The sequence below is a fragment of the Lipophrys pholis genome (assembly GCF_963383615.2).
Source record: "Lipophrys pholis genome assembly, chromosome: 14".
In the NCBI taxonomy this organism is placed as follows: Eukaryota; Metazoa; Chordata; class Actinopteri; order Blenniiformes; family Blenniidae; genus Lipophrys; species Lipophrys pholis.
The window spans coordinates 8,541,739-8,605,327 of NC_137633.1; the positions used below are offsets into that span (position 1 = coordinate 8,541,739).

Consider the following 63,589-nt stretch of genomic DNA (forward strand, 5'->3'; position numbering starts at 1 on the left):
AGATTTTACTTCCTCAGGAAGTTAAAGCAGGCTCACCTCCATCAGCCCCTGCTGGTGAACCTCTACGAGAGCACAGAGGACAGGAGGAACCTGCAGGGGGTTGTGAGGGCGGCTGAGAAGATCATTGGGACCACACCACCTCTTCCACAGCGGCCGACTTCAGAAGAAGGCCACTTCCATCTCCAATGACCCGCCCCACCTGCCCCCCCCCCCCCCTAAAAAACAAAATAAACCGCCTCAAGCACAGCTTCTACTCCCCTCTGCGCTACTTGCAAATACTTCTTAGTCGTTCATATTTTGAGATTAATATAAATGAATGTATCTTTCCCAGTCGCACGAGTATAATGAAGTACTTCAGCCTGTCCAGTTTTGATGAGATCGCTCAGAACACATGCTAATGCAGGTGCGAACGGGCAAGTGACGAGGGTGTTAGTCTTTGATTGAAAGTGTGAAATCAAATATCAAATCCATCTTGAGCCGTGGAAGATCGGATCAGGGTGACACACGAGCCGGACATCGACCTCTTCTTAAAACCCAGATAATCTTATCTGGGAGTGGCAGCATTGTCCGGCTCTGATGTAACAATTCATTTGTTTCAACAGGAATTGATTGGTGAATTGATTAGTGCTGGGTGGACTATGAAGCCCTTTGAATTGATGCTAATGTGACATTTCGCTGGGATTCCAGAAGAATATGTTTTAGTCTGTGCTGTAAAGCTTCTTTCTCTCGTTGTGCGTCTGTCTCTTGTGCATGGGTGAATTATGTTTGCCTGAAAACGCTCTCGGACGGGATAATCAGCAGAATGAAGATATCACCCAGGTGTTCTGGTGCAATGTTTACTAAGTAAGACATTTATCAGGCAATCGTGGCATTTTTAGTTTCAATAAATTTACACATTACCTCTGAGCAGGTTTAGATTTTCTCCAGGTTTTCAAGGTTCCTTCTACAAAGCTAATAGTTTTAAGAGTGCAACCTAAATTTTCAGGTTTTAATGTGGGTTTCTGTGTTTGTCTTTAAAGAAATAAAAAAAAAAAAAAAAAGGGCAGATTGATCAGCTAGAGTGTGTCATCTTTCATTTGCAAATTTGCAGGTGCCAGATACTTTGATTTATTTGTACTTTTCATGTACCGGTCTACATTTACTTCTGTTTCTGAGTAACGTTGTACAGACAGTTCAGCTGTTAATATTGACACCAATAAAAGGATATTACATCCAAATGTGTATAGTCTTGGTGTAGATGGATTTGTGAATCTTTTTGTTTTATACCTGTATACCATACTTTTGGTAATGTAAGTGTAAAAGGCTTTCATTTCTACTGCTTTTGTTAATCTGTAATCTCAGTTCATGATGTGCAAAGGCAGGATACAAAACCCGGACTGGTGCTGGAGATCTGTTCACTGTGTTGCAAAAGTACAATCCACTACAACACTGGCTTTATTGAAGTCCATTTTTATTTAAAACATTTTTTATTGCCATTGAGTAATTTTATTTAATGACTTCATTGATAAGAAAAATGACCCAATTCCACCAAAAAAATAATAGTAAATATGAATGAAGTATGTCCCTCTCTTCACAGTGACCTAGGTCTTCTTCCATCAACAACAAAACATAGGAATGGGGGTAAATCAAGTGTAACATGTAAGGGCAATAACTCAGATGACAGCTTTGTGCTTGTGTGTTGGCAGAAAAACAAGGCTTTGGACTCCCTCCTCCTTTGTTCCTGGAAAAATAGATCGGCTACTTGTCCGCCCCTGATATATTCTTCCATCTATGAGACAGATATTATTTTAAGATTTTACTGTGAAAGAAGAGGCCATCCTGTCTTGCGTGTGTGTCGCTGCTAAATTGACTCTCTCTCTCTCTCGCTCTCTCTCTCTCTCTCTCTCTCGCTCTCTCTCTCTCTCTCTCTCTCTCTCTCACACACACACAGCCGTCATTACGCACGGTGCCTCGTTAAACCCGGAGCAGCTGTCAGGAGGGATGAACCGCCTTCTGACCGGACACCGGCCCACATAAAACAACCTCAGACAGAAGAAATTGGAAAAGGGGGGCGTCTTCTTCTCTCTCGTCCTTTCTTTTTTCTTTTTCTTTCTTTTTTTTTTTTTTTTTTTTTTCCACCTGAGGGTAGTTTTCCCATGGAAGACAGAGTGGAAGGACTCCAACTCAGAGGGAGGATTTCATTGCCGGTCTGTGCGTCAGGCAGAGTGCGCGCCTCGGACTCCCACTCAGTGATGTAGAGCTGGATTTTGGCATGTGGAGGAGCAGGTGAAAGGTAAGCTCACAGAAACTGCTTTTCATCCCCTCCTCCTTCTCCCTGCTGTGGTGTCAGTCAGCTGCCAATATGAATGAATGAATGGATGGATGAATGAATGACAGACTCTCTCTTCACCATGTCACTCATCTGTTGACTGGCACGGAAAGAAAAGAAGGAGAGAAAAAAAAAAGAAGATATTGACACATGGTTTCATCAGCAGACTGTAGGCGTAGTCAAGACCTGACCAGAAGGTGAGAAATTTTTTTTTTGGGGGGGGGGGATTGATTCCCTCACCTGATCTGTGAGAAAATGGGAATTAAAAGATGCTGCGTTTGTCTTCATCTTTTCAGAAATGAGTCCAGGTGGCACCTGTACATATATATATATTTTTTTATTTAAAAAGATTGTATCCTGTCACTGCTTGACTTGCTGCTTGACACCAGCTCTGCTTCACAGGGTGGACAGATGAAACCCTCCCCGAGCTGCACAGCAGGGAGTGGGGATGACACATGCACTGCATGAAGTTGCTGTGAGTCAAAGTCGCCTTGCAGCAGAGGAACCCACTCCTTTATTTTCCACTCTCTCTTTTTGTACCCCAGCACTCCCCTCTTTCAGAGGATGTCTAAAAGCCTGCAGGGGTGAGACATAAGTGTCGATATATATCCTTTCACGCGGATGAGTGATCACAAAAAAGCCCCACTTTAGGCACTCCGATCCCAGCCTTAAGAATGACAAACAGGACTGAATTATAAATGAGTTGTGCTCCTGCTGAGGGAGCCTCCATATACCGTCTCTTGTCTGAGGTCGGTGGGGCATTAATTGAGTGTGGCGGTAATTGTGTGCAAATTCAATCTCTGTCTTTTGTGTCTTCGTGATGGAGAGCAAAGTTCAGGGAGGAGGGGAGCGAAGGAGTGCCGTGAAATGCAATCGCAAAGTGAGTGAGAGCACGACAGAGCGTGTGCACACCAATTCTAAAAATAAAAAGTGGCAATGTGGAAGTTTTGCGTGTGTGTGTGTGTGTGTGTGTGTGTGTGTGTGTGTGTGTGTGTGTGTGTGTGTGTGTGTGTGTGTGTGTGTGTGTGTGTGTGTGTGTGTGTGTGTGTGTGTGTGTGTGTGTGTGTGTGTGTGTGAAAGAAAGAGAAGGATGAATTCAGGTGCGGGGAAGATTCTGCCATACATCGCTCTTGTCTCTAAACGAGAGGGATGCTAATGGAGGAGAGGAGAGAGGATGCAGGCGTTACCGCTGCTAGAGAGAGAGAGACAGAAAGAGAGAGAGAGAGAGAGAGAGAGAGATGCACAGGGGATGAGAGTGAGTGTGTGAGGCGTTTCCGTGGCAACCAGTCAGGGGTGTGTTTGGTCCCTGGAGACGGCGAGGTGGAGGATGGCGGGGTGGTGATGGGGAGGAAGATGAGAGACTATCCCTCGTTAGGGGTGAGAGTGGCGGTGGTGAGAGTGTAGGGGAGAGGGGGAGGGGGGGGTGGGGAAGGAGATAATGGAAGGGAAGAGAGGGAAAGGTGGGAATCGCCTCGACCGCTCCCTGCCTCACTATTTCAGCCTCTATTGTTTGTTTTCTCCCACCTTGCCAAGGCTTTCCTGTTCCGTCCTTCAGTGGATGTGTGGCTCACGGGGGAGGGGTGGGGTGTCGGGGGGGGGCTTCGTGCCGATTATCAAGTCCACCAAAGTGTTTGAACTCATGTGAGGGCACATCGGTGCATTGTCCACCATCAATTTCATGCTCTTTTTTTTTTTTTTTTCTTTCTCTCATCATCAACCTCGACGTCGTCTTCACTAACTGTGACCATCTTGTCGACTCCTGCAGCCTCATACTTCCAGCTCAGACCCCGCCTCTCTTTTCTTGTAGCTATATCTATCATGAAGAGGAAACTAATGAGTTAATATCCCACCCCATGGAGCGGCTCACCAACCAGCTGGTAGCTTCTTGGCACTTTAGTTTTTTTTTTTCTTCAGATGGCACCAATAATTTAAAACAAAAAAAAAAAGAAAAAAGAAGAAGCCATGCCAGTGTTTGGATTTTTTTGGAGCCGAGTTTTCAAGCTCGGCTTCACTTCTACTGATTCTTTTTGCCTGTAATGGCCGTGCTGGATTAGAAATGTAACCAAATGGAGGAAATTAGGCATGGAACCAGTTGGTAAAAATGATTGTGTAAGAATGGTGCTGCTGCGAAGCGAATGCTGAAAGCAACAAGTGTGACGTATTGGCAGGGTCTCAGAGCGTGGGGCTGTGTGCAGCACTTTAATGTGAGGCGAGGCAACGTTATTTATGCAGCAGCAGGGCAGTCCCAAAGAAAAGACATTAAGAAAAAGCATTAAAAACACATAAAAAATAAAAAAAGCCTGGTTAAACTAGACAAATTGCAGTTGAATACGATATCACAGCGACTTAAACATGTAAAATGATCCCAGGGTTTAAATTAAAAGGGACTGATTGTGCTTTTCTGTGTTTCTGTCACATCTATAATGCTTATTTGGGTGCTCATGCTCCATGTGTTTAATGTGAACAACACTAAACTAATCAATTCCTTTTAACACATTGCCACGTCCTGTTTCGAGGATGTGCAGCTGTGGGGATTCGAACCCGCAAACTCCCAATCCACTTCTCTAACCTCGAGCCAACCACTACCACTCAATGTAATGTGTAAACCATCAAAATTAACATCATATCATGAGAAAAAAAAACACATAAAGTATTCTCTTTTGTGAGTTTTTCTTTTCACATCCAGCAGTGCAGCAGTTGGTACAACATTGAAGCAGGTGTAAAATTACCAGCGATTCATGATCCCAAAACTAGACCAATTAGAAGATTATAGCTTGTTTACTGCTTCAGGACCACAGTGGAAGATAGATGGGGAATTACTAAGAAGTCAACTTAACAAGGCAGAGCATTAAAAAAAGCAAAAAAAAATCTCAATTTGAAGAACACATCGCCTAAATTGTGTGTAGTAAATTATGATTTACGGGGGATAGATGATAGGTCCTACTAGAGATAATTTCATTATATTTAAATCCACAACATCATCACGTTCAAGTCACATTATAATTTCAGTTATATTAGATTTAGGGTGTTTCTTTCGTGTGGAACGGGTTTAGACATCTTCAAAGTGAATCTGTTCATCTTTAGGTAACCGAAGACATAGGTTTCCGTATTCACAGTTTCTCTCTCCTTCATACAGCATTTTCTCTCACAGTCTCTGCCGCTGCAACAGGAAAGTCAGCCGTTATGTTTTCACCAGCAACGCAGGTTTTGATTACTTTTAATCAGTGAAGGACCACCCTGCTTCCTTCCTGCTTCCGTTGGTATTCTGAATTTCTGTCCCTGACTAATGTCCGTTTTCTTGACTAAGCGGGGAAAAAAAATGAAGGTAATTTCAAAAGAAAGAGCTTTGAGAGCATCATTTGACGCACCAATTGGCGTCTGAGAAATGCGTTTTCTTCTTTGTCTCGTCTTTAATTTTCCTGGGAGAATTACAGTAAAGCCAAACTGGTTGAGGCACTTACTCTAGTGCTCAAGCCAGAACCACTCCTGTAGCAACAACATGAAATTAAATCAAGTATTAACAATATTTTTTTTCTCTTCGAGTATTGAATTAAATGCTTGCTGCGTTGTTGTGCTTTATCTTTTTATCATAGCTCATCTTATTTGCAAACCACTTCAGTATCATTCAGTTGAACTTTAGATTATTTGTCTGCGCAACAAAAGAATTGAAGTGATTACGCTTTTTTCTGAATTCCTATTTCTGTCGAAACGGCGGCAGACACTTCAGTTGATAATCAGAGTTACACACGTTCACGGAGCTCGACGTAATAATCGCAACAGCACATTGGGGCTTGAAGCGATCCAGCCGATTTGTAAAAACAGGTAACAGGCGTCCTGCAGACGACCGGCTTATTAGGACGGCATTTTAAAGGAAACCTCTGATCAAACACACCGATCCTTAATGGAAGCACGTCTTGGCAGTTCATCTGGAGATCAATACGCCATGTAGCCACCGAGGTTATTCTTGGATTATCTGCGTTCATCTCATGCAGCTACAATCACTCATTACGGCAACAATACGACAACAGCTGGCTGCTGATGGTCCCATTATTAATGCAGCTCTTGGCAAATTTACACAGAGCAAGTGTAATTGCTTCATAATTATCTTGTGTGAGTGGAATCTTTCGACAGTATAAATGAAGAACAAAATGCTGTTCGGCAGCCACCTCCTATATAACACATGTTGGAGCATTTCAGCAACACACAAGTGTGCCAGACTACAAGTTACCATCTGTTTCCATGTAATAATCAAAATAATCCAATTGCATGCCAGTTTCAATCTTAATATAATACTTTTGAAGATTTTTTTCATGGGTTTTTTTCCTCCCCCACCAAATGCTGCATTATCGGACTTAAAAACACAATATTCATAATCACGGTCTTTAAAGTTAAATATACTGTAGAGCAGCCATTCCCAAACTAAACAAAAAGCCAAGGCTCACTCAGAAATAATGAAATCTCCCGGGGAGCACACACCTCTGGAATCTCAAGCCTGATTCAAAAACAAGACAAAGAAGAATTTACCTGAAACATTTATTCAAAAAACTGAATAATTCAATACCAACATGGGCTAACTTCAATGTCTTCCAACAACATCTTATCTATAACTTATTTAAACATCATGTGCAAGAAAAAACAGTTCAAAGCTGATTTGAAATCGCTCCACATGAACAATGCCCACGCCACATTTTTGTTTACCTTTTACCCTCATAATCTACTTTCCAGTGTTGAGCTGAAGTCAGCTTCGCACTCACGGCAAGATGTAGTTTAAGCTCAGAGGGTGACACACCTCCCAATGAAAAGCCAACTTCAAGGGAAAAAAATGTGGCACTATAAGTCAAAATAAATTAAGACTGATATAGAATTTAATAACATAACTGTCCAAATTGTGGGGGTATTTTCAGCGTTGTTAATTATTTGATAGGAAATTGCAATACCTACAGCGACCACCAGGGTTATCAAAACTTTTTTTTCCAAAACTGATTAAATGCTTGAAAAAAAAAAAAAAATGAAGATGACCCAGATTCTTGATTTAAAGATGCAGTATGGAAGGGGGATTTGTATATTGCTGAGGGGTTTTACAGCAGAGAAATACGTGGGTGCGACCAATGGCGACCAAGAGGTCGTCGAAATGCTCCGGTTGGAGAGAACCACTTTACAGCTGACACTAAAACCTGTTTTGGGTTACAGGATTGCTGTCGGACAGAGATTGATTATATAAAACCGCGCCGGAGACTCCTCCTGAGGTGGTCAGGAATAAACTCAGTCTCCAGAGAAACGTTGGCATTTTGCTTTTCTGCAAACTGTGAAAATGTCTCTGAACCAGAAATACATTCGCGGCTGTGTTTCTACCAGCAATCCCACACAGGACATGCAACAGGAGTTACGGCTCGGATCAGATTAGGCGCCGAATTGACCATTTCACTCACCTGACATGTGCTTTCTCCACATACAAACCTGGTTTATTTGTGACCCTTTTCTGGTAAGTAAACATGATTTCAAAATCTTTTCTAAATCTGTTTTTGTTTCGGGGTTTGTTAAAACCTGTTGAAGTTTAAAAAATTTTTTCACAAAGTGTAGTTTTACGTTATTATTGAAAATCGAATTTTTAACATTGCACCAATTGAGCTATAGAATCAATTAGTAGAAGAGTATTTTCATGTCTAAGTATATTTTCTAAGATACTTAAAGAAAAATACCAACCCCAAATAATATTTTTGTGTCGAGAAGTAAGATCTGACTTGATATTAAACATTAACAGAAGCAGTTTTGTACAATAAATAATTAGCTGCTTTCATCAAAGAAAAATTTAAGTTTTCCCCCTTGGCCACTGGGTGGCAGTATTAAACTCTATCCATGGCCAAAGTTTCCAAAGAGGAAGTCGAACAAATTTAAAATTATGTGAACCACAAACTGCCTAACAACCTAACAAAACCTGGAGGTTAGAAGAAGCCTGACGCTCGATTTTAATTATTTCTTTGTTTAATAGTCCACATACATCAGTTTAACGACGAGAGCGGGATCTGTACAGCCCCCCCCCCCCCCCCCCCCCCCCCACTGTGTTGCTGCAGATGTTGCTGTGGACAGTGATTTCACCGACTGCAGCTCAAACAGAAAACAGCTGCATAAATCAGCATTCCTCACCGCTTTTGTCTCCGGTTCTCAACACATGCACAACAGATCACACGCCGCGATAACAAAGCCTCACAGCTGACTCTCATCTTTTTCCTCTGTTGCACCGTTGTTTGATGCTTTTCATCGTTGCATGCACACAAAGCACTACGTGACACGAGCTGCACAACAACACATTCTGGACACGAGACATCAATATCATGTGTGAATGCAATCAGACTCCCTAATCATATCCCCATGTGGAATATTGGGGTCCGAAGGAAAGCACTGCCAAAAAGAAAAAATCAACGTACTAAATATCTGAAAATATATTAATGTAATGCATCAAACTCAATAGGAGAATCACCGCTACTATTTCAGTACTATTCTTCAAACACATCGACAACAACAACCAAATGAATGACCAAATACTAAAATCCCTTAAGCATGATTTGGTGAAGCTATTAACTAAGACTCCATGGAGTATGAGAATACGAGGGAGAATTTCACACAGACGCACACCAAAAAAGGGTTTTAAAGGGTTAACGCCAGTTGTGAAGTGGGTAAGTGAGAAGATTAAGTGATTGTATTTGCTGAGGACCCGTTTATAATATACAAAATGGGCTCTCCATCATATTTTCTTTAAATACATTGAGAGACCTGAACTTGAACAGTTTTGTAAATGACTTGTCAGCAACTAGCGCACCGCTAAAGGCTCAGAAATATTTTATTAATCTCATTTACACGACTGGATTTCAAGTGAAAACGTAAAATGTTTGCATTTTCGATTCCGAAACGTTTCGTGGCCACTTCTTGAAAACTAAATGGCGGAAACTCTAAAAATGATGTAGTTTGCATGCCAGGCCTCAAGTTGGTGCTGTTGGTTGTTTTTCTAATTCAACCACACACACACACACACACACACACACACACACACACACACACACACACACACGCCAAGAGAACAGTACACTATAAACTAGGGATGTCCCGATCCGATCGGTAGATATCGGATCGGGGCCGATATTAGTGATTTGTGAGTGATCGGGGATCGGCAAATCCAGCCGATTACCCTGCCGATCGAAAAAAACAAACAAACAAAAACACGGTCCGCAACGTCACCTAATAACCACAACAATCAGGGACTAGAAGCTCCGGTCGAGCTGCAGAAGCTAGAAGCAGGCGGAGCGGGGCCATAGACCTATAAAACTAGAGTTATATAGTGGTTTATGTGTTTATGTGCAGAAGTCTACTTCTAAATTTCTATGTGATCTGTCTTCTTCTGCTTTTTTATTGTGTTTGGTGAGTCACAGCGCCCCTAAAGGCCTGGCATGTGTACTACGTGCCCTGAAGCCTCGTGTTGAGCCGTGTTCATAGTGAGGTGTGGACGGTTTTTTGGGAGAAGGCCAGGAAGGACAAAGATAGTTTTTTCGTCATGTGGATGTACCCTCAGTTTACAACAGCAACTAAAGAGAAAGTGAAGAATTTTGATTCAATAAGTGAGTTTTACAATAATTTCTAGCTAAACAAAGCTTCTGCCAATAGTGCTTTTAGCTTCAGACATCTTAGTTGCTCCAAAAATAGACTATTGAGTATATTTGCAATAGCAATGTGAGTATCGGATCGGGAAGTATCGGTATCAGCCGATACTCAATTCTGACAAAATCTGATCGGTATCGGGGGCAAAAAAGTGTGATCGGGACATCCCTACTATAAACATTAATTAACTGTGAGTACACGGACATTTTTTATGGACCGATGACCAGGTTGGATGGTTATTCCGGGTGACTCTCAAGCATAAAACTACCAAGTTCCAGGAGATTATCAACAGGGAGCCATGACACTCTGGAGGCAAACATTGTTGTTATTGTGCAGAAGAACGATTCACTATGGCTGTGGTGCGCATGCAGAGCAGTAGCATTTAATAAAGTAGTGTTTTCCTCGTTTCCATGGAAACAGATTCGGTGCGTTCTCAAAAAGTTCCACCTTGGGAGCCGTTTTTTTTTTTTTTTAATAAAGTTTTCAGTGTGTAAACAGACACCCAAAAAGGCAGCGGAAGTTTTCGGTCTTCACAGCTCTACTCTGTTGTGTTGGAAGTGTGGCGGGGAAAGCTACCCGCTCCCGCACGCTACAACTGAAAAGGCCTGTCAACGTTTTGCCAAACTGCGGCTGCTCGTCGTTGGAAAAGTGAAAACATCCAAACAGCATAACACGTCTTCCTTCTTTCCGTGTCGTCACGCTCCGTCGCTATGGAAACAGCGTCGGCGCATCAAATTTACACACTTCCTGCACACCCTTCTCCGCACCAACAGGTGTTAAAGCACCCGGAGACCGGCGATAGATTCAGACTTCACGCGCAGAGCGTGGAGTAAAAACTGATTTCAGCCCGCGGAGCATGCAGCATGCCGAACACTTTAATCCGCACACCTCGATTCAGAATACAGATCTGTCCAGAGTCGCAGGACACGCCAGACGTACGAAGACCCAAACAACACATTAGCCATGCAGCGAGACCCGGGACGCGCCGTTGTTATGGGGAGACGAATTTTAAGTTTGACAGGGAAGACGAGGCGAGTCTGTGGGGCCCTTTGCTGGAGTGTGATTAGCATTGCAGATGCCGGCTTCTGTAGGCGTCCGTTTCAACAAACCCAAGGTTCCCCCGTCTCCAGTGCATGATTAAAATGTAACAGTGGTGCGTGGGAAATTCACAAGAGCAGAATTATGCCGCAGCACTCAAAGAACCTATTTCCCGCTCAGGTGTGTGTTGTGCTGCCTTCTTCTCACATGCACTCTCACTCTCTCTCTCTCTCCCTTTCTCTTTCTCTTTCTCTTTCTCTTTCTCTTTCTCTTTCTCTTTCTCTTTCTCTTTCTCTCTCTCCTCTCTCATAAACACACACTAGGGCGTGACCCACATGGGTTTTTCATCACTAGGAAGCATCTGAAGCCTGCCAGCATTAATATTTCCTGGCGGTGTTGGAGATCAAGGAATAACGGGTGAATGGGAACGGGGAGGACGTGGCCGGAAATGTGGGAATCGCAATCAGCTGAAGCTTTTCAAATAATCCTCAGCCATAACCAGAGCAATAATCGTGAGCACCGGCATCATCACAATCATCATCAGTGTCGTACGCACTCATTCAGAGCACGACAATAACACCGTGTTCATGCTTATGTAATCCACATCCATCCTGGTTGTTTCCCTCCTCCACGCGAGCAGGGTCGATCGGGTTATTTTAGTTTTTAAACATGCGATCAGTAGAAGTGGATGATATCATGTTACTGTGAACGACAGCATGAGGCTGATTCCTAATGAAGGCCGGGAGTATCACAGCCATCTATCACAAAAATCAATAAACTCCATTGGTGTCAACCTGCTGTGTACACACACACACACACACACACACACACACACACATACACACACACACACACGCACACGCACACGCACACACGCACACGCACACACAATTTCTAGAAATATGCAAATCATGATTTACAAATATAATTTCCTGTACGTTTGCCCTCCCCTCACATTCCCACCATCTGAATTTAGTCACAATAAATGGACTAAGGCAGTTTTAACATGACATTAATGGTTTCCTGTGGGGCCGATGGAGCTGTCTGATAGCAGTTATATAAATACAGCCACCGGTGAATTAGTAATGTCATCGGTTTGATGTTGTTTGAAGTAATATTTGCAAATTACAGATATGTGTTCACTATGAAGAATTCCATCGATGAAGAAATGTAGATTTGCCATTTTAAATACAGTGGGAGCTCAGTGTGACACCAGTGGGAGGTTATAAGAAAGAATAGAAAGTGTAACTTATTTTGGTGTTTCTACAATTGTCATGCTGATGTTTATTCTCAATAACGACTTGGCTGCAATCAGGTTGCTAACAAACTTAAACCAAAAACAAGTTTTATTTTGATAGCACTTAATTTGGAGTTATTTTCATATTTTTCAAGTCAACGTCCTCAAGCTCTGTACGTGAAACTGTGAATAATAAAATCTAAACACTTTGAGACAAAACATACTGTTTGATTCAAGATTCAAGATTCAAAATACTTCATTATAATAATTAAAATTAAAATAAGTCATTGCGATCCCCACCGTATCACAACCTATAATATGTGTGTCGTATCAATCTCTCACAGTGAGTTTACAGTTAGTCTGATTAGTAGCATACGTAGTGATGCGTGATGAACTGATTAACCACACATTAACTCATCAATTATTTCCCAATGAGTCACCACATGTGCTGACATTCAAACGCTGTACTGACCAATCTCAAGCCCTGCAGTAACGCACCACGCCGTGGCCTTAATGTAAGTCCATGCAGCCTGCGGAGTCTGTTCCTTCTCCCCGTGACGGCTGAATAAAACCATCTTTGAGGTGCTAAAAGTCAAAATGTTTAGAAGTGTCTGCCACTCTTCCCGCTATATATAAAGGTGCTCGGCTCTCAGTTATGTCTCGGGCAAATAATAGCACACATCCTTCCAATTGATAGATGAGAAAACAGCAACAGGCGGGTCTCTGGAGGAGACGCTCCTCTAAGAGACGCCAGTGAAATGGGAAGAAGGCTTTCAGCACAGTGGAGTTCTCAGGTTAGTGCGGGCTTCCCTTCCTCTGACTTCATCACACGCCCAGGGAATGACTGACATTAGATGTTCCTAAGAAGACTATTTCTGGATTATTTAAACGCGCAGCCAATGCAGGGCGAGCTCTATTCTGAAGCAGTGCATTCATTAAAACAGCAGAATGTGTTAGGATCACCCCTCCTCCACCCTGAATTTAATTTCCTCAGCTTATAGCGAACAACGAACGTGAGCTAATGAGGAGTCTAAGCATGTGGTTTTTCCTGGGTGGATAAAAATCGTAATATTAAAAAATGTCAGAGTAACGCCGTTAAAAAAAAAGGATTTCTTCAGAGCAAGGCCAGACTCATATTGTCTCTATCCAACAGACCATAATGATGGATTTCTTTGCTGTTGTTGATCCCTTACATATATCCAGTCTATGAAAGGAAATAAAATAAAAAGGTTAAATTCAAATGTCAACAAGCTGACCTGCTAGCACAATATTGTAATACCACTGTCTACCACATGATGGTACAGTGAGTCACTCTGCTACCGCATGTGCTTTTTAGGAAACAAACGAAAAAAAAAAACCTAAGTGCTTCAAAGTCTGAAAATTGGAACATGGCAACAACTAAAAACTGAAAAAGGAATTTGCTGTTCAGGGCGCTTGTACCTTAAAGTAATGAGAAAGCGTCATATATAAAGAAAATGAACAGACCTTCACCAGCACTGACATGAAAGGTGCATTTATGTAGGTCGACAGAGGAATTCCTTCTGCTTATTCAAATTGGGCATAGGCTAAAAGAATATTTAGGCTTGTAACAGCTGCATAATGTCAGCGTCAGCGTGAACAAATACTGATTACTTTTCAGCACATTTTCAAAAAGTGATAATTCTTTGTAACAAGCATGAGCATAGTCACAGGCTTCATGTGGAATGATGGCAGAATGTCTCCAACGGTTTCTTGAGTTCTTGGCAGGATTAATAACACCTTTAAAAGGAAATCATTGAAATCCGGTGTTACTCTTTTCTTTTATACATACACAAAAAAACTCTTCATCTGAGGATGAGGGAGGCAGAAGTGTGAAAGTGCAAACTTTAACAGAATCAACAATCTCTACGGTTCAGTCATCCCCGATGTGTAAATTAGCCTCCATGGGCTTTACAAACTTTGTATACATGCATATCCAAGGCTATCACAACGATGTCAAACAATAGAATCAAAACATTGCTGTAATGAAAGAATCTTTCTAATTTAGCAATCCGTTGCTTCTGAGCCGAACATAAACATAAATTTATGTCTCGCGGACTTCTTCTGTGGGAGAAATAACTCACGATGGATAACAACACAGCCAGTAAGTGGGAGTGTGGTCGGGCAAAATTCCTCTCTGTTGGATATCAGCGTTAACATTGAATATTTGAAAAAGGGTAGGGATGTTGACCTCTCTAGGAGTTCTTTAATCACAATACATTATGATATGTAGACCTGCAATGAGGCAGAAAACCTCTAGTTTGTGATTTACAGACATTGATTACCTTTAATTACATTTGCTTTTGCAACACATCCCCGTTTTGCAATGTGAATAAAAGTATTTTCGCTGCTATGTGCTTCCACAAGGTTTTATAGAACTTCACCAAACTGCTAGAAAAGGATGATTTTCTTCTTTAGGTGCAGTTAAAGGTGTTGTTGTTTTTTTTAAGCTTTCTGTCTTCCTCACCTCATAAAGTGTATTGGTGGCCATGACAAAATGAAAAAAAAAAAGACACTGAATGTGTTTTTCTAGAAATATATTGCAGGTTTTATGTCTATTATGACAATAGAACAAAGAAATTGTAACTGGAGCAGGAGGACGGTTGACAGCTTGTGCTCAAACTTCCATCAGTGTCTGAAAAGGCCGTTGAGAGACGAAGAGCTTCAGATGTGCCAGTATTACGTACAAAAACCTCCCAGATATTGTGATGCCAAAAAGAGAAATGATTATACTCTTTCGACGAGTTTGGCAGCAGACGGGGTTCTGGAAGGAGCTTGACTGGAGACGCGAGGAATTAAAAGTGACATAAGCCAAGAGGCAGATTTGATATGAGAGTGTCAGGGTACCTGCCGGCCCTCCCGCCCTCACCCTCTCATCTCTTTCCATTTTCGTATTAATTCCAGCAGTGAGGTCCTTAAACCCTGCGTCTGCAGGAGCTCCGCCTGCATCTGGCTCCGAATCTATCATTAGCTCACCGGCCCTCTCTCCCGCTGCCTCTCAACATCTCCACTGCTGCAGATTTACTTTAGTCGCACGTCCGGTGTAAATGATAGAAAGGCACGGGGGCGAAATGTTTCACACGCGATGCGGGTGATTGGCAACGAAGCCCCGAGGGGAGTTTCGAACTAAAACAAAAGCAGGCAGAAACGAGCACGGAAAGGTCACAAGATCTCCATAAATTGGATAACGGAGCGGAAATGATGGCAAAAGTCAACAGGGAGGCACACTGGAATGTCAGAATGGTGCAGCGAGAAATAAAGTCAACCTGATATGGCAAAAGGGAAGTGAGAGGCCCGCAGGACCCAAATTACCTGCATAAACGTAAAAGGCCGGTCGAGTATGAGACGGCCGTGCGTCCAGAGTCTCGTTGTTTCTTAGCACAACATGAATATGAAAAATGCTCTTGCTTTCTCTAGCGCTGTTTTATACAATGTCAGACGTGCCTGCAGCAGTGATGAAGAAAAATGAAACATGATACCGAGTGAAGTGCAACTAATGCAGATATGTTGTGTTCCTCTGACATTTTTTCAAACTTTTAGACAAATAATAATGATCAGTTGGCATTAACTTGTCTGAAATGTTTTTTCATTGTGAATGTATTGATCGTTTTTTTTTTTTCGTTTTTCTGCTTGAATTAAACAGTGTGAAGTTTAACTATTCTACTACAGAATAATCAAAATACATCGTAGGTGAGGAAAACAGATTGACTGGAGCGCTACGTTTAAAATTTTAAAGTAGAAATGTAAATTTTTGTTGTTATTAAAAGCAATTATAAGTAAATATGGACAACGAACAGCCAATGATTATCTGGTTCCAAGACAGTTGGATAATTTGATGCCGCATTACCACGTTGAACCACACGATGGTGTATTGCGTCATCTGAGCATCTAGTCCGCTCAGTTCTGGGGGCCAACTGGTCGTCCACAGAAAACATGTTCTGAATATAATGGTCCCCAATATACCCAAAATGACAATTTGTACAAAGGTTTGATTTTAATCGAAACTCTTCAAATCAAGAACGATATTATCAAATAGTCTGAAATGTGTTCACTGACTTTCAAATGTTAAAACAAACTCAGATGAATCGAAATTTCCGACCACTGTCTGTCGTTCTTAACTATTTGAGACTTTTCATATGAATGAATAATTCTGGCTATTGAGTGCAGTCCAACCTTTATTATTTTAAAGCTTGTAACAAGTTAGCTGAACAGAAGAAACAGCTGAAGAAACAAAAAACGACAACGTCTTGCGCTGAATCCCAAACAGCCACCGCTCAAAGCCAAGGCGATGCTTCATGAAGCTGTTTTCACATTGGCCCGGCAATCCCCTAACCTTAACCCCACTTGGCGGGTGCAGGGTTCCTGTGAACCTGTTTAATAATGGAGAGCAGGCTCAGCCGACCAGTCGGCCCTTAAGGGGTCAATTGATAATTCAGCAAAAATGATGCTGAGCTAGCAAATTTGTCCAACGCTTCAGTTATAGGTTGAAAATATCAAAAGTTCCCACAGCAGCCGAATGCACAAAAGTTATTTTCTGCACCTATTTTCTGCCGTCACCGCATGATTGATTGAGGTTGTTAAAGTAGTCCGAATGTCTAAATTCTGCTGTTTACTGTTGAAAATGACAGCTTTAGTTTTAATAGATATCCTACTTGTTGGACCTGCTATCCTCCTCAGCCCGAGCGTGAGTCGCAGCACCTCAGTTTATAAGCAGATACAAATCAAATGGATTTCCTCACATCATGCGCTCCGTAATAAAAAAACTGCCGCTGATTGCCTGTCATGTGTGGCAGAGGGAACGCGGCCGCCTGCCCGCTGCTGCACATTTCACCAACAAATATTGCTCCGGCCCGAGATGGTCAATATGGCTTCAGTCACCTCTGTGACGGGACGCTTGGACGGCTTAGCTGGAGCGCTCGCTAATGGCACAAATAAAAGCGGAGCGAGCGGCTCCAAAGAGGCTGTTTGTTTGAGGGTTGCAGGGAGCAGAGCGGCGCTCCCAGGGAACACCTTCTGCAACTGTAGTAACGACCCCCGTCGATACGATGGGCCCTCGGTGCTGCGGCGGCGGTGCACTCAGCCCCTCGTCATCATCAGGCACTTCAAAGAACACAGAGGCTATTAAAGGCGCGCTGTTGTGCTGCGGCCCCCGCCGCGCGCTGCAGCTGTAGAGCCCGCGGGCCTCTCATTCCGTCCTGTCGCACGGACGCCATTCTCCTGTCTGAGAGCACACTCCTTGCCGCGGGGGGAGGGGGGAGGGGGTTTCGTCCAACTGGCTTTGGCCGTGGACCGCTGGTTTTGTTAACGTGACAGCGAATGGCGCCGCATGACCTGAAACAGAGCTGATGTGTAGGCTGGAGGTTTCACGCTCTCATTTGAGTTTTGTACTTTTTTGTGCTCGTTCAGGCTCCATGCGGAGCGTCGCCACAACAAGTCACTGTGTGTATCTGCCGGCGTACTCCCCGGAAATCAGCGAGTGACCCCAAGTGTTAATTTAACAGGCAGTGTGTTATATAATTACTGAGGTACATTGTCTCTCTCCGTCGAGGGAAAGTCGCCCGAGACATTTCTTCTCCCCGGCGTGACTCTCTGTTAGCGCGTGACCTATAATATTAGAAAGTCTTTGATGTGCCGGGCGAGAGTGACACTCTGGAACTTTCGTTGCGGAGAAACGTGATGCGGGTTGTGTGCCTGAATACATCAGAGACGCTGGAGACAGCCACGGGTGACTTTTCATCAATAATTTTGACTTTATCCGACTGAGCGGGGGACTTATTTACCGTCTTACATAGGCAGATGGGAGGATGACAGAGGAGGAGCCGCAGCAGCATCAGTCAAATTTCCAGCCAGTTTGAGCCGTTATCCATCGCCGATGCTGCTGATGGTGCTGATGGTGCTGAGGAAACACCTGCAGGGCAGTTTCTGCTTTTAATTGGACGCTGGTTTAAGAAATGCCCCGAAGTGCCGCATGACTCATTTGATACTGTTTCGCAAGGAATGAATTTTATGTAAAAATAACTCCATTAATAATCTTTAATAACCAATATTTATAACATATCAAATGGTAAATGAACATTTAAGCCAAAGACGTAAGATAAAGACTGGGGGAAACCCAGATATTTATAAATGCAGACGTATTTTTCTCAGGCTTTGAACTCAGTGGTGAAGAACAAGCTTATTTTTTTTCTCTGTTTGTTTCTTTAAGTTGCAGCCATATCAATGATCCCACGGCCACTAAACACAGAGCCACAGCAGGATCCCACTGGTCTTGTTGTTTCCCCCCTCCACATGCAAAATTGGATTTGTACGGTGCATTTTACTAAGTTACAGCGATCCAAGTGGCTCATGTTGTAGACGCAGCTGTTGAACACAGGATAGGCACATTTCTCCGCTGGCTGTGCGATTTATATACAAAAAGATAGATATGAAATTGTCTGTTTCTACAGTTTGAAGCCTTTAAAAGCAACATATGTAGTGGTTGTCAGTTAAAACCTTCCAAAATAGACTGAATAGATGTCATTCCGCTGATGTCTGTTTGAATGTCCAGCCTCGTAAATCCTGCATCTAGTTAGAACGAGTCCAAATACCACAACTCTGGAAGACATTTGACAGAACTGAAGCGAAGGCAAACTGGGTCACAACGTGACATAACCTACATTTCACAGACTGCATCTTTAAACCCAACCCGCCACTGAAGTTGGGGGAATACTTTCTATACAAAAACATACACTCTGCCAGACTCCAATCAATTAGATTTTCAATTTCAAATAAATTGAAGAATATATTTGAAGAACAGGCTGTTTTCTTCAAGGAACCTCAGTATCAACGATCCCTTTATACACCCAGGCCCACAGCTTTCTTCTGCAAAATGAAGAGACGATTTGTCAATTAGCATCGACTACTAGAACCAATGTAACACAGATATTTTAATCTAATTTATCAAAAACGGTAAAAGCCGAATTGGCCTTATTTATCCAACATGTTTTCATTGTTTCCACTGAGACTAGAGGATGCATTGTAACTCTGCAGATGCTGGCAGTAAACATATCAGTGGCAGAGCAGTGACAGTCCGAGGAATGGCATCAGCCTTAAAACTACACCATTCGGGGGGGAATTTTTGAAAGCATGCATGCGAAAGGCTGCTTCTTTTGTTCTGAGAATTGACAGGTATTTTACTTTTATTTTGAAATTTCAGGTTACATCAGACTGTTGTGGGAAACGCGCATTTTGAGTGCGTGCATTCGACCTTCTCTTGCATTGAAGCAGTTGTTTGTATTGGTGTGCTCTCGTTTAACTGGCCAAGCTCCACTGAGAGTAAACCAAACCGTATATGGCAGAGTTTAACAGCACTAATACAAACACATTCCTATTAAGGGCAAATGTGACATGTGGGAACACACACACACCCACTAACACACTGACAGAAATGTATTGGATCCTCTCACTTGATATCTGAACTGAAACCCTGGCTGACTTTATGTACAAATATCTTGCGGCGATACGACAACTCCTGCAAAATTGATGTAATTGGTGTTTGTTTGCCAAAAACACGTGCACTTGCTGTAATTGCTGTAAGATTGGTGCAATCCAGCTGGAGAAGACGCTGGAAGAAATCACAGCGCTTGCAGTGTGTAATTGTGGAAGGAGTGTTTTGGTGAAAGGCACGTCCCTGCAGAACCAATACTCCGGGGCCGTCTCGGCGTTACACCGAGCGAGCACAGAGCGGCTGTTTGGGACGCTGACAATTTGACGAGAGAACATCCCGACTCTGTTGCAATTTTCCTAATCTCGCGAAAATGTGCGCGCGATCCTCCTCGCCGTGTTTGTCAGCTGCTTCGGGGATTAATTAGCATAGGCTCTCTGGAAAGGAATCCACTGCGGTGGAAGACTGTCCCTCATTTCACACGCTGTAAGAGGGCGGGCATCGCAAAGAAGAAGAAGAAGAAGAAGAAAAAAAAAAAAGACAGCTCATGGTTCGAAAAAACTCTGAGGCACTAAAAAAAGAAAGTGTCACTCATACTGGGTGCAAACAGAAGGCTGCAGGAGAGGAATGAAATAAAGCAATCACCGGAAAACGCCAGCTTTGAGAAGCAGAGGCGCTAAGTGTAAGGTGTGACTGTTATGCAAATCCAAGGTGAGGAAGAGTATCAAGAAGGAAAACTCAGTCATTACGCCGTACTCAGGTGTCCAGGGTCTATTTTTAAGCATTTACATTTTTTGCATTACAAACTGTCCATTTTTTTTTTCATCTTAGGTGCGTAATATGAATTGAAACCAGAGTAACATGTAATCATTCAGGCTTTATGTGAGAGGCTGAACAGTGTATTTTTATGTTTCGTTTTGATTAAATGATATGGTAACATTGACAAAGATTTTGAAAGTATAGATTATTTCTTAATACATATGTGTGTATCAAGTACTAGGATTACCGCCTTTACCCTCTCATTGTCCCTATTTTATCAATGGTGTACATTAAAAAAAAAGAAGATATTGAGGTTATTACTACTTGAAGTACTATAAAAAATAATTATTAATCACAAGTTATATGATGTTATAGTTATGCTTGCGTTGATGAGCCACATTGAATGTTGATTCCGCATCATTATTGACTTTTGGTGTCATCCTAAGATGTTGTGCATTACGGCCTCTTGTTGCTGAGCACACATGTTGGATTTGGCACACGTCTTTTGCTGGATGCCTGCAACAGTTGGAGTTTCAGAAAAGTTTCACATTCACACGGCGACGTACGGCTGTAGTACACACGTTCCATAGAAGTTTTGTGTTTTCCCTCGTTTACACGGAGACAGCATGTTTGAAAAGTTTCACATTGGGAGCCGTTTTCAAAAAGTTGCGTTTTCAGCGGCTCCGAAAGCCGTTGCCGTGTAAACAGACAAAGATTTCCGTTTTCACTTGAAAATGTTGTCCAATTCGATCTTCCTGGTGAAAGGTCGAATCTTTAGACTTGTTTTCTTCGGGCCTGCTTCCCTAACCTCTACCAATGGGCTACATGAATATGGCAAATGGCAGAACAGCTCCAACCGGCTGGTGATCCAGATCCGTTCTGGTCTGTATTTTATGTAGCGATTCCTATCAATCTTCCTTCGCTTTATCCGACTCCGGGTCAAGCGCTGTTGGTGCTGATCCCAGCTGACTGTGGGTGAAGGATTGTACATCCTGAACAGGCTGTCAGTGCATCACAGTGCAAACACAGAGACGCGGCACTCGCATCTACAGGCAATTTGGTGTCGCCAATTAACCTTAAAAGAATGCATTATTCAAGGAAAGCACAGCTAACCAGCCTTTTAGCTGTCCATGACTACTGCCTGTTGTTGGGTTTTGACTGTAGTCTGCATAATCCTTTAGATCTGAATCTGTCCCATCTGCTTTGGCTGACATTCTGTTTGCTGAACTTATGTTCATGTTTTTTTTTTACCAGCACAGATGTAAAACAATGCAGAACATTTTTTAGGAAAAAAAACCTTATTTCCAATGAGGTGCTTTTACTGTAATTTGAATTTTTTTTTTAAATATAGTTTTACTCAAAATGTTGTGCTTTTTTTTTTTTTTCTTTGCTTCGCTTGTTCAGTGATATAAAAAAAAAAAAAGGTCTTCAAACATACAGGTTTTATTCCATAATTTGTTGAAGTTATTGAAGAACGATTGAAAGAGCGAAACATGTTGCATTAGAAGTGGCTGCTCCCTTTTCACAGGGGATCATAACAACATGTCATTACAACTTGCACTGTACATTTTATCAGACATTTTTAAAGCAGTAACCCAACCAAACAAACACAGAACTGATTTTATCTTGGGATGTAAATAGAATAAAGCAGTTCCTCTCAGTACCTATGAAGAATATCCTGTTTCAGGCACATGAAGAAAAGAAGTTAACATTGTCAGGATACCTTTAAAAAACAAAATAAAAAATTCTGTGTCAATGGATATAGCTATATAAAATGTCAAAATCTTGAAGGCTTCATACCAATATTGTTTGAAAAACAATATATTTCTGCATAGTCGTCTTTGAGACACCATGTTGAATCCAGCCTCCCAAATCAAAAGAGTTATTTGGGATTTTACAGGTAATTGTGCTTTCCCTCCTTCCCGTGGAGATGTGTGGCTGCTCACTAACTCACCGTGGGATTCATTAGAGGCAAAATGACTGCTGGACAACTTTGAATTCTGCTACTTTGCTCGTATTTTCCCCAACTCAGAGCTCCCACCAGAGGGCCGTGAGGCATTTTCTGCGTTGTACATTATCTCATTAATCTGTCGTTAAGCGTATTTCTGGGAATTCTTTTGTAACACAGTGTTGTAATTTTCTTGTCGGTTAGACCCGTTTTTCCTTGAGTGCATCTTCTGTTTTATATTTCATCTCCCAGAATGCCGTTTGATTTCCCCCCGAGACAGATCAGAGTCATAAAGGCGTTCAGTTGCACCTATAATTGAAAATCGCGAGGAGCCAAATGTCCTTACGTCGGAAATTTTACATCATGTCCTCGTCTAAAATGAGTTAACTGCTGCATTGCAGCATGGTCTATTGAGGTTTGTTTCATGTCACTGATTTTGTGGCCGTGGCTCCGAAACGTGGCTGTTACGTATTATGACAAAGCAATCAAACAACGCCATCGAGGACAGACGCGTGATAAATCTGCATTGTAAGCACTGATCAAACCCTCTGTGTGTCACATGACCTGCACAAGATTAACTGTGCTGTTTATTGCTGATCGCTCTCTAAAAAGTAACATTGACTATTTCTATGAACAACTAAGTGGTGTTAATGTTTCCGGCCACTTAACGGTGTTAATGGATGGCAGTGGTGAAGGGGAGCGTGCCGGGTGCACACATGTGCTAAGTGCACTCAGCGATGGCGCACTGACACGAGCTCCGCGGTGGAGCTTTGTCGTACTTATGAGACAATTTCACAAAGCTTCCCCTCGTCGGTACTTTTAACGCAGCAAAATCAATGCACACTTCCATTGCGCCGATTTCTCTTAGAAAGACAAGGGTGGATACAGTTTGGGCAGGACACCGGGGTGTGTGTGTGTGTGTGTGTGTGTGTGTGTGTGTGTGTGTGTGTGTGTGTGTGTGTGTGTGTGTGTGTGTGTGTGTGTGTGTGTGTGTGTGTGTGTGTGTGTGTGTGTGTGTAAGATGGCTGGTTCTGAGGTATCAGCAGGTTGGATCCCTGGACAGTTCAGTCCATCACAGAGCTGACACAGTGAGACACACATTCACCCCTCTACACACACACACACAAATAATTGTGGAAATAAATGCTGTTGCCAAAAGAGAACATGCAACTTCCACACAGAAAGACCAATTAAAGTTCAAACCATGAATCTTCTTGCTGTGAGTCGACAGTGCAAGCCGCTACAACACTGGACTCTGTATGAATTGTGTGAAAAGTGACCATGGCACTCTGACTTAGTTCAGAGGCAGTTGTTCTGAGTCTCTTTTTTTAAAAAGTGTAATTCTTTACAGGATCGACACGAGTCAGGCCGTCTTGACGTGACGGCCGTCGTCTGGCTCTAACTCAATCCCACCGAGGCAATGAGGAAGACTGAGGAAAAACATGCACTTCGGCTTAAAGCTTGGCTTTAACTGTATGAGAACTGCGGACCAGATTTAATCACTCTTTGCTCCCCCCTGTTGAGCGCAAGTCAAACATTGCACGGAGAGAAATCTCAATTTGCCTAACTTAAGAGAGAATTACTCCCATTCCACAATCATACAGTGCATGACTATGAGATAAAAGTGGGGATAGACTGGCAGTTAATGAGTGAAGGCCACAAACGCAGGCACAGAACCAGTTTTGGGTTGCACAGTGGTGTAGCGGATGGTACTCTTAACATCGCGGCAAGAGTGTCCAGAATTCGAGGGTGGACTTGGGCCAATCCAAAAGCATTGTCTTGGAGGTAATACGCATGAAAGTGAGGGTTCAGCTGGTCAAGGTTTAATTGATCCATGAACAGTTCAATCTGGCTCCTGCCACCAGGAGTTGGATAAAATGGTAGGTATGTCAATATTTTTGGTTTGCAAAACTAAATTCTAGCACTAAACAAATTTTGTTGTGCTTCTTCTTGTCACCGGCCAGAAATAACTAAAGATAGCTGCTCGACCTTGTAGGAACTTCAACTTTGAAAAAAGCCCACACCAGATGTCTAAATTACACATTGGTGATGATTTACAAAATTCAGGATAGAAATCCTATCAACTTTGAGTCTGGTGGTCCAGAACATACAGACTATTGAAAAAAGAAATAATCACAGATGATACTGTTTTCTGACCAGGAGGAGCGAGCAAGTGCCACATTCTACTTTTGGTTTGAGGGTCAAGATTTGCTGATGAAGTCGTTTGTGCCACTGATTTCATTGGCCTTCTGATATTTCCAGTACTTTTCAGCTTTTTTTTTTTTCATTACTACAGTAATTATTGCTAATAATGAGACCATGTTGCCATATTCCAATGAGATTAATAATAATTATAATGCTTAATGAGGATTCATGATTTTAAAATATCTTCAATAAATTAAAATACCAAAACCCAAGCCAGAAACGAGTCCATAATTTTGTCGGCAAAAAGACAAAATACCACATCTATTTTTTTTTTTTTTGCCTGAGCTCACCGGCTCTGGGGTCTAAATTAAACAGGATTACAAATGTGCTGAGGTCCAGAATTGAAATACCACTGGAGAAGAGTCTGCGGTTGTTGGAGCAGCTGCCACTATTTACTCTGCTCCTCTGTGTTTCATTGATGGAAAATAGATAAGGCGCTAATGGATGCATGCCACCAGTCCTGTGTTAAGACACGAGCTTTGCTACCGGGACCCCTTTTGTCCACAGCTCCTTTTGTATTGATTTTCTGGCATATGCTAGGTTTTTTTTCTTTATTTTTTTCTTGAATGGGACAATTTGTAAGATCCATAATGGCGAGACGGCTCAGCAGCTGAGCGCACAGGGACCCAAACGCTTTCTTCTCCTCTGTGTGGAAAAGAAAAAAAGAAAAAGAAAATTCTAGCTGCGCTAAATAATTTTACTGTGCCACTTTCTCAACTGGATGGTCTTTTTTAACTCGGTTCCCCTGACGATTGGCTTTTTTTTTTTTTTTTTTAGGATAGCGGGCATTTAGGCGGCTACATAAGGAGAAACTCATATAACCGTAGCTCTCTCTCCAAAGCAGCCGGTGTGCAGTCTCGTCATTGTGCAGCAGCAGAAAAATTGTCCCTCTCACTTGGTCGTGGGAGGATATCAGACCGTGCGGAGTGTCTTGGAATATTTATGCAGGCATGCAAGTGTGAGTTAGCCTGCTATTTCAGTGCTTTCAGCCAACATTTAACCAGTCCAAACCCCACAAGAGTTCACATTTGCAAACTCTTCGGGCTACATTCGAGGCCAATTATGTGGCAGGTGTGGAAAACACGTAATGCCCTGCATCCGGTAAATACACACGCGGTAATTTGACGCTCTTACATTAAGCGTTAGAGACACATTCCGGTGTAAACAACCCACCAGAGAGGAGCCTCGGTCTCAGTCTTAGCCTCTGGCTTCTGTCACTATTGCCACGGGAAAGCGACAAGGAGCAAGCCGCGGTCTTTTCCTTTTATTGCAGGAACAAATTCACCTGAAACAGAAATACAATTGGGGAATTAAGTCACGCTTCACTGGTATTGCTGGCCTGCATTAATTACGGCGAAACTGATTCTCATGTGAAATCCGGGTCTGTTTTTAATAGTGTTAAACGCATGTGACGGGAGGAAAAATAGTTTTGGTATTTCTTTTTCGCTTGTGGAGGAAAAATGTGGGAAGAAAATGAGCAGTTGCTGTTTTCCTGATCAGCTTTTCTTGGCTTTGTTGCGCCATTGGCTCCACTGCAGTGCTCATGCAATATTCGCAGACCAAACATTGGATTAGGTAAAGTCCATTATTGAGCCTATCATAGGCGAGTTGGGCTTCTGCTCTCAAAACAAAGTCAATACAAATTGTTTCATGGCCTTGTCTTTGTGGAAAAGTGTTTGTAGCCATGATGGAAAGTTAAAATAGGGGGGGGGGGGGGGGGGCGGTGAAGGTGTCAGTTGCAGTGATTTCTCAACTAAGCATGTAACAGCCTCTAATTTGAGTCAATAGTCAACTCGCCTTTGTGTCCACAGTGATTGAAGTAACTGAGAAGAAATATAATGAGACATTTTCAAAGCCTGCTAACTTACCGCCGTTTCTTTATTTTAATTAACACACATGCACGCACCTGCACAGATGAAAAGTAGAACAAACACAACAATTTGGCTGACACATCTTCATAACGTTACACTCCGGTGGGAGAAACAGACACTTGTAAAACGCATACGACTGCATCGGTCCACCTCCGGAATCTCCTGCAACAACTATAACAGTGAAATAGTCCAGTGATACACGTTCAAGCGTAATTCTGTGCCAAAGTATTTTATATTGATACTTGATATTCCAGTTGCTCGATGCTTTTTCTTGCTTTTAATATAAGAATCTTGAAGAGTTTAGTATTTTCCTGTGATGAAGGCATTTTTATTCCCTGTAATGCTTAAAGTAGGTCACACACTGTAGTAGAAGAAAAAAATTAATAAAAATAAAGCTTATTAATATAAACATGTTGAAATGAGTGCATTCTCCTGCAGGACCACAAACTGTGATTAAGACTCCCTGTTCTTATTTTACATTTTGAACACAGTAGAGAAAGGCAACAACTAAACGTATGACATTTGGGAGAAGGTCAGTGACCCAGACTCTGTTACATACATGTAAAGTTAATCGTTGAAAGAGAGTCCAGAATGTTTGGAGAATAAAGATTTCAGACGTTGTTTCGCAGTCTGATGAATATTGTGGTAAGCAGTCGCATTAAAGTGTGTTTGTACACGATATCTTCACTGACCATCACCAGGACAAAGTGTGGACGCTGGAGGCATTCAGGTGTGGAAACGGTGAATTGGAAAGTCAGGAGTTACAACACATGATGTTGACTCAGGGATTGAACCTTTGTTTGACTTGGGTTGGACCGAAACCTCACTGGGAGTTGGTAACAATCCCAAAGCACAACAAAAAGTGCTGCGACGCAAAGTAGAAGAAATAACGTGAACTCTCGAGGCTGGCCTCACTTGGCTTGAAATTTCAAGTCACGTGAGGTCGCATTCTGTCAAAAAACCAAACAAACAGATTTGCTTTGACTTGTGCAATGACAAACATTGTGAAACTGCTGAGCTGCAACAAGCCAACCAACAGGTTCTTTCAGGAACAGTACAGGAGATATTTTGAAGAGAAGACAATGAAACTAACAGACTAACTCCAGATTAGATTTCATCTCTAGATCTGAATTTAATCACAATGTTATTGTTGTACTATTTTCACTTTCATTCTTCCATGGAGTCTGATATTTAAGGTTCACTGTTAAACGCAAGAGCGTTGCTTTTTCACGCATGTGCTTTTCCCTCCATTTTCCACCATTTTGCTTCGGTGTGACTCAACAGTGAGACAATAGCCTTAGAAAGGATGAGTCGAGGACAGGAGTCCACTGTGATTGGCCGGAGTGGTCAAGGCTCAAATAAATATTTGTGTTAACTCTCAACCATCTCGGTTCTGTTGTTCTTTAGCCAGCCACAGTTTTGGAACATGCAGAATACAGAGAGAAAATATCTAACTTTATAGATTCAAACAAATGTAGAAACCTTCCACACAAGCTTTTGCTCCAACATTTACTTGAAAATTGGTTTGAGATGATAAGAGCTTTGTGACATAGTCAGATATCATCAGAACAATGTCGACTGTGGTTATAAAGGAGAGGACATGGTCAGCAACAACAACGCAGGCTTTTTAAACCGTGCTCAGTTTGTACAAAGGAGCCCAAAGTGTGCCAGGAACAACTCCCCCACACCATCACACCACCAGGATGGGCCCATGCTGTCGTGTTGTTTCCACCAAATTCGAAGCCGACCATCTGAATGTGGCAGCAGACAGACTCCTTCTACTGTCGAATTTTGGGCACTTTAGCTCATTTTCTAATCGCCATAGCTCGTGTCCTTCGGTGATTGGTGGAATCGTTCTCTCCTGAACTCCACGAGGAAACTTCACCCCGAAAAAGTGGGAAAACCATCGTGTAACGCCGCAGATGTCTGTGAGCGGCAGCTTTTGAAAGAACGGCACCAATAAACACGTCGCCTTCAAAGTCACTCACATCGCGTTTCTGTTTGAACTTCGGGCGTTCCAGCTGGCTGCCTCGGCGAGCGCTGCGTGAGCCCACCTGACCGCCGAGGCCGTCTCTCGCCGTCGATTAGCGGCTCCCTCGAAATGTCCGTCACGCCGGCATTGTCCATGCACAGTGCGGTGCCAGACTCCCGTCAGAAGAGTGTTGACAAAAATGCCTCTCCCCCTTCCACTGCAATGTCACCTTGGCCTGTCACACCGACTTGCATCTGTTTGGAGTCCGAGTGAATCCTCGCGGGTGACGGTGGAGATTGCTAATCCGGCGGGCTGATTTGGTGACATGCGAAGGTGCTAATCCTCCCGCGTTATTCACTGCCGGTCAGGACTGCCTAATCCCTTGCCGAGGGTCTGATGTAAGGAGAGATGACGCCAACTAAACGGCTGTCGAGGAAAACGATTCGGGGTTAGGTCCGGCAGCGAGTTCACGGTTCCGGCACACGCTGATTTCAACACGGCCAATATTTACCGCTGCTCTGTGTATTTTGTGTGAGACGTCTTTTTGATTTGGAGCCAGAGGTGTATTCATGGGCTGATAGACAGCGCAGGAAAAAATATACGGCGTTCCTCAGGCAAATAGCAGATCCCGTTCTGCACGCGCGTTCAATAACATCTATTGGCTTCAGTTTTTCAAAGCAACATTTACATATGTGAGACTTTTCTGAACTGGGAAAAAAAAACCGATTCAGGGTTCAGATACAACATCAAGGGTGAGGAACATTCACAAATCATGAATATGTAATCGGCACAATTTGGATGAAGATTTGAACTCAGCTAGAGACGTCGAAACCCATTTTTCATTCTGTATTTACAGAATATTTAGATTTTTTTTATTTTTTATTTTTTCACTTAACCTTGCTGAAGGAAGCCTTGAGAGCAAGCGGCGCTGCCGCGGCTTATTTCTCTCCCTCGCCGTCTAAATACAAACTGAAATGAGACCAGTGAGAACATGTTGCCGGCTTGGCACAAAAACGTCCGCCCGAGTTCAAACATCTGTCTGATAAACTGGCTGCTCCGGAGATGCAGCAAGCATTGAGGGCTTTCATCAGATTTTTTTGTTATTAATAATTGCCAACAGGCGAAATTACTTCCTAGATGTGCAGAGCTGAATACAGAGAAAATCTCAGGTCTCGTGCTGGCACAGTTTGTAAAGTGGAGGAGGCTTTCCTGAGGATGAGTGGAGGAAAAACTTCTGAGACAGAGAAAACGAAAATGAGAGCACATTATAATCACAAATCCTTTGGCAGCTTAATTAGAAACGAGAGGTTGAGGGGTTTTTTTGTTTTTTTTGTAAAGCTCCTTTTAATTACACTCTTGGCGGGAATATTTTTGGTTTGTGATGCTCAATATTACATACAGATAACATTTCCTATCTATAGAACCCATTTATTTTCAACGGGAAATAATAGAAATCGGGTTTGCTCAGATGCGATGTGCTCCGGGGGTGAGGTGTCCTCTTTTGAATGTACAAATCAGCGAGGGACTTCTTTACAAAACCCTGAAGGTAATCATGGAGTTATTATCACTCTGATGCCAGTGTTATCAGCGAGGAGCCTCTCGTTCACACCGCTGACTCATGTGGTCCGACTGAATGAAAAGGTTGCATCTGGCGGTGAATGGGGAGCAGAGATCATCAGGCAAAGCAAAAAAAAAACCTTTGAAAAATATTGTTGTGCATCCAGGTAGGAATGAGCAGCATCGAGGACATCGCTAACATTCAGAGAAATTAATTCATTTTGCATTGCATTTTTTTTAATTTGCTCTTGTTTCATTTGAAATTAACACCATGTGTTATTTGTTCCTTTTTTGCGGGGTTAAATAAACAATTCAAAGAGATTTTAGTATCCCTGAACAAATACAAAGAGTAAAGTTAAAAGGCTTACTGTACTCGACTTTGGTTACCATGACAATACAAGGTGTAATAATACAGTTGCTGACAGAAACATAGATTTTAAATATATACAGTTTATCCATCATTTGGGTATTTGTAAAAAAAAAAAAAAACATCAAGGGATTAACACTTTATTTTATCCTTGAGGGATTATTCCGTCCATGATTTTGATACTTTTTCATATTTTTGATAGTGACACTACATCTGTGGTCCTTCCCCATGAAGTACCTTTACACTTCATTATTCAAAGTATCACCCAATACTAGCTTTGTTTAAATCATTTTTATAAAACCAAGCATAATTTTGGAATGAAACAGGACCTTGCATTGCTCCACTTTCACGCATCGGCCATCAATTGCCTTTGAGTATTTTACACTCATTTTCTAAAAATAGATTTAAAAATGTAGTGCTTTTCATCATTTTTTTTTCTTTTGTTTTAGTAATCTGCATACCTGGCTTATTTTCAAAAGGACTCTTCTGGCTGAAATGGCTAAAAAAGGCTGCAAACGGCTAAAATTGCTTTAAAAAAAAAAAAGTGTAAGGAGGATTAGTTCAAAAAACAAGGCAAATTGGTTAAGAAAAACAGAAAAGATATCCACCATGGTCAGAAATGGAGCAAAGACAGGTCAAATGGTTAAAATGGCTAAAATGACAAAACTTGCTGAGTAAGATAAAGTAGGCTAAAAACTGCTAAATAAAACTAAAACTAAAACAGTTCAATTAATTTGAAATTGCGGTCATGAAATGTCAAGAATGTACTTTTAGTAGAACTAAACGAATAACTTGTGATCTCTGTGCAATGATCCGACGTGGCTTCTCCAACCTTCCTACTGAGTTACGCTCATTGTCTCATCAAAGTTTAGAAAATAGGGCCTGAATTGAATACAGTTGAAAAGCATGAGCTTCATGTCATTATTCCGTTGTCAGTGAGTTCGGTGGAAAGGTCGCAGGTTCGGGCTGCTCTTACTCCATCGTATCACACTGTCAGCTCATGATAAAACAGTAGAGACAAGATGTTGTTAGTTGTTTATGTCTCACTTCCTAAAGCAAATAGAAATGCCTTATTTATGAGGTTCCCTGTTGTTTCTGAATGAGAGGCACCCTCCATTGTTCTCATTTCCTCTGAATTCCTGAGAAGCATCTGTTGAATCTTAAAATCAAGGACGGACCTAAATCAATACTGGGGATCGATGCGGGCACCATATAATTGCAACAGGCCCCGAGTAGGACAGTACAAATGCCTCCCTCGAGTTTTGTGGCAAACATAAATATGTTGACAAGAAGAGAGCCTTTCCTTTTCTTTTTTTTTATTATTTCTTTTTTTTTTTTATTTTAGATGTAAAGGCAAAGATGTAAGGTAATGTTTGACCTTTTCAATGAATGGCTCCTCTTTTTCATGGTACCATCTGAGGTTTAAGGCCTCCTCCCCATACATTATACTGCTGCATGGCACGTTTTGCTGTTTTTGATATGGTTGTTAGTTTTTCACCCAAGCTTGACAAAAGATAATCCTAATCCAGACCCCTGCTGCAGTAGGGCCTCATATAGCCCCCCCCCCCCCCCCCCCCCCCCCGCACACTGCTGAAAGTCACAATTCAACTATAATACAGTTTTTAAACATGTTAACGCAGAACTTGTGTCCAGGAGATACGATTATCAGAGCGTGGGCAGGAGCAAACTTGTGTAATGCACTATGACAAATCTCATTTTGGCCACTAAGGAAGGGGCCTATGAATCAGTGGTGGTATACATATACCATGCAAAATGAATGAGTTCTCCCTCCCGAGACTAAAATTAGACAGAAACCTAATATGGTGAGTGTCCTTCAAGTAACACTCGGATTTATAAGCCACAACAAGAAAGCGAGTGGGAGAGGGTGAGAGAAATCTCCGCTTCCTCCAAACACTTAGGTGGGGGAACACAACGCTGGTCGACACACCGTGGAAAATCCGATTATTCCTTTTTTGTGGGAAACCTAAGCAGCCATTGAAATGATGCAACGGCATCTTTTCAAGCAATCATTTCACCCAGTGTGATTACTGTGTGACTTTCCTCCTGTGACAACAGCACCCAGGTGGAATACAAAGTGGTACAAAGACTAAATGCACAATGTGGTGTGCATATTGATTAACATTTTACAACGCTTTTTTTTTTTTTTTTTTTACAGATTTAAGCATGTGTGTTTGAAAAAAAGAAAAGAAAACGTGATTTAAAGAGAGCGGCTAATGGAATAACTACTTAACCGGTTCATTAATTAATGGCAGTTGACAGTAATGAACCTTTTATGGGATTTAGCTTGCAGAACATGGCACAAGCCATTTCCAAAGGAGTCACATGTTAAACTGAAACTAGAATCACTTATTCACAAAATATTGGCTTTTCTGGGAATTTTCCATGCGTCGTTAAAGGTAAAAATGAATGCAAAGCCAATTTAATTGTAGACTCAATACTTAACACAGTCTACATGTTGGAAAAGTGCAATTACTGAAGTCTTTTTGCACTGTATAACACTTTTTATGGCAAATAATGAGACTTTCATGTAATTAAAAGGCTACTAACATTAGTGACTAACGCAAAAAAAAAAAAGCAGATCTTCTCATATCTGTATGATGACACTAAAACAGCTTGGTGATCATATTCAGCAGAAAGTGGGAGAAAGACACATGGAAAATGTAGGACATAGAATGACGTGTTGGAATAATTAAGTCTTTCTGTGTGCAAGCAAAAAAAAAACCCACCAAAAAACAACCTCACTGTTCTCACTGTTTTCTGCTTTGCTTGACTGCTGCTTTTATCTTACGCTGCTGACATTTACCTCACGCTTTAATTCAGGAAGGCACACAGAAATGTCAGTGGGTCCGATCATGGAAGATTGTGGTCACAACTTTTACATTAAAGCCATTTATTCAAACATGAGCCCGGCATCCCGAGTGTGTGTTAGAATAAATATGACATAAAGGGTCACATCTAATAAACAGTGGTGGCATATCAGAGATTTATTAATTAATTTTTTTATTTTTTTACTGAAACAGCTCAAGTTATGGACAACCTGAAGCCTTTTCACGTAATTCTGGGGCATTTCTTTCTGCTTTTGAAGCTGAAAGAAGCTTTACTGTTTTATTACAATCTGAAGAAATTCAAGCGTTAAATTGATCAATTGTCTCACGTTTAGCTCTCGTGGGAGAAGCTCAAACATAGCGCACTAACACGATTTATTACCGGGTGAATTTGTCAGTATTGCAACTGAGATATACAAATAAATTTGTGTTGTTTGGTTGTTGTTTTTTTTTTTTTTTTTTAACATTTCCTCTATGTCATGTCTGGATGGGCAAATCATCAGAGATGTACATAAAGTGAAACAAGTCCAAAGATTGATGTTGACTGGGACCTGCTGATCGCACGATATCATTAAAAAAATATTTACTGCATTTGATCATTTCTTCTGTCCACAGTCAGAACTTTGAAATATGACCTGGAAAAGCTAAATCATAATCCAAGTTTTGCAAGTGTAACTTTTTTTTTTCCCCCTCAGCAACAACTCATAAATCTCTTTCCCGCCTGTAACGCGTCCATAATATTCTACTTCTTGTTGCTCTTCCCTTATTAGCCGACGCACATTCCTAGATCCTCTCATGAGAGCCCCTTGTTGTCCCAAAGATGAGACGGGAGACAAAAGGTATTCGACCATCAAGGCCCATCAACTTTGAAACAACCCCAAACTTTCAGCTGTTTCAGCCATTTACTTCTTTCTGCTTGACCTTTCGATATTTGGAGACATGCTAGGATGTGAAAAATATCTTATTTGACAAACTACTGAACCGTTCTTCTTATGGAAATGTCACATTTGTCAACTCAAAGTACACGAGAAGAGAAGCTTCCAAAGTTAGACAAAATAGTTATTTTAACATCATTTTAGTGAACGCTAAAGGGAAACACTAAATATGGACTAAAAAGGTTTGCAGACTCCTGGGTTATCTCTTTAAAGTGTAAATATGGGTGATGAACTGGTGATAAATCTGGAGTCCATTCTGCTTCTTTGCCCAATCGGAGCTGGGATCGTCTCCAGCTCCAGTGACTCTGTACTCACTTTTAACGATTACATCTTAAAAAGTAAAATGGCTTCCAATTATAAAATCTGCCATCAAGAGAGGAGAGTGATGAGTATGTGTGCCCAATTTTAATGCTTGTACCCCAATTTTAAAGACTCTACTAAAATAAGCAATGATCTGCCCCACTGTCACGACAAACTTTTAAAGATGGTTTTATAGAAAAACATTGAAATTTGATCACATGTCTCCCACTGATATTCTGTTCTGATCTCATTTGCTCCTGGGTGGACTCTTTCACATGCCGTGTTGTTCGAGAACTGGTGTGAATGCACTCAGTGAAAAGTGTCAGCATCGGTCCAGTGTGCAGTGAGGCTTGGCAGTGGCAAGCGGCAAACCTCAGAGCTCCAGATATCTGTAGTAAAAACTGTGTACGTTGCCATATACTTTGCTGTACAGGCCCCGGTAAGCCGGTGTCTGAAATGTGATGTCGAGACGGCAGGACGAACTCAGTAAATCCCCTCAACATGACATACACATCACTGTCCTGGTGGTGGATAACTGTACCTTTATAAAGTCAACTGCATTACTGTGGCGGGATTTTAGTTGGAAGAATCTTATTAGATTTTTTTTTTTTTATTCTCCTCAAACCAGAAATCAAAATGGAGTGGTTCAGAGGTGTCCTGCTGCAGCGAGTGTGGAACGGTTTCTGCGGACTGATTTCATATATTTTGGTCTTGCCCAAATTTTTTTAATATTCTGGAAGGACGTAGAGGAACTAATATCAGAAAACCATATCGCTCGGGATTTCTCTTTCATATCAATGTACTTGGGAAATCTTTGAGTAAAGGAGACTCATACCTTCTGAGAGACCAAGTAAAAAGGCAATAACCAAATGCTGGCTGCAGGGGGACCCAACCACCATGAAACTGCTTGAAAACATCATAAACCTGATTCACAGGATGGAGATTTTCACTTTTACGCTGCAACTACAAAGGGAACAAGGAGAGGAATACTAGGAACAATTAGATGGCCACAAAAACTAAGTACTGTGTATATTAGACTGAATAATATAGCGTAACCTGTGCACTGCTCCTGTATGGTAATTACAGTATTTTATTTAATATTGATTTATTTGCCCTCAAATGTTTTGTATATTCATGCATGATGTTCGAAAAAAGCAAAACAACAAAACTTTCAAAAAACAGTTTTTTTGGGGGGCATTTTTTGCATTCCGTTCTACCCTTCCTTGTGGGTTTCCATAGCTGCTGTTGCACTTTTGCTTAAACCTGGGTTAAAGCTTGAATTTGCTGAATGACAGTGTCTCATTTACTTTTTATTTTGGGATTGTTTTAACTCCGAGGACAATCACAGCAAAATAAGTTGCACTTTTGATAATATATCTGATGTCTGCACTCATTTTTTAGTGCATTGAAAACAAAAATCGAAAATTTAATCGAAACCCAAATTTTTCTTTAAAAAAAACCCTAGATTTTATATTCTTTTAGGCCAACATTGCCCAGCCTGACCTGAATGTGCTAGTTATATTTTTTTGTGTGTGACAAACTGGATGTTTGCGTGCCACACGTGGCATCCAGTCGGTGGAGGAACATTATGTTCACCTCGTATGTTCACCACCGCCCCGGAGGCTGTGTTGCAGCTCACGTCAGTGTCGCCGCTCTTCGTTTCCCTTCTGAAGGCTGTTGTGGAGAGTTGGCGCGGCACACAGTCCCTCCCCCTGTCTATCGGTACGAGCAAACACAGACCGAGCATTAACCGGACTTCTCCAAATCTGCGAGGAGGGGAATGCGGCGTCCCTCGTGAGCCCGCGGCACGGCTCACGCACAACAAGCCACATGCTGGAGGACAGGATGCGCCGCCGATGGCTCCACGAGCCGCCGCATCGCAGGAAACACGAGCAGTGGTGCGGAAAGGAGCTGGTTAATTGGCAGAGTTTGAATGCACAGGCTCTAATTAGCCGAGGAGAACACGGTTCAACTTCCGAATAGCAACGCCGTCCTGAAAACTCCACTGACATTTCGCACCCTGCAGGGTGGTCAGTCGGTGTGCCGAGCGCCACATTTCCCACAATAGAAAATGCATTTGGCTTATTACCATTTTTAGTAAATACACAGTGAATTAAAGCGAGCTCTGAGACCACCAGCCACAACAGACTCACAGCTTTATTGTATGCACGCAAAAGTAAGACCCAATAACAGGTTTTTTTTGTCTTTTTGTTTGTTTCATCACTTGAATATGTGTTCCTCATGTTTTGCTAATTCAACGGCTGCTGTCTGAGGGAGCGTAGAAATGCTGTAAACAGAATTTGCACGCACGGATGTTTGAGCACCAACACTGACATTGTGGAAAAAAGGGACGACGAGCCCGGCGACGTGTCCTTTCCGGTCACTTGTCATGAAGGAGTGCGGTGCGAGCTCGCACTGTGACAATAATCGCCCACATGTGAATGTCCTCATGTGAAATAATTCCATTATTCATGCCACCGTTATATCGGGAAATGGGCCAGAGCAGAAGAGTCGAGCCTGCGTCTCATATTCAAATAGGAAAGCAATAGCACGGAAAGAGAGCCGTGATCAAATGTGACGAATAAAAAAACTTCAAAGAAATGAGAAGACAACTGTAAAATGCACATTAAAGTCCTTTGCGGAGGTTGTGAGAAAAGGACCAAAATAAAAGGACATTTTCAAGGAAATCGCAGACGAATTCAAAGCCTCATGATTGTGAGCCTGTGGGATGAGAAGAGAGGACTTTAACTCTACTTTCTGATGTAGAGTAGGGAACCACAAATCGGACCCAACATCCAACGTGACCAACCACATGCATCGGGTTGGCGACTAACCACCGCAGCGCCAAGTTGCACTCCCGTGACTCACAAAAATACGAAAACAACGTATCGATTTATCGCACACCTGACTGCAAGAAAACGAGATGCTTTCTGTCAATAAAGCTCATTATTAATTCATAAATAACCGTGTGGCTTTCGATACTGTAATTTAGAGTGCGAGCGTGTACCGCTACAGGCCAATAAAGACCTTCCCAGACTGAAAACCTTTTTGCTGTGAGCGTCAGAAGCCCACAGATTTGGAAGGCGGAGTGGTAATGAAACTTAGGGACCTAATTGCGGTTCGTCTTGGCGGAAAGATTAAAATCTACACGTGTACCGGGCGTCAGCCGAGTATTACCCACGTCTCCTGGAAGAGTCATCAGCAGCTTCTCCAGCTTTGCTCGGTTAAACTCGCATTCGAAAATCGCCAGCAACTCAGGACAACAGGGGCTTTATCTAATCTCGCAACGGTGTCTTTGCTCATTTCTTTGTGTGTTTTGACTTTATCTTCTTTTCTTATTTCTTCCTCTCTCTCTCTCTCTCTCTCTCTCTCTCTCTCTCTCTCTCTCTTTCTCACAGTGACTCATGCATCACCCTACAGCTCCTTTTTTCGGCTGTCAGATTTTCTACAGTTTCGCTGTGACTCTAATCCAATTCAGAACCAAATCCCAAAACGCTCAACCCTGTAGGCTGCCCTTCTCAATGACCCCCCTCCGCCATTACCATTTACCCACAACTCGGCGGGATCTTTGTATGTTTTCCTTCTTGCCCCGCGACACGGTTTGGCTCCGAGTCTTTCTAAAAATACGGTGCGGCTTGAGAAGAGTGAGGAGGCGGCCCACCAAGGTCAGCCTGGGTCAGCCCGTCACAGCTGGGTAAAAAAAAAAAAAAAAAAGTAGGGAGTTGTATGAATGGCTGGTAACTCCAAGGCACTGCAGGCATGTCTTAATACGTTCTAAGTCACCTAATAATAATGACAGATGATGTTAATTATCACCTCCATCTTTCCCACCCTGGAGGTCCCTGCGCTGGGATTAGGAAATATGTGGTAATAAAGGAAGAAGTACTTTTTGAAGGTTAGCAGGAATGGCATCTTCTCTGAACTCAAGTCCTTGATTTTCCTGCTTCTTGCCTTTTATCAAGCGTTTTTTAATGTCAATAATTGTAATTAATGAATCATTAATGAATCATTTGCGACTATTCACTTTTTTGTGGGTCAGTCACTTAATCAGCAACAAATCAGGACTAATATTCATCTAACAGCATTTTATAAGTATTTTAATCGTGTACAATATGATTGCAACCTACATTGCGTAACATTGTAAACTGGTGGGGAAGCACTCTCGCCTCATCGTGCAGGAGTTTGCATGTTCTCCCTGTGCTTGTTTGGGTTTTCTCTATTATCCTGGTTTCATTGCTGGGATAACGTCCTGCGACCCTGAATTGGGTAAAACTGTAGAAAAAAGATGGAAGGAACATAGTATTACTATTCAAGCTCAGATGAATATACACTGGTGTCTGGTTGTGAACAACGTGTCATTTGACAGTATGGTCCTGTCAAGTTTGATTGGTTTTGTTCATCAGTTCATGGTGTCGCAACATCAAATGACTCTACATTCATCTAACACCTGCAAATTTGTTCAGGAGACACAGATGATGAGCAGCTCTCCTTTAGACTTTTGTTGCTTTTCAAATAGTGAGTAGAGAATGTATTGGCAGAATTCTTATGGGGATTTCCAGCACTTCAATGCGAGCCCCGTTGGCCTGCAGGAAAGTTTGATTTCTTTGGGAAATACCAGCCAGCAGGGTGAACGTTTAGAAGCTTAGAAGCAAAAGAATGATCATAAAGATACTAGTAGATCCTCATGCTTTGTTATTTCAGATTAAGAATCAGTTTTGTAAAAGACAAAAACATGGTTGCCTTATATGAGTCTGTTAAATGCCATCATTTTATATTTTCACACTTTTTTGAAGTAGCTTTTACGATTTCGCACAAAAATACTGACCGCAATCTCAATTTTTTATTTATTTATTTTTTTTGATCATACGAATGCCTGCAAGTCTTGAAGATGAGAATCTCTCTCATTAGCTTTCCTCCCACATGACATGAACGCGATTAACATCGAGGGGAAGTGCAGAGTGGGGGTGATAATTATCTGTGATCTCTTGACTGCGAGTGTCCCTCATTGCATCACGCGTTCTCGATTGTTACTATGAAAAATACTGGTGCGGCTTTAAAAGGTCATCAGTGTCGTGAGTGCAAAACCCCTGTTGAAGGTGTTACTTTGTGTTCAGTAACTGTGAAATCAGTTTGCATTTGTCTGATGAGTGTTGCTTTTACAATTCCACCACATTTCAGGAATCCCCGTAGCGCTGTTTGAAATGTCTTGGCTTTTTGGCTTCCGTTCCTTTCGCCGCCTGTCAATTCCAATCTGGCCAGTATTTTGCTGGGAGACTTGAGCGTTTCATCAAAACAAGTGCGTAAATATCTGGATAATTCCAACCTTGTGTTGCACAATTAGAAAAAAAAAGAAAGAAAAGAAAATACGATGGCTTCAGCAACCATTTCTTGTTTTCTCTGTTTTCATTTGCACGCAATTAACCTTTGTTTGATACTACAACAGAGTTTGGTGCTTTTCATAGAAAGACAGACACAGAAGACTCTGAAGCAAACCTCAAGCCAGAGGTTTGCCACATTTCTACATTTAAAAACAAGACAACAGGCCACTCAATAACTCAGTAAATCTCTGTAGGTGGGAATGGCTTTGCCAAAAATGTTTATTATCTGCTAACTTCTGTAACTTTTCCTTAGAGGAAGAAATGTATAAACCTAATCAATGCTTTCAGTGTTTACAACTGTGTGGGAAAGACTAATAGTTGAAGCTCAGCTGGCTATTCTTACTGTCTTTGTTCAGAGGAAGACATGACACCGAGTGGCCAAAGGGGCAAGTCACAATTATTGATTCTCTAATATTAATATTCTAATATCGTAGAGTTGGACGATTTATGTTGTAAGACCAGGTTTGCCAAACGTACGTGCAAAAACCCAGAAGAAGACCCAGTCAGAGGGATATTACAAGATGTACAAGTTGATTGGAACTTTTTCACAGAAAGTAACTGAGGTCTCAGTTATTTTCTGGGGATCTGAGCTACTGCTGTAGTAGTGTCGACTTATTTGAAGTAGAATTTGCATCAAAGCTACAAAAAATATTAGTTTTAACTGGTTAGGGTTAAGATATATGGAATTGAATGTGAACTTTTTGATAATATAGTCCAGCATTTACATTTAGCTCAGTTGGTAGAGCATGAGACTAACAATCTCAGGGTAGTGGGTTCGTGTCCCACGCCGGGCGCCACCTTCCCGTGGGCTCACCACCTGCAGGAAGGTTCTTAATTGGTGCATTGTGATCTGGGTGACAGTGCTCAGACTGTCACCCCCCGCGACCCGGAAACGGATATGCGGAAGAAAATGAATGAAGAAAAACATTTTGAGGGCAAAACATTACAATTAAATGTTGTTAAGTTGTCATTTCATTGGTCAGTCCCACTGTAGTTCAAACTGGGCTGTATCTAGTCAAATGAGTTTGACATCCCTGTGTTAGACATTTGAGGGAAATCGGGAAATAAAAAAGCAAATCACCAGCAAAATTATACTTAAAAAAAAACAAAAAACTTTTTAGGCTCTGTACACAGCCTTTTATTCACTTGTATTTTAATCATTTTATTTGATTTTCTTTTATGTTGTCCACAATTGCTCAGGGAGCCTAGAGTACTATTGCATTCCCAACCATACCATCGGCCCTTATCAATTATCCATTCAGCCGTTTCTGCAAAGATAGAAACGTGTCTTCGGGGGAAATATGTGAATATGCAAAGAGAGAAAGCATTTGGAAGACAGTGGACTCACTGTGTCAGATATGGATTGGGACATCAAACGGGCGACTGGTCTTCCGGAGAATCAAAGCCACGTCATTTTTCAAGGTTATGCACTCGAACAAGTGCTGAAATCGTATTCTAATCCAGGGAGATGATTTACAGTCCTTGGGGAATCCTCATCCTTTCATCAGTACTTGTATGGTGAAATGTAGATTTGGACTCATGATGTGACAGTAAATGTGACAGGGGCTTTTCTTCAGAGAGTCTTTTAGACCTCATAAGATGCTGAATACTCTTCGAGTTCATTTCTAAAACTGGAGAAGGAACAGATAAGGGTGATCCAACTCTTTTTTTTGTTAAAATAAAAGAAGCTATTTTACCATGGGCTTGTTCTGCTCTGAGGATAAATAAGTTACGAGGCGGTGGTGTTTTTGTGTGCAACAGCAACTCTCCGAGCACAGCCGTGGTAAAGGCTGACACACAACAACCCAGCACATTGCCAAGCCCAGACCCCCCCCACCCCACCCCCCCTACACACACACGCACACCACCGCAGCAGCAACAGACAACTGGACTGTAATTATTAAACAGAGAGACGAGGGGAGGAAGAGAGGCTGACGGGTAAAGGCAGACTGATAAATACACAAAGACAGAGGCAGGCTTGTGGACGGATAATAAGGTGGAGAGACACGGATAGTTACCAGAGCAGCAGATGGATGGGCAATGAGACAGGTGGACAAATAGCACGGCGGTCAGGATGACAGCTCAGAAACAGCATAAACTGGGCTCCACTCTACCTGTGAAACTCAATTTTTTTCGCCCCACAAATGCTTTCAATTTGGACGTCGTCTCGACACGAAGGCTAAATGAATATGAAAAAAAATAATAATAATATGACCCTCCTTACTCTGTTCCGTCCCCCTTTTTTTTTTTTTTCCATTAATTTGATTGGCACACAACACAGAGTGGATGGGAGTAAGGGTTTGTAGTTGCTGTGGCAACGGCCTGCTCTTTGTTAAAGGCTACATTCCTGGCATCTGATGTGTCTGCGCTGCGATCGATAAAAACTCTGCCTGCAGGGACTGATGAACGGACCGGGGCTTCTGCCAGGCCAGGAGAGGACCGGCGGGGAGAGGGAGGGATGAGGAGAAGGGAGTCAGGCTGGGAGACGTGCGAACAGGAGGAGCAGGACGGAGAGATAAAACCGGGGTGGAGAGGAGTGAAAGGGGAAGGATGGGGAGAGATGGAGATGCGAGTGGTGCGGCTGACGAGCCGGGTGGAGTGGGGGGTGGAAGAGGGAAGAGAGTGAGCCGCTTCCCCACTGCCTCATCTCGGCTATTTTCTGAATGTCACTCACTTCACTATCAAAGTAAGGTATGTGCCTGTCTGTGTGCTCATCATCTGCTTACCTTGGCAGGATCTTTTTGCTTTGCGGGTTTCGCCAGCATCTGGAAAAAAAAGCTTCTCCTTTTTTTTTTTTTCTTTGTAAGGTACCTTTCATTTTTCTCACATTTCTCCTTTTGCCTTTATGAGATCATGTTCAAATTTCCACTGCTCACAGATGTGTCTTACATTTTGCACACCTAATTGGCAAAGATCGCCATGAGCAGAATGCAAGATACTCCTGGTAATGAGGCAATTATGGTCAGCCTCTCCGTCTCCGAAGCCATCTGTCAATTCAACAACCTGTGGCTGCTGCAACGTTTTTTTCCCTTCTTCTTCTTCTTTTTCCCCCCACTGAAAAGGTCTGCGCCTTTTTCTGAGACTCTCCACGACTCGGCTCTCAGAGATCATAATGTTTTACTGTTGAACTGTGCATGTGTCTTGCGTCTCCTCATTACTCTGTTGGTGTCTCTCTTTCCATCCGCGAGCCCAGCCACGAACCCATGCAGTGGCTGGAAGTCACAGTGTGCTGGGTAAATGAAGTGTAATGTATGCCTTAAACAAACGGATAAGTAGCACAATAATGCAGATTTTATGTATTTATCACTTTGAATTTTTAATAACAAGGAGCAACTTTAATGTCATTCACATATATGCTTGTGTTGTGATCAGAATATGCTGCTATGCTGTGGAGATTTGCAACACGGAGTGTAGTCTAACGTCGGATTGATTCAACCACAACTGTGCCGCTTTGGGAAAATGAGCGCAATCAATATACAAACCATGAAGAAAAAGTCATGTGCAATAAAAAGAAGTGAATAGAAAACCGGAACATGGTAACCCTAATGCTAATAATCTTGTGGGATCAATGTAAAATGAAGCGGTGAGCCAGTGGGATGACTCACTATGTTGATTACTTATTAGGGAGCCGTATATATTTATTTCCATTCATCCTCGATGGGGTTGGACGTGCTGGCTAACACTGCTGTAAACTCTGTGGGTTTATTTATAGAAGCGGGGACAAGCTGCCAACATATCTCCGATTTAGTTTTTATTTTAGTTGAACACTTGCAACTTCGCCACCCCCTCACACACACACACACACACACACACACACACACACACACACACACACACACACATGCACATGATTGTCCTGCACTCACTGTAACAACAAATCCATGCGGGCTTTTAGCCTCACTGCACTCTAACGAGGGTCATTTCTCGCCACTGGCCCGAGATGTCTTCCATCCTCGTAAAACATCTTCCGTTAGCCTGCAACCTTTTGTGCTAACACAGTGATGAATGCACCCCCCCCCCCCCCCACTTCCCACCCCTCTTTTGTTCTCCTGCAGCTGATATTTCTATTCCTCCCTGTGTTTTGCTCCTGCTGTGAGTTTAATTCTATTATACTCACCTTGCCAAGAAAAAAGACAGTTCATTAAAGCGAGTGCTTGACAGTTGTAGATGTTCGGCGTAAAAGGTTGAAAATGGGGAGGGGGATGGGGGGGAGGGTTAGGCAATGGAGGAGGATGACAAGTACATACAGATTAAGAGTGCTTTGACTGATTCCTTGTTTTGTGTCTTGCAGGACTTGCTCGTGATGGTGCTCTGTATGGACAAGAAGCTGTGCCATGACAAAGGGCAACGTGGGTAAAAGAGACATGCGACACCCAGCCCTGCATCACTGCCACCTCTTCCTGGGCGGGGCCCTGTTGCTTCTCCTGGCAAGCTCGGCTCTGAGCTGCCCCGCCCGATGCGAGTGCTCCGCCCAAACCAAGTCAGTCAGCTGCCACCGCAAGCGCCTCCCCAGCATCCCCGAAGGCATTCCAATTGAGACGCGTGCCCTGGACCTGAGCAAGAACAAACTGCGAATCATCACGCCAGACAACTTTTCTTCATTCCAGCAGCTCGAGGACCTGGATCTCAGTGACAACCTCATCAGCGTGGTGGAGCCCGGGTCGTTCCGTTCCCAGCTCGCCCTGCGCTCCCTCAACTTCCGTAGCAACCTGCTCCAGCTGGTTCCAGCTGGTGTACTGTCAGGCCTCACCAATCTCACCCGCCTGGATCTCAGCCACAACCGCTTGGTTGTTCTTCTGGATCATGCCTTCCAAGACCTGCGCCGGCTGGCATCGCTGGAAGTGGGGGATAATGAACTGGTTTTTATCTCTCAGCGGGCCTTTACTGGATTACTTGGACTTCAAAGTCTGACCCTGGAACGTTCCAATCTGACGGTGGTTCCCACTGATGCTCTGGCACATCTGCATAATTTGGTAGAACTGCGCATGCGCCACCTGAGCATTAGTTTTCTGAAGCCTTTCTCCTTTAAGAGGTTATCGCGTCTACGCCATGTAGAGATTGATTTCTGGCCCTGGTTGGACACTTTGCCTCCCCTCTCACTGCACGGGCTCAACCTCACTACATTGTTCATGACCAACACCAACCTGTCTGCCTTCCCCGGCTCAGCACTGCGAAACTTGCCCTACCTCACCCACCTCAACCTGTCCTACTGCCGCATTCAGCACATCCACCAGGGTGAGCTGGGTCAACTCCCATACCTGCTGGAGCTCCGCCTCCAAGGAGCTCAGCTACTTTCTATAGAACCTTTTGCTTTTCTTGGCCTCAAGTCTTTGCAATTACTCGATGTGTCACAGAACCGCCTGGACTCCCTGCAGAGGGGAGTGTTTGCCTCCCCAGACAGCCTGCAGAGGCTTTGTCTGGGCGGAAACCCATTAGTGTGTGACTGCAGATTGCTTTGGCTGCTCAATAGCCACAAGCCCCCCGCCCTGCAGATTCTGGACATACAGCCTGAGTGCAGTGCACCCGAGCACCTCCTGGGGAAACCTCTCCGTGACCTCAGAGAACCTCTGGTCTCCAGGTATATGACCTGCACCAAGCCACGGATCGGACCCAACACGACACAGCTGCTGATGGCTGATGAGGGTCAGCCTGCCCGTCTCAGCTGCATGGCAGAGGGAGCGCCCCGGCCGTCTGTGGTCTGGATTACACCTCACAGACGCTATGTCACAGCCAAGAGCAGTGGTAGGGTGGAGGTTCAGCCAGATGGTACCCTGGAGATCAAGGCAGCAGAGCTGCATGACAGCGGGGTGTATTTGTGCATCGCTAGTAACCCCGCTGGCAATGCAAGCCTGTCAGCCTCTTTAGCTGTGAAGAGCCTGGGCATTGGGGACAGATCTCACTATAGCAACAGGAGCTCAAACTACCTGACAGACTCCAACAGCACATGGGGCAATGGGACGGTACTGTACAACATGACAGTCCCCATTGACATGAAGACCATCATTATATCCACAGCCATGGGCTGCTTGTCTTTCCTAGGTGTGGTTGTGTTCTGTTTCCTGCTTCTGTTTGCCTGGAGCCGAGGTAAAGGACGCCATAAGAGCAACTTTGACATCGAGTATGTCCCCCGCAAATCCAATGGGGCTTCAGCGGAGGTAGCAGAATCAAGCGGCCCGCGGCGGGTCAACATGAAAATGATTTGAATACATGCAGAATGAGGAAGGCGACTTCAGCGCCAACAAACACAGTGCACACATATCAAGTGAAAAAAAAAAAAAAATGTCCTTTTTTTCTATGACACAGTGGATTTGTGACAACCGAAAAGTGATGTACTATTATAGTGGGTGTCGATATGACAGTGATCTAGTGACAAAGTGGACATGTGAATATAAAAGTGATATATGAAACCGTGTTTATATGACATAATGTTCTCATACAGTACACTTAATATAATACTATAACCAACATATCAATATGGGAGTGATATAGTGTTGCACTAGGCATGTGAGTCGTGGTGATGTGATGAGTAATGATGTTGTCGACTCACCGTGACATCAAGGTGACGGAGGGAGCCACTGGGAGAGACGGGCGACGTCTGTGTGGCAGTGGGGGGCTATCATCACTGCAACATGTCAGGACGAAACTGTCTAACACCCATCCTAGCTGCAGCGTGAAAGGTGTGTGCGAGAGTGCGTGCGTCGATGTGCGCATGTTGCATTTGTGCGTTTCTTTGTGCATGTGCACGCATTGCCTTTCCTGTGGGACAGAACAATTAAAGTGAATGATGGGGTCCAAAGCATTATTTTTATTTTTTTTTTCCCCAAGGCCTTTGTACTTGTTTGGTCATTTGCAACAAGAGTAAAGTTGCCGTTGAGTGAAAAAGAAAACAGAGGATAATCTATGTTTGTATGCAAAAATCACAATATATATATATAAAAAAATAAATAAAAAAAATTCAAATAGGTCAGTGTTCACCCTTGGAATGACTTCAATGTTAGATGAGGGATTTTTCTAAACTGGGGATAATGTAGTGAGAGTGTGAAGCCGGAGCTTTGTCCTCGCCATAGAGCTCACTTCCCGGCAGAAACAAGTGGCTTTTTCCAGAGAAACAGCAGTGGTCACGGGTGTTATTGTTGTGGAAAAGCTTCCAGCGATAGATACGGCATGTTAAACCCATTTTATAACATAATAAATCACGGGCAGATTTTCCTGCCAGACAAATCCCCTGATATGATATAAAAGAGTCGGTGGCCAGACACAATGGCAAAGATTTACTGGCCGGTGCCCTCTTCGGGACGAGACAAAGTTGAGCTTCAGAGATTTATGAGTTGAATTCTACCCCTCTTTCCTATCGCATTTCTCTTTGATTGCACCACTTTGAGCTATTTTGTCCCATACTTCGCCGGGGGAACCAAGAGGTTCTGGGTATTTAATAGATGGCAGTTTGAAAGTTGTAGTGGAATCTTGTATTGTTTAGGGGATCTGGGGGAGGCGGGTGTAATTTTTGCCTTTTTTTCATCTCTTGGGTTGAAAATGTTTTAAATGTTTGGGGGGGCGGGGGGGGACTGTAAAACAATTAAGGGCAATTCTTTGTAATGCAGGGACATGGGTGTTAACTTGTGTGATTCTGTTGTGATAAAAAATGTTCAAGGTTGTATAATTGTTTTCATATGACAAATTTATGGGTATATTTTCAAAAGGAAATAAATCTTAATCATACCCCCAAAACTGGAGTTTTTGCGCTTGACACAATGCTGTAATACAGTGTAATCATTATGTCCTCAGTGTTAGTATTGGAGGGCTTCTGGTCCCTCTGGACCTCCTGTGATTTCTATTTGAGACTTGATCCTGCACACATACACACACGCAGCCCCGCAGAACTTTGTATGAAACACTTTACTTTCAATTACAGCATTTCCCATTTATTACCTAGACTATGGCAGCTCGCCGTCGTCTCATTTGTCACAAAACAGTTTCCTAATGAACCCATAGTATTGTACTTCTCTTTGTTTTGTCCTCTTGCTTGGATAAATCATCCCTCACTCCCTTATTTAACTTTAAAATATACAACCTGGGTCACATAAAGGTTGGAACAATGTCCAATATGTTACGTGTGATAAAAACAAGATGCAAAAATTCTTATGTTCTCATAAATCTGCATTATATACACAATAGAACATGGATAAGGGGTCAGATTTCAATAGTGAGACCATTTACAATTTCAACACTTCAAATGTCGGGACAAGTGCAACTAAAGACTACAGATGTAAGTGTAAAATATAGCAAAAAGAGAATTTAGAGGTAGATTAGACTGACAATGCTGGAAGGGATATCAAGGTTTAGAATGACTTGCACTCAATGTTCCCTTTTCAGACAATGCATAGCCTTCAATAAATGTTGAACCACAAACTGCAGTGGAGCTTCACAGGTGGTGAATCTGGCAAAGATTAACCAATTTCCTCACTTCAGATATTTACAGGCAGCTGTTACAAGAGTGGATGGTGCACAGTGATAAACAACATGGCCCTTTGCTGGCTTTTATGGGCTATATTGCTGCAATCAAATTAAAAATTGGCAAAATGAAAAGGTCTACTTTCAACATCTGATGTGTTGTCTGTGTTCAACTGTGAATAAAATATGGGTCCATGAGTATTTCAAATCTTTGTATCCTGTCCTTTTAATATTCTGCATATAATCTTCAACCTTTTTGGAAGTGGGGTTGTATCTTTTGAGGACATCCCACTCACTGAAATATCACAGGGGCTTGTGATTGAACACTGGATTTGAGTTGACCTTTTTGATTTACCACTTTTCTTGTCAAGTTAGTTTGAAATGAGCAGATAAATATTCACAGTCACAGCATTCTGCGTCTCTGATTATGCTCATGCGACTTGCAAAAACGCCTGTGCTTTTTATGTTTTCACTGCAGCGACCGATATTTAGATATGGTGAGAAAAATGCTCACAGAAAAGCACATTGATTGGCCAAAAGTACGTTCCAACATGCATAAAAGCAGTGAGCTACAGTGGGCCTGAGTGGGCGACGCCTCTGCAGTCCCAGAGGAGCGGTTCGGAGATGGGAACAAACAAGGAGCTCCTGCAGTATTACCCTCCCTTCCAACTATCATGAGGTTTCTCATTATGTTCAACTTAAAATAAAAAACCTGGCTTTAACACAAAGAAGTCCCCACTCATCATCCCTCTGCTAACTTTCTTTCCCCCCCACACAGTTCACCTACAGTGCACGTCTCTTGCTTTGGACCTAATTTGCTTACACAGCAGTAAAGTCACGACGACGTCGATTCTTCATTTCTTTCTGTTTTTGCAGTGAAGCTGGGAGAAGGTTGCAACTTTTTTGATCTGGTTGCACAACAGCTTTCCATGTGGTCCAGAGGGGGAACTAGAAAAGTGCCACTCCAGGCAGCTTTCTGATGTTCAAGCTGATCAGAAAACATCCGCGTGAAGACACACACACACACACACACACACACACACACACACACACACACACACACACACACACACACACATGAGAATTGGGACAGTGTGAGCTGCAGCATGGATTTTGGCAAAATAACCTGTAAGGCAGCAGAGCATGTCACGTCATATGGCCTCGCACACAGTTTACGTGACCCAGTTGGCCTGATTACAAAATTCACTGCAACCCAAGCCTTAATATCTATTGAAAAAAGCCTTTTTAACAACCTGACCATCAGATTAAGAAAATATAATTTGACATGTGGCCTAAACTGAAAGCTTCCTTTTCAAACAGGCCTTGATGCTATCATGTTAATAGTAAGAAAATAAGATGAAAAAAAAGACCCTCTGTCTCTGCACTTGAAAGCTCACAGGAAATATTCAGGCGGCTGCAGTGTGGTTATGAAGACAAGATCAAAGTGGCTCCAATCGGCTGTTATTATATCCGCCGCAGCTTTCCTTTTACCGAGAGCATGCTGTAAACAACACAATGAATCTAGTTTCCTCATCTCTCCCACCAGCGAACGACTTGTGAATCACTGCTTTAATGATCTGAGCTCAGTGTAAAAGAATGAGAGTCGTTCTGCTTCTCAGTGATCTGTCAAAAGGACGTCATGTTATTAGCAGCCATTTCACCTCTGATTAAGACCGAGGCCATCAGCTACCGCCCGTAAATGTGTGGATGTCAGCACTGTAACGGAATTAAAGCACTTGAGGTGTGTTTGGCAACTCTCAAGTAAAGGTTTTCATGCTCGGGGCCGTGCGCCCCTAAATGAATAATTTCACACAACATAAAGGATCCTTGTAAAGTATCTGCAGCCACCTCACAGTTGCAGCATCAAAGAGCATGAATCAAAGTGAACCGCAGTCTGAAACCCGGTGCTGCTTCGCCATGACTATGGAGGTGCTTGTTAAAGGAGCGTCACCACGCTTCAGTTCCAGCTGTGTCAGAGGCAGGTCGTCTTTGACCCTTTGGTCAGTGAAACAAAACTGACCTCTAGATCTTGCTCACTGTGTCCTTTCGTTAAAAACCCAAGAAACCATTAACTGATCAGTGTTGTGTCATCAAAGGAAATCAACCTGACAGCGAGGTAGTCTGAGCGAAACTCAAAAAAAAAAAAAGCGAAAACAACAAGCCATCGGGCAGCCAGTGGAGAAATAGCGGGCGTAGCAGCACTCATGGCAAACATATTCACAGTGCATAGAGAACATGACAACGCACAGCACTTTGACCCACACGTTAGTCGGCTTTGTTGGGTTGAGGAAGAAGATATAAGCGGGTTTCACAGTCCCTTTGACTCAAGGAAAGAAGCTGCCGCACAAATATTGTAGTGAGTAAGCCTCCTTTCAATCCCACCAGAAAGAAAAAAATAAAACCTCTGCAATTGACCGGGAGTTACTTCATTCGCAGGCACCATTACAGTACAGAGAAGTGCTCACATCTTAAACAAACCAATTCCTCGTGTTTTACACAACGTGGAAGGAAACTGTAGTGTTTAGTGCAAGAATGTGATTGCTATTTGGTAGAAAATGTTGAAAACAAAAAAGAAATTACATTTTAGTGTAGTTTTGTGGCTAATAACAGTAATGACAGTCACAGTAATAATAAAAACATTTGTCAAGACTCACAATGGCAGGAATAGATAGAACTTAATTTCCTGTGATTCCTGTTTGCCACACAGAAACCTGGCAAGGATTGCAGGGAACCTTTGGGTCATGTCATGTACCCCCTTCTAAAGGAAATTGTAATCTCTTATCTTTTCAACAGACCACACTACAATCAGTTTCAGGTGTTGACTTGGCATCCAATCCCCACCCCCACCCCCCCAAATATCAATCCAATTGAGAATCTGTGGGAGGTGCTGGACAAACAAGTCTGCTCTATGAAGGTCCCACTTCAAGGACAAAAGATCTGCTGCTGACATCATGGAGGTGGATTCCTTAACACTCCTTCAAGAGCTCGAGTGGCGTCGATACCCTGTCAATTCAAAGCTCTTCAGACCTCCAAAACATTCGGCACATGGTTATAATGTCATGGCTGATTGATAAACACACAACTCAGGTTATTGAGCATTTCAACTTTCTGTAAACTTATATGTGTATTTATACATTTGTTGGTATTTGTTGTGTTGTAATTGAATATCAAGTTTAATTGCTGCTTAGGTTGAATTGCTTTATTGTAATTGCTCCGTACCGAAATCGCTTATGAAATAGTTTGGAATAAATGGGTTTGAGACTGTGGGGACTCTTGGTTTTGTAGATTGAAAATCTGCAGGTAAAATCTCACCTGTTTATTCAGCGTTTCCTTTGAAACCCAAACTTGAACAATTACTCCTTCTTTCTAAGCGGCCCCTGCCTCGGCTGTGTCACAAATCATTATCCCTGCTACATTTCACTGTCTGGTTCTTCCAGACGCCCATGCTGTTGTGATGCATGCTTCACAGTAACGCCGATCAATAAAAAATATTGGAGTTTGGTGCACTGGCTCTTCGCAGTGCCCCGGGGCTCGCTGATGATGTACAGGCGATAATGAAAGGTCAGTCGCTAATCGAGCTGGCCTGCAGAGATGGCAGGTTCGCGCCGCGCAGCACCCCAGAGGGCCCTCGGAGAGGGGCTATGAAAGTGTAATGTTCTAGGTCGGTGGGTTTCATGGCTCTCGTGTTGTACTCGCCGTAACAGAGACACACTGCTGAGCTAATCCTCCCTGTCGAGACATCAGGTTTCCTTATATCTACAACGCGCTCCAACACAAACAAATCATTGAAGTGCATTTCGTTTTTCCTGCGTGCTGTACTTTTGTAAGATTTGGAGAGGCCATCATGATAAAAAACAATAATAAGTTGAGTTTTAAACAGGTGATTATTTCATTAAAATAGAAATGAATAATTGTTCATCATGAAATTAGCTATGGTGCATAATAGTATGTGCTGCATGGGCATAAATGAGGACAAAGCCAATTTTCATAGCAAATGACTCTCTCAAGCATGTTTTAATATTAATGTTGTTTGTTGTAAAAGCCATCCGAATATCGGTCATTAAAATATTTTATTTTTGATGCCTTTCATCCAGTCTATTGGTGAAGGGGTTTTTATACTAGTGGAGGAATACAAAGACCAGAAATTCAGTTTGTCCTACATATCTCCTCTGGAAACTCTCATCCTGATCATGAAATGTCCGGCCAGATAGAGACCAACTCGATTTCTGGAAATAGACAAATCCCAGATAAACTAGACAAACAGAAAGGGCACAAACCAAACAGAAAGGCACAATTTCAGATGAGGAGTAATCATGCATTTAATGGTGAAAAAACTTATTGCGAAGCAGATGGTATTCTACATTAATAATTGTGTTTACGGCTTCTTAATTTGAGCTTGGCATCCCTCTATGTGTTGGAAAAGTTTTCAGCAGAAACGTATATTTATCTCCGTTGCAGAGAACAGCGGAATGAAGCGAGTTCTCACGGTATTTTTTCGACTTCTGATATCGTATTGCCAACAAAAATGTAATATATTGAGGCAGTAACACATACTTTTGTGCACAGACGATGCACCTAAGGATTTTACTACCATAGCTTGCTGATACTTTAGTGGCCTAGTTGCTGCACACTTCGATATCAAGATATTCTAACAGCAAAACTACATGCCGTATAGGCCCACAACGACAATGATGATGATGATGATGATGATGATGATGTTCTTCTTCCAAATTTTGGCTAAAACCACAATGTTTGATTTGTACTCCATTGACCCCATTGACATAATGTGCAAAACATATACTGCTATAGTAGAGTCAACGCTTGCAGTTTTTCAAGTAACCTGCACATTTTGTTGTTCCATAACAAAACCACATTTCCAAGACAGCAGAATTTCACCTCATTTGCATTTTTGCCCACTACTGATTGTCAAATTGATAGAAGTTGTCAAGATAATTATGGGTGTAATCAGCCTGCTGGCAGTGATTTTCCAGCCAGTCCTGTTAAATCTTCGCATAAAAGAGTGGAACAAATTAAAGCTCCAAAAAAATATTGTCAAAAATATGATGGGAGTCTTGTTACCTCGTGTTTTGTGTATTCATTTGAGGAAATCTCCAGTGGATTAAAAAGACACGCTTGTCGTAATCCATTTACTGAGACCGCGGTGGTCACATTTGGTCTTTTTGCCATGAATACGTTAACGTCACCACCTCAGCCAAGGATTTCCTTTCACATTTTTACAGCGTTTCCACTAATGAGTAGTTTTAAAGAGGTACATGCAAAATGACGGTAATTAACACTTCTCACTGACGAGCGGACCATTTTATCCCAACAGTACCCCCCCACCCCCCACCCTCCCCATTTAACCCCACTCTGGCCAAAGTCGAGCACCACTCATCTCTTCTCTGTGGAACTGCCCCATTAAAACGCTGCTTGTGGCAAGTGTCAGCGAGAGGTGCAGAGTGAAAGATGAGAGCAATAACAGAAAAGAAGCACATCACATCGCATCAGTAGCCCCCCCGCCCCCATTCCCCATCCCCCATCCACCATGGACCCCAAGCTGACACAAACCAGTGGGGATAAAAGATGTTGCATGTGACGTCACTTCACAGACTCTCTCCCCTGAGTTAGATTAGCTCGGGCTGGGAACTTATGAAGACGGCCGTCCCCGCAGAGCGCTACATGTGTATAAAGAATTACAGCTGGCTGCCCGGAGGACCGCAGTGTGAATTGTGCTGAGGTCTCGGAGAATTATAGTTATATTAGAAATGTCCTCTGGGCTTCTCTTGCAGCCCATGTGAACACTGGCCCTGCGGGCAGCTAAGTGCTCCGGCTTCGATCCGCTGCACTGCAACCGAACCCAGAGCTTTAATTCCCTTCTGATAGTTCACGGACAACGAGCAACATGTCATTCACATATCGACTTATCTTCTTGGTATGTGTTTGTTCCTTTTGTTTGTTTGTTGTTTTTTTTTTATTCAGATTTTATTTTAATGAAGCCCTGCAGTTTGCCACCAAGTGAGATGAGCGACTATAAATGATTAATCTATATGTGTGTGGATTCCCTGCCCCGGTCCTCCTGCAGACACTACATCACAGAAGAAGAAAAGCAAAGCTAGGTGCTGATTAATTCAAACATTAATCCTGCTTACAACGAGGCTCCCAGTCAGTTTTAAATAGGCCCATTGTTCAACAGAAATTCGCTCTCGCAAGACAAAGTTGTCTTTTCGAGGCATTGTGCTTGTCAGAGAGCCGCCAATTAAGTCGGCTCATTCTGGAGGGCCGGCCAATGGCAGTTAGTTTTACACCAATTGCTTATATCACGTCGCTATTCAAACCTAAAAAAATAAATAATAAATCTGACCTACTTGCTGGCTGCAACGTGTCATGAGACGCTTACATTATCATCAACTTTGACTCACCATTGGAGGGGCTCAAGTTGGAGGAGAGGGATCAAGGTTTTTCTCAGTACAACTGCTTTGTTTTCATTTCTATGTCAAAGAAATCTTTTTTTTTTTTTTTTTTTTTTAATTGAGGCATGCATTTCGTTAAAACACATATTTACCGTAAAATCTAAATTGTAAAATAAGCTATAGCTTTTCTCCAGGTGCTCTTGTTTATTTTCACACTCCAAAAACATGCACATAGGTGTAAATGTGGGACATGTGGTTATCTGTCTATCTATGTTTACCCTGTGATGGACTGGCAACCTGTCCAGGGTGTTAAATCTCTGAGACCGTGTCAAGACCTAGACCAGGGCATCCCAAAACCAACTAACAACAATACAGACATTTTTACCTATAGCAAGTCAGTATATACTTCTACTAGTTCATGGACCCATTAAACCATCAACAATAGTGTATTTTTAAATTCGAAATCTATTTTGATTATTCAGACTTCCAGCTTTCAACTTGGCATTCGGCAAAAGCAGAACTTCTGCTGACTTCCTTACTTCCAGTGGCTGATTCCACTTGTTCTTATGTAATGTTTCAATTACTTCATTACCAGCAGAATGCTGTTTCAGGGAAACAGAGGATCAGTATGTTTGGATGTAACCAATGAGGACATAATAGCAATACTGAACGTGTTAATCAATTTTGTCTTCACCAACCTCTGGTACCTCTGAAATATTGCCTGCGGTGCGTTGCAGTGATCGGCGGTAGGAAAATTGGAAGAGGTAGAGCACAAAAGCTGACTCCAGTGAAACAGCCTTGTTTTCATCACAACACATCGTGAAAGACATTGACCGGGTGATTCATTATTCTGGGATGTTTCATTCCCTAATACGAGCTCCGGAGGTACATTAATACCTCCTTGGCGCCTGTGGAATCGATAAGCAAAATTCACTCGAGGGCAATCTTCTAAACGGGTAAATATGTTCGCTCTAATTGTACGCATTGGCACAAGAAGGATCTATCCAACAATTACTGGTTGAATGTCAGCCAGCAGTCAAAAGGATGAGGCAGGAGTCAGCGCCTTCGCTGGATGAAGAGGTCGCGGCCATGCTTAGACGGGTCAGGAGAGCTAATTAGATCGAGTGAAAGACGGCATACCTGAGGGGGTAAACGCAATTACCAACAGAATGAAAGGCAGAGCGATAAACCCCTGAGATATTCCATGAAACTTTTATGGTTTTTTTTTTATTTACTTGAAACCCTCACTTACCTGAAGTCTAAATCGAATGCTACTGTGGGTGAGCTCTCAGCTCGCAGCCAGCAGGAGTCCTGCTGCACAACCAGCTTCTGGCCTCATCACCACACCGCAAACAGTCAGATCACTGTGAGCCGGAGCGATGAGTACGCCTCCCTTCTGTCAGGGAATTTACGGACAGCGTGACGGCTGCAATGATGATGTAAAAAATCCTCCCGCGTGTCAAATGATGTGATGAACAAAGAAAAAAAAAACTGCAGTGCGATGAGATAACAAAGATCACCTGCACCTAAATATATACACCCCCCCGGCTCAGCAGGTGCTGTGAGATGAGTAGAACTGTCACTTCAAGAGCTTCTGGAAAGAGAGACAGCGCGAATAATCATTACAGCCTGCTCAGCTTTTTCTCCCCAAAAAAGGGGCAATAAGCAGAAGAGGTAGGGCTGCCGCGTGGATCATATTGTTGGTTTGATTGTTTGATCCGGGATGAGAGACGCGCGGGAAACCCAGACGGCTGTCTCTGCTTGGCTTCCTTCCAAAGGCTGCTGTCGTTTGGAGACGACTGGGAGCCCCTCAGCAGTGTTCGGCAGCGATGTCTGGAGGAATTTAAATCTGCAGGAGACCGCGGGTTAACATTTAACAATGTCTGCAGGCGCAGCGGTAATAGGAGCAACAGGGCATAGACGCACCCGCCCCCAAAGAAAACTCTCAACACATGAATCAGCTTTGTAAGCCCAGAACACTTGTATGTAAAAATAAATCAGCTGCTAGAGCTGGGGATGGGAATCACACTGAAATACATGGAGAAATGTTAGAGGAGTGGGTGGATTCCAGGAATTCTGTGAAACCCCAGAGTGTGTTTTTAAATACAACATTCCACTATATCTATGACTACACTGTCGTATGAATAAATATTAACAAATGCTCAGAATGAAACGCGACAATTATTTCTTTTCTGTATGTATATTACTGTATTTCTCATGATACCTAAAGAAGATTATGATTTAAACAACCAAGGTAATTTACAAGAATGACGTCAGAAACTTGCCGCGTTGACGATCCTCCCTGTGTGATTGTTGCTATAATGCAATCCTTTAGTGAGCGTGTGAATGATGCCGTTTGAACTCTCGCGAGCGCCAAATATTCATTTAGGAAAAGTCTGATAAGTGCAGGTTTTGTGAGTCTTAACACAGAACAGATCCTAAACGATGTCACAAACCACTGTGATAATTCAACATACACTGTGCTGCGTTTAGCCCAGAGTGATGAGAAAATTAAGTAGTAGAATAAACGGTACCTCACAGCATGTGTTCTGTTCACATCTCTTGGCCCGATATCAAAAAGTGCCAGTGTGACGGTGACATGAACCACACTGCAGAGCCCACGTTTCTATTTCGAGGTATGAAATTGAATTGCAAAGGTGAACGTTGACTCCAGTGAATAATGGAATTATAGCAGGAGGGAAGGAAAGTGATGAATCATGCAGGTCAGGTAAAAGATGCAATACAAGAGTACATTTAGAGGATTGGATCAATGAATGAACACTGGGGATTATATAAAAATTTGGTTAAAAAAAAAAAAGGAAGATCAATCTCATTTTTTGGGTAATTTGTATGCTGGATGACAACTCGATTCCTCACATAAGGATGTCGTTTTGGTGCTAAACAGACTCAAAGGATTATCAAACATAACGCACATGAACATTATCATATATACAATTATATGGTTCAGATCAGTGGCTGCACGTATCCCATTATAATCTAATTGGGCCGGGACCAGTAAAATGATAAATATTGACAACAATGAGCAAAAGCCTTGCAGCCTGCACCTTTTCACAAAGTCCCTCTCATGGTATGGATTTGATGCTAATGCTATTTTAACAGCAACAACATTGCAAGCTTTCGCCGCTGCAGCCAAGATGTCTTTGGCTTACGAGGATCGTTGCATCTACAGTTAAGTTGTGGATCTCATATGTTGGTAAAACCACTGGACGTGTTAACATCAACACTTAATTTGCAGTAAATGTCTTCTTTATTAATTTTACACTTTGGGAGGTCACCTCCAGCCCTGATTATAGTTTTAGCCTGCAGGCTGCACATTTGCCACCTTTAGTTTAGACACTATGCTGTTCCTCGACCAATTTTCATCCAAATGCAGACATAAGTATAAGAGGTCCAACTCCCTATCCAAACCAGAGATATAATCTCCCCAGGTGATCCTAGGCCAACCCCGGGGCCTCCTCCGAGTTGGACATGCTTGGTGAACCTCTAATGAGAGAGGGGCATCCTAATCAGATGCCAGGACCACCTCTTCTGGTTCCTCTCAATATAGAGGAGGACTGGAATCTCTGCAATATCATTATTTTGATCATGACTATGTGTTAGAATTCTGTATCTGTTACTGAAAAGGCAAATTTCCACCACATATTTGGGAAATGCTGCACACCTATCCACCTGGCATAATGCTGGCATTCCGCCTCGCTACATAAAGGCTTCAATGTCTTGTGTGTTGGCACTGCAAAGAAGTGAGATGTTCCAAAACGTTCCAAAGTGGATGCCATCCGGAGGATTACCTCGCAGACGAGCGTCTACATGTGAGCACACAGCTGCGAGAGCTGAGCGAAGACCAAATTCTGCAGGGGACTCTGTGCCCGCCTGCTCAGCTCTGAGTAAAGCAGTCCCACGAAGTGCCAGTGGCACTGAGATTTTCAGGAATCAGAAAACAGGTTCAAAAGGAGTGGAAAAGCTTTGGTCATGACCCCAGAAAAAAAAAAAAAAAAAAAAAAAAAAGCACACAGACGAAATGGCAGGTTGCTAACAGATGGGAGGGTGTTTGAGAGATGCTACTGGGTGTGTTAAGAAAAAAAAAAAAAAAAAACATTCAGAACTAATCACATGAGCCCAACGGGAAAGTTTGTCATATAGCTCTAGATATCAGGGAAACGCACACTAAATGACATTTGAAAAGGATTTACGTAGACACAGTTTGCTGAGCTATTGTCGCAGCTGTTGCTTGGAAGGCTGCAGTGACAGGGACGGTCCCATGGAGTCTTCGGGTGCAATGAGTTTGTGTGGCTCTCTTCGTTACTTTTTGCTGAGACTCACAGCTTCGAAATCAGCTGCAAGGAACGTATGCGCGTCCTTTGCTCCGTGTGTTTTATTAACACCCAGTGTCAGGAAGTGTTAGAAGATGATTGGCAGCTTAGCGCGCACGTGTATATTTGCCAACGAGCGGCGACCAGAAAACACCTGCTTGGCGGCGTAAAACGTAGGCGAAATGGTGGAGCAGAGGCAGGTGCTTAAAGGGCTCACGGCTCACGGCGCGGCAAATAAAGCATGATGAGCACATGTGAGGCGTGAAATCCCAACACAAACACAGGCGATAGGTTGGTTCCTCCGAGCGAGTTTATCATATCCATTGCAGCAGGCATGAAAACAGGCGAGGCAGAGATGCACAAGCACAGTATGAATACAGTATCAATGCCCGGAATCGTTCTCTGTGAAATACAACAACAATACAAATACATCAAGCAATGTAATAATCATCTGAAAATATAGCGCTGTTATACTTCTAAAAAAAACCTCTGATAGAAGAGATTATATAAGAAGTTAGAAGTTAGTTTCCAACAACAACTGAATTAATTATGGAATACCAAAATGCATGGGGCCTCATTTCTTCAACCCATTTGACACATTTTCACTTTGTTTTGACCACAAAATTATTAAATTTACCACGTGGTGGTCGAGATATGATCTTCACATTTTCAATATATCATTTTTGAAATGAAAATAAGTTTTGCTTTAATGGACAAAAATGGAAATGTAATCTGTAATATTTAAAGAATAGCAGAGACACATGAGTTTCCGTACAGATGAAATGTCTCTCCAGTCGTAAAAGATAAAGCTCTGGTTGAATTTACCCAAACAACTTATTTGAAGGGACTTGAGAATATCTTGCCATTGTTTTTTACTCAACAACACAAGCACTTTTCCTGAATCCCTCGAGTAGATTTCTTTGTCTGTCTCACAGCAGCCCAACTACATGATGGTACCTCCACCATGTTTTGCAGGAGATAGATTGGACTTTTTTTTTTTTTTATTATGGGCTTCTGATGCACCACATTCACAAGTAAATCTGCCATTTTATAATGGTTTTTCAACTTTGTTATTATCACCTTTGAAAAAAAAGCAACCCAAAAATGACAGGTATAATTTCACATGTTTTTTAAGAAATGTTTAATTATGCTTTCTTGTGTTCATCCTCAGCAAATTCCAGTTGACATTATTGGAATTTGAAAAAGCTCAATTATTTGTGATTAATTATCGGGGGAAGAAAATGTGCAATCAACTCTGCCTAGTGAGCACTCTGCCCCCCCCCCCCCCCCCCCCCCCACCACCACCACCCAAAAAAAAATCTATTATACAATTTTTTTTAAATAACAAAGTCAGCAAATGCTCTCAAATGCCGCTTGTGGAAACTGGAGGCACACGTGATGGAAACAATGAGGAAAGGACAAGACACAGCTTAGTCACAATAAATTACAGGCAAGAGAAAGAGCACTGTTATTTCTAACATGTTTAAACGTTTTATTTTTCATTTATATTATGAGTCCTTATATACTGTAACATATATATCGACAAATAAAGCATTCTATTATATTCTATTGTATTCTATTGTATTCTATTCTATTCTAAGAACAAATCTCAAAATTAAATATGTCATCTTTTCAAATATTTGTATTTAACACAAACCGGATGATTATTGCAATACTCTGCAACATTATTGCTTGTTTATGCAGTACTCTGCAGACCTTCTCCACCATATTTCATATTGTGATATAATTTCATAGAGTTAATATACTGTAAACTCAGTGACCTGGGGGTATTACAGTCTTTAAAGCATACTGAGTCTCTTCATACAGCGTATGATATTCATTTGGTTTTATTATAATCTGTGAAAACCATTGAAAACTACCTGCTCTGTCACTACACAAACTCTCATTAACGCTCCTTTATTTTGATCATCTTAACATCTCACCATCAGTCACAGACGGAAGTAGCTTGCAGTGTGAGTCTGTTTAGCTGTCTTTTTCTTTTTTTTTCTTTTTTTTTTTAAACTCATTATAATGATTGGCCTGTGGCAGCAGGCCACAGTACAGCTGCACAAGAGAAAATGAGCTTCTTTGAAGTTTCCCCTTTTGAATGGCAACACAGATTGTTGTTGGTCTGCCTTGTTTCAAACCTGGAGACCACTTTGAAACCCCACAAAGGGACCTGGCTTATTAGTAGCCTGTCCATACTTTTGCCCTTTTTAGGAAATGACTAGTAATTGGAATTGGCATGATAATCCTTTGCTCGGTGAGACAAGGTTGAGATGTCCGTGATCGTACTTCTATGACTCATTGGTATTACGTGTGTCTTTTTTTTTTTTTTCATATCAGCATTTGATGTCATCATTTCATCTACGCTATTGTGCCCAGGACAGCATGTACTGAGTACATCTGGCTTTATCACTCAACCAAAGTGTAATTTGTCAGGAAGACACTGAGACATGAAGAATAGACAGCTATTTTTATGAATACACACTTTTTCTTTTTCAGAACTATATTTGGTGAAAATAAAATGCTGGGAAAATAATCTGTCTTGTGTAGCAGGGCTAAGAATAACAGCTGAAGACTATTTATCAGGACTGAAATTCTTTTTTTTTTTTTTTGAGACAGCGGTGGCCTTGAGGCGAGAGAAGCGGGCTCGGAATCGTAAATTCACAGATTCGAATTCAAATCCCACATTTTGTGCGCGCCTGCCGCGGGCTGCTGACGAGTATCCTATCCATTTAGTGTTTTTCACCAATAATCCCACCCACTTTGACTGGCGAATTTGGTGATTTTTGGTGATTTTTGTGGAAGCACTTTGCCAAAAAAGTTAGAGAACACAATTCAGATTTATAACGTGAGTCTGATTTTAGATCTCACTGTGGGACTTCAGTTAGTTTGTGGGACGATGCTCAAGATTTTATCTGTTATCAGCCACCCAGACAGAGTGAGAGCCGTGAAAGACCATTGCCATGTAAAAAAACACCCAAAACACTATGAAAGATTTAAAGGGGGCTGAATAATGTTCATGTTAATGAACATTTCATCTCCACAGCTGTTTTCATGTGTAACAACAGTAACAATTTTTTAAAGAAAAAAGCTCTTTGAAACTTCAAAAGTTGTGACTGTGCCATGAATTTTATATTGAAAATCAGCTACTTGCACAATCCTTCTATAAGGAGTTGCAGTCTAATTTCAGCTGGAACTTCTGGTGTGTGTGGAAAAATAAATAAATAATGAAATCGATTCACAACGAGGGCAGAGTGTGGCGGCAGATTGAGGAAAGCTGGGTTTCGCGGAGGCCCGGGAGGCTGCTCCGAGGCCAGTTTTACCCCATTTCTCATGGCCATGTAGGTTAGTGGGGAAAACGCTGATGTTAAAGCGAACCTAATGGATGCTGGCGGTGGGCATCAGGCTGCCGGCCTGGACAGCAACGGGAGCCCGTCTGTCTGTCTAATGCCAGATAAAAGGAGATGCTGGGCTGTCACTGCTCTCAATCACATCTCTCTGAGCAAAAAAAAAAAAAAGAAAAACTGTGACACTAATGAAGTGAACTACAGACACAGAGGCACAGCCACACACTCTGTAACCTCAGAGCTTTCAGGAGAGATCACTGCTCTGTCATCCAGTTTACGTCGTTGCACTTAAAAGCCTCAATTAATCGTATTAGCAATTCACGAGATATTTACTGTGCCAAACACATTACTGGTTCTATTGAAAGGACTTCCCGGGATGCTATTAGGTGTCGAGAGCGTCTTCGTCAAGAAAAAGAAATTAACATCCTTGCCCTGAAGCTACGTTACCAATAATGAGGGGTAATTTATTTGAATTTGTTTAATATGTTGCTAATTGTTATCAAAAGACGTAGAACAGGATGCAATAATATTCACGCTTCATAATCACAAGTGTGCCTTTTGCAGTTTTAATGAGAAATTTCACATTATTTTAAAAAGACCATGGTTGTGTGAGCAGTACACTGAAGTTGTATTCAGACAGGAAGTGCATCTTGGGACTGTTGTGGTGAAACTGGAGTGAAATATGAAACGAAAATGTCCAGAACTGTTTGGTAATGACTGACAAAATGGAGATAGCAGGTTTCACTGTCTGGTAGGTGTAGAGTAAGGAAAATGTATTTATCTGCACACATGTAAATGAATGGTAGCTTCTTTTTTCAGAGAAAATTCTTCCACAAGGTAAAAACACCTGTGTGTAACAAGAGTGTGTGACGATTATGAGCAACAGGTTTATGTGAACAGAATATTACCAACATTCCATTTGGAGGAAAATACTGCAATATTATCTTAAGACCAGGTTTTAGCTTGTCAGAGATTAATTTACCCGATATTGCCTCAAGACATAGATACACCATTCATGTGCTTGATTGCTCGTTTTAAGCCGACACGCCCATGGGTGCATAGATTTGTGCACGCACGGTACCTAATTTGGCAGCAAGGCAAGAAACGTAACAAGTCATTTAAAAAAAAAAATTAAGTTGGGAATTTCTTTATTCACGTCTGTTCAAACAAGACGTGAACGGTAAAAAAAAAAGTCACAACTATATCACTGCAGTGTAATTTGGAAAATTATT

At 42.3% G+C, this 63,589-nt stretch overlaps 1 protein-coding gene across 2 annotated transcripts; it reads left to right on the forward strand.

The window, feature by feature from the left end:
* The first annotated feature begins 1,920 nt into the window (after positions 1–1,920).
* Positions 1,921–46,603, forward strand: lingo2b (leucine rich repeat and Ig domain containing 2b). 2 transcript variants are annotated; one of them, XM_080480689.1, is made up of 2 exons: positions 1,921–2,272; positions 44,104–46,603. In XM_080480689.1, exon 2 carries the CDS (start codon positions 44,147–44,149, stop codon positions 46,013–46,015), a length of 1,869 nt encoding a protein of 622 aa, XP_080336815.1. In that variant the 5' UTR covers positions 1,921–2,272; positions 44,104–44,146; the 3' UTR covers positions 46,016–46,603. The 2 variants fall into 2 exon arrangements, with proteins under 2 accessions (XP_080336815.1, XP_080336816.1); XM_080480690.1 differs by lacking the exon at positions 1,921–2,272 and adding an exon at positions 42,355–42,498 and having other exon boundaries at positions 44,104–46,077.
* The last annotated feature ends 16,986 nt before the right edge of the window (positions 46,604–63,589 follow it).

Excerpts from the sequence above, each read along its gene's own strand:
- lingo2b (XM_080480689.1), top strand. The coding sequence starts at position 44,147 with ATGACAAAGGGCAACGTGGGTAAAAGAGACATGCGACACCCAGCCCTG.